At 47.2% G+C, this 72,089-nt stretch overlaps 2 protein-coding genes across 2 annotated transcripts; one reads left to right on the top strand and one right to left on the bottom strand.

Annotated features, from left to right (window-relative positions):
- Window positions 1-19,839: 19,839 nt before the first annotated feature.
- LOC8026784 (DEAD-box ATP-dependent RNA helicase 40) lies at window positions 19,840-56,919 on the bottom strand. Its single transcript, XM_029977586.4, is given in 17 exon segments — window positions 19,840-21,618; window positions 21,620-21,790; window positions 21,792-22,055; window positions 22,057-22,316; window positions 25,339-25,578; window positions 26,127-26,186; window positions 26,344-26,414; window positions 26,967-27,031; window positions 27,305-27,353; window positions 30,312-30,490; window positions 33,777-33,937; window positions 41,418-41,553; window positions 41,674-41,736; window positions 46,539-46,675; window positions 48,007-48,097; window positions 56,221-56,433; window positions 56,782-56,919. Coding segments are annotated over 16 exon segments (3,117 nt in total). The 5' UTR covers window positions 56,428-56,433; window positions 56,782-56,919; the 3' UTR covers window positions 19,840-20,655.
- Window positions 56,920-57,161: 242 nt separating this feature from the next.
- LOC121838271 (ATP-dependent RNA helicase DBP2-like) lies at window positions 57,162-71,234 on the top strand (the record flags this gene model as incomplete). Its single annotated transcript, XM_042294394.1, is given in 5 exon segments — window positions 57,162-57,478; window positions 64,536-64,785; window positions 67,881-67,977; window positions 70,275-70,408; window positions 71,169-71,234. Coding segments are annotated over 5 exon segments (570 nt in total), but the record flags the coding sequence as incomplete, so codon positions are not given.
- Between the last annotated feature and the right edge of the window lie 855 nt (window positions 71,235-72,089).

The following is a 72,089-nucleotide window of genomic DNA, read 5'->3' as shown; positions in this document are numbered from 1 at the left end:
CTCGACGTAGTTTCTTCCTGGTGCGCTGAATCAATGAAGCTTAACGTTACTAAATGTAAAAGCATCCGTGTTTCCCGACTCTCTAAAAACATTGACCCTGCCATATACATCCTTAAAAATATACCATTAGATGCTGTTGCTTCATACAAGTATCTTGGCATTCATATCCCTCACAACTTTTCCTGGAACCTGCACATCGACTATTTCTTTAATAATGCTAATCGTATATGCTTGGGTTTTTGCGCCGCCACTTCCGTTCCGTTAATCTTCCGGTCAAATTGCAATTATATAAAACTGTAGTCAGGCCAAAACTTGAATACGCCTGTTTTGTTTGTGATCCGGGATATGTAACATTATCACATATTCTTTAATCAGTCCAAAACCGAACAGCCCGTTTTATCCTTTCTAATTATTCTCGTACTGCTAGTGTTTCATCAATGAAAACAACTTTGGACTTACCTGACCTCTCTTTACGCCGTATATACTTTCGTCTCTGTCCTTTTCCATAAAATCTATTAAACTAACCCGATTCTAAAAGGTCAACTACTTTTTCATGCGTCATATGTGTCACCTTGCAACGATCACCAGTGTAAGGTTAGCACGCCGACATGTCATGCGAACATCTATTTTGACTCCTTTATTCCAAGAACATCTAACGATTGGAACCACCTCCCTGCCTCCATCGTTCCATCCAGGACGCCACATACTTCAAGGAGTTTGCCAACGATTTCATCTGTATCACCCACTCCTCTCTGTAGAGCCTCCGGGCCTTGAGAGTGTGAAAATAAATAAATAAATAAATAATATTTAAATCGAGGTTGAGCTTTTAACATGAAGTATTTATTACGGTACATAAAATATAGCATGCGCACTTCGTCCGTATATATATATTTTAAAATGTATTTCAAGAGACTTTTAGCCTTTCCACTCTGGTGAAGAAGGAAGGGCAGCGGAGCTGTAGCTGCTGTTCTCGGTGGTGGCTTTCCAGGCGAGCGATCTGCTCTTCTTGCGTAAGGGAATTTGAAGCGCTCGACGCAGTGGAACTTCAGGCGATAGCGGCTTCGCGGCGGTTGCGGAAACATTCGCGCTGTTGCACAAGTCGCCGCTCGTACCGCTCCCGCTTTTCTTCCTCCGAAGAAAGGTTGGCACCATCTATAAGCAACGGCGGCAACCAGATGTCTGGTTGCCGCCGTCACTCATAGATGGCGGTAGCTTTCGAGAGTTCGGTGTCATCATTTCTAATCTGTCACACACGATTTTGGGAAAACTATCCCTTAACGGAGTACGGAAACGAGATTCCAGCGCTCATTTTTTAGCTTTTGTGTGTTGCACATTGCAGCATAACATCAAAAGTACGAGTCTTTCGTTGAAAGGCACGAGAAAACTAATTTTAAAGCTAATTAAACGCTCTTTCAATGTGCAGCTAGTGTATGCATGTGGAGACTATTTCGGAGGTACCCTAGCAACGTTGGGGAACTTGCTACGCAGTGCAGGTTTATCGGAGCAGCGGCGCTCTTTGGAATTCAACATTTTTCTGCTTAGCTTTCCTCCTCAACTCAAGAATCGCGCATTGTACCAAACAGTTCAAGAAGACGGAAAGGAAGGACTCCCCTCTTGCTGGGACCCTCGTTTGTGTACCCGGACAAAGCCATTCTACCCCTAGAAGATTAGCCCATCGCTCAAAACTGGGGCAAAAGTTGCTTTCCCCACCACGTTCAGCCCTAAGCTGACAGTGCTGTGGAAGCTACGTTCTCCTTGGGGCAGGCACAAGCTCGTCACCCCACGGGTACTCCGAACGGCTCGGTTGTAACGCATTGACACTATAAACACTGTCACGAATCGCCGAAATTTCTTCTTTTTTTTTTATGCTGTTTTGTCGTTTATTTGTTTTTTTCTGCATTTCTCCTGTGGGGGTGGTATGTCGGAATAGGCCGGGTATCCCGAAAAGAAGCGACCGGGGAGTCGGGGACTTGATCTTTATCTCTACTCCGCCTTGTGTACGCGGCGTACCGAGAACTGAAGGCTTTCTGTGTGTGTATTCTTTTATTGGGCCATGCCGAATATACGGAAGGGAAGCTTGCCGCACCCTGGTTTTCTTTACTTTAAAGCCGTTTTGTGTAGGCGTCGCACCCTGGACCGTAGGTTTATTTTGTTTGTGTGGGGTTTGTGTTCGGTCGCGCCATGCGGGGATGCCGAAGGGGACGGTCGGGGGTCTGGCTCGTTAGCGGAAGGGCCGCTTTCTTTACGCGCCCAACCAAGGGTGTCGGGTGACCACGTCCCCAGAAACCTCCCAGCGACGCTGTTGAAGCTGGATGGAATGTAAAAGTAATTTTCTGTTTGTTTGCTTGGTTGTTTGTTTTTCTCCTGGAAAAACGAAAAGGAAAAAGGGAAAAATTTGCGAAACTAAGAGTTCTGATTGGAGCCAAGAAGCTCGGTTCTGATTCGTCAACGTAACTGTCTTCAGAATGCTGCTATTGCTTATAAATAGAAGTGAACTGGCGGGAAAAGAGGCACGGAATTCCGAGAGCAGTCGGAGACGCTGCTCTCCCGTCCAGCGGGCGTGAAGACGACGGGGATTTGAGCCCGCCGTTGGAACGTCATTGTTCTTCCCCGAGTTTTGTTGGTTTCCTGTGAAGTACCGCGTGGTGCTAGTGTTGCAGTGTGAGTGCGTGAGAGAGTGCGCCCGAGAAAATCGTCCGACGGACTGGACCAAGACCACGGAGGAGGCATCCAATTCCTGGACCACCGACGATCCGGCAGATAAGACTTTTATTATCACTTGATTTTTGTTGCGCCCGTGCGCTTTGAGTCTGCGGCTTGTATTGAGCGACTCTTCGGGCTTTTCTGTTTGTTCGCGAGCGTACGTTGCCTGCGGTTTTCGGCGAGAGCTTTTCATTGTTGTTTGAAGTTAGTAAATATCTTGTGATTTTATCCTTTACCCTGTGGTCGCCTCCCTTGCTCACTTTTACACCAGGCGTGGACCTAGCGCCTGTCAACCGGTCGAACATATTTTTTAGAGCGCAGCTCTTAGGGGCCCGTTCCCGGCTTGAGCGGCGTCGGCGTCGCCGTCGCCGTCGCCGTCGGCGTAACCAAGGTCATCCCAAGGTCACATGACCCCTCCAGGTCACGCGACCCCTCTCAAGGTCATCTCAAGGTCACGTGACCCCCTGAAGGTCACGTGATCCCCAAGGTCACGTGACCTTGGGGGTCACGTGGGGTCATCATTGGATCACGTGACCCCTCGAGGTCGCGTGACCCCTCCCAAGGTCATTTCAAGGTCACGTGACCCCAAGACCCCACGTGACCCTTTGAAGGTCACGTGACCCCAAGTCACGTGACCCCTCTGAGGTCACGTGACCCCCAAGGTCACGTGACCCCTCCCAAGGTCATCTCAAGGTCACGTGACCCCAAGGTGACCCCCACGTGACCCCCAGGTCACGTGACCCCCAAGGTCACGTGACCCCCTGAGGTCACGTGGGGGTCACCTTGGGGGTCACGTGACCTTGAGGTGACCCCATGTGACACCCAAGTTCACGTGACCCCCAGGTCACGCCTCCCCGAGGTCACGTGACCCCCTCCCCGAAGTCACGTGACACCCCTCCCCCCCCCCGAGGTCACGTGACCCCCCCGGAGCATATCAAAGAATGAGGGGAGGAAAGGAGGAGGAGGGGTCTACCCTCCCCTCAGTACCCTTCCCTACTCCTCCTCAAGAGCTGCGCTCCCATTCGGCGTTACAGGGATTTGTAAACGGCTTTCACTTTTTTTTGTGTGCACATGAGCTGTGGCCTTTGTCTTTTTAATGTTGTTTCAACTAATTTACATACTGGCCCACGCACGTCTTGTGACAAACACCATCACAACGCTGAGAACGCCACCAGCGGTAAAGCTCATAACAACGCCAGCCTTGCTACTTTTTTTACGCAATACTAAAACACTCTAATAAGGTACAATCCCATACCGGCTGCAGCACTACATTGGGACAGTGAAAAGCGTTTTTTTTTTTCCATTCGGAAATGACATTTCGTGAGCCACGATCGCGAGCAGTATCGCCGTGCTCGCTGAGCAGGAGAATCGGGGGACCCTCTACAGAGCGGCTCGCGTTTCCGCCGCTAGAGGGCGAGCAACGAGCTGGAGACGCGAATAGCGCCATTAATTAGGCTACGCTTCAAAGTAACGACACTTACCCATCTTTTGGCTCAAAATCCTGGTTTCCAGCTATCTGAAGCTTTATCTGAAATCACAGGAAACGCTTTTCCGTCCTCCACAAATGTTTAATCAGTTCAAGAAAGCATAGAGCAATATTACGTGAGCTTCCTAACACCGAATCTAATGCTGAGGAAGTTTCACTTTCGAATCGTGACGGTCGGCAACCGCCTCTGTCCTGCAAAAGCGCCAAGATGGTGGTGCGGCCACAACACTATCGGGGAAGAGAGTGCCGATGCTCCAAGCGTAGCTCATTTAGCGGCTCTAGCCCATCATTGCCACGCGCTGGGAATGGCAAAACGTAGGGCACGGTCGGAGCTTCAAATTGTTATTGGAGTACGTCTATTCCAATTTTAGGGGCGAAGTTCCTTAAGGGGTATTCACACGAGGGAGAAATCCCGGGGATTTCTCCCCGGCACGCGCATCCCACGACGAAAACGTCAGGCTTTGCGATGTGCAAAAGCCTCGCGTTTTTATCTCGTGATGCGCGCGTGCCGGGGAGAAATCCCCGGGATTTCTCCCTCGTGTGAATACCCCTTTAGGGGCTAGCCATGTCTGTATGTCCGTCCGATGTCCAGCGTCGGGTGCTCGTGCTCACGAGCACGTGAGCACGTGCTCCCGTGCTCGTGTAGGGCAAAAAAGAAAAACGCATCTCCACGTGGTGAATGATGTTGATTGGGGCGAAGCTCTGGCGGCGCTTGTCTGCGTAGACGGTGAGCCGCAGCATGGCGAGCCTTTCGTTCGTTTTCATCCATGTCAGAGAGAGAATGTGTTTTATGGAACGTGGTTATATACGCATTTGAGCATTTGACCGCAGACAAGCACCATCAGAGCTTCGCCCCAATCAACATCATTCACCACGTGGAGATGCGGTCGTTTTTTTTTTTTTCTTTTTTGATGGAGGACGACTGTTTGCCGATACTGCTCATTGTCATGAGCCCCTGTCAATTGTTCAGGCGCACGGCAATCGAGTACGCCATGGTGTTTCTTGATACACCCTGCGTTGTTGTGGTGATATGTTACGGTGTCAACAACGATATTGAACAGAGTATACGTTGGGTGTCATGTGATGTCCTGGCGTAACCCTCTGCGACGACATGATGCCGCGACATCACGTAACCTAGTCGCATGCTATTGTCCGAATGGAAAAGGATCGACAAGTTCAAAACTAAAAATAAAGGTTTAATCGGTGAACTTGCGCCATAAACAAAGGAAGAAAACGAGAGCCGAGAAAGCAGAAACGAGCGTCAAGGTGCCGGTAGAGCTACTAAACTAGGTGCCGGCGTGACAGCTGCAAACGCGAGAAATTGAGTCGGCAAGGCCAGGCTGCAGCATCCGTACCTATTACCCTCGGCACCTAGAACATTCGTCCTACAATTTTAGAGCGCCGAGCATTTGTTGTAAGATTAACCGTGAATCTTCTGGAAGTATAGAGTCGCATTCTCTCTCGCCCATGCACGTAGCAATATAAGACACGTTTGCCGCACGTACCGTTTTTTGATGACGTTGAAAAACGCGCAGAGTACGGGCCGGCAGTAGTGCACTCCAATGTTCTCTAGAGACCTCCACTGAGGACATGGGCAGCAAACGGCACAGAACTAAGCTCTTGGGTATTTCGATTTGTCTAACAAAATGATGCATCATAACCCCCTTTCCGCAATGAACAGAACCACTTTTTAACATATTTTTTTTATAAATATTGTGTTTCTTCACAATAATCTCAAGTGGAGCAATGTGAAACTACATTTAGGCTGCTTGATTTTTGTACCCAGTTCCGTTGGTTGTTAAACTTGTTAAAAACGAAAACACTCAGTCATTTTTCTTGTACATGTATGATGCATTGACTTTTATTTTTCCTTTAAACTAAACTGCTTTGGCATATTTAAAGCCATATATAAAAATGCCAAACATCGCATCTTTGACGTGTTGGTGACATATTTGGAGCCATGTATTTTAGGATTCAACGAGCATTTTGCTTATTAAATACTATACTCGTACAGGCCTATACATGCCGTATCTACTAGTACCACTTCAGTTTAATTTGATTTCACAAAATGAATTACATATATATATATATTATTTTTAATTTCGTAAAACATCATTATAATGGTAATTTGAGCCCACTTTATTGAAAAGAGTCACTTTTGTTTATTTCTTATTTTGTTTAATATTTTTTTTTGTGAATGAAAACTTGCATATACCCTAAGAAAGTACAGTTTTTCCATAATTGACCTTTTTCAGAGTTTGGCCACGATCGTGGCGCGCCCTCGCGGGAATCGCTCGAAACACTTTTGGTGGCTCCGGGACCGTCTCTCCGTCGTCCGCGCCAGGCCTGGCTTGTCTCCCGGTTCATGTGTTTACGTGTGTTCTCTGGTGGCGTTGTTCCGTCCTTCACCAATCCGAACGTGTCTTTCTGTCGTCGCTTCGCGTGCATATTTTCTTCGAAATGGCTGAGAACGACCTGTAGGATTAACAAAACTCAATGTCTAGGATACAGAGGACCTCGTTCGTTTTTATACCTTCAGGGATGGATAGACCACCGACGCTGCATCGGTTCTTACCACCGACTCGGAGTCATTTCATCGTCACTTCGGTGTCGCGTCTTGCAAGCAACTAAAAAAGGGGTATGCTTTCAAAGCAGAGTCGCAGAGTGTTATGTAAAGAAAGTAATGGTGGCAAGCTTGGATATAGACCCAACCATTAACCTTGTGCGGAGCTTGTGAGTTCCGTTTATGAGACCCGGCCACTACAAACAGCTGATTTTACTCTCCTTGATCGCTTAATTTATTCAAGCTTATCCCGTCCGTCACTTCCCCGTCCTGTGCACCGCGTGAGGGCATGGGTCATTGCCGTATTCGGGAATGTGTAAACAAACTCTGATGGTGCGAAATCCGGGCCGTCTTGATGTCGCGGCCTGCACCGCCAAAAATTAAGGAACGGTATATTAGAAACAATCCATCTTTGAAGCTGGCACGTTTACGAACCTTCGACAAAGTGGGCCCAGCAAACAGGGGGGTTCACGGTTGGTTGCCAAGAAATTTCATCAAGGTTCTGTCTCCGTAAGGCTTAAATCAGTTTCGCTCGCTTTAAATGTTTTGTCGCTTTTTTAACGTGGCAAGACGCGAATGTGTATGGCGCACGCCTGAAGAACGGAAAGCTTTATGTTTTGTTATTTTTTTTATTTGAACACCGTGTACGGCATGATTACGTCACACAACCTCGTTTGCACGTTTATTATCAACAAAAAATGGTCAGAGTGCAGGCGAGCTGGTGTAAGGTTAACATTATGGAATACTTGATATATGAATACATGAAAGCTTGATGGAACATCGAGGACAGGGACGAAAAGAGTACTTCTTTCAAGAAGTCCTGTACCCGTCCCCGTCCTTGATGTTTTATCCTTTCATGTATCCGTATCTATTCACCAACACGCTCATTTTCAACTATTAAACCCGAGACTGAGGTAGGAAAAGGAAAACGCGAAAAAAAAATGGGCAGCGTCTCAAGAGACGTTGCCTGTTCTTTTCCTGTGTCCTTTTGCGTTTTCCTTTTCCTACCCCAATTTCAGCTATATCATCATGTTGACATTTACTGTATTTTCGTTAAAAGCAGAATGTCCCGCCGTCACATTGATGATCCAGCCACCTGGCACGGGGGACTCTCGTCATGGCCCAGGCAGCACACCAATGTTGGACCTACATTGGGCCAACAATGGCAAACGATGGCTCCGGAGGTTGGTCCAACATTGGTATTCTGGCCGAGCGCAACTTCTTCCAATGTTGGCCCAGCCATTGGCACCAACGTTGGGCCATCGTTCAACAAATGTTCCAGCCATCAATGGCACCAACGTTGGGCCATCGTTCAACCAACCTTCCAGCCGTCATTGGCGCCAACGTTGGGCCATCGTTCAACCAATGATCCAGCCATCATTGGCACCTTTTCTAGGCCATCGTTAAACCAATATTTCAGCCATCGTTGGCATCCACACTATGTCATTGGCTATGCCAATTTTGGCTTTCACACTAATTCAATGGCTATGCCATCATTGGTATACAAGTTCAATCATTGAATAGGCCGTTATCGGCAGTCAAGCTGATTCATTGGCATGTCCCAGTGTTAATGCCATATCTTTAATGCTGGCCATGCAATGATGGCAATGTGTTTAAAACCTGGTTATTCCAACATTGGGTTTTAAGAACCCCTGGCCTGTTTCTTACTAGCAGCCCACTGCAAGAAAAACATTCTGGGCACAAATGGCAAGGTCCTCCTATGCTTTGTCTGTGCACTATTTTATCTGGCGAGCAAATGACTATTTCAGGATCAATTAATACTTTTTTCGGAACTTTTATTGAAAGGGGCTAGAGAGGAAGCTCAGCGGGGAGCCTATGCCTGGTCCTGGGGAAGGTCCTGGGGCGAGTCCTGGGGCTGGGGAGCCATTACGGCTTCCGAACGCCTCTTCCTGCAGCCTCCCCTGTCGCAAGACCCTGGCAGCCACTTCAGCACCATTTTTAAGCTGCCGATTCTTCAATTGTTAGCTTCGCACTGATGGCATCTACGAAAAGATCCAAAGGTCAAAGATCAACGCTTTCAAACCCACATTGGTCTTAGTAAAGCACACTCCCAAGCAGCACTTCAACAAATGTTAAGGTTTGAGTGTCCCCTAAAAAATCCCTCGCTCACGACTTTTCAGTCCTTGAGGCGTAGCACCCGTGGTAGCCGATGATCAGGGGTCTACGACGTCAGGGCCGAGGTCCGGACGTAGTGACGAGGCAGTTGACCGATGGCCGAAGGCTTGAATCAGGCCCCGTACGCCGGTTTCAGCCTATGACCAGGTGTCCGCCAAGGTCTGGGCCGAAGGACGTAGCGACGAGGCAGTTGGGCGTTGGCCGAAGGCTTGAGTCAGGCTCAGAACGTCTGTGGCACGGAGTGGCAGCGGGTGTTCAACTGCGCCACGCATGCAGTCTTGTCTACCTCCGGAAGGTTGGCGCCCGGACTGCGTGAGAAGTGGGTTGTGGGTCGGGCCTCTTGACGTCTGGTCACGCCGACGGAGGTCCGGCCTGGTCGCGTCTGCACCGTCCTTTGTCAACCGCCCGAATCCCCTCTCGCGCTCCTCACATGCCCCCACCTCGTCTTCTTCTTTCTCGTCCTCTTCGGCTGGTCGCGGGATCGCTCATCACACCAGACTAAAGCCTGGTTCAGACACTTGCGTTTGACTGCGTTGCGTCGAGTACCGAAAGCGAGTCACCGGCGCATCTGTGCTTCGTATGAAGCGTGGAGTCCAATTCAAGGAATCATTTTGGCACGCGATATAAGCAGCAGGGATGTCCTGGGGGGCTATGTTGCGCTTTTTGCACTCCCAGGAGACTAGGGAGAGGGAAGTGACGTCAACGACACAGCAAACGCAGATTGGGTGTTGATTTCGTTTTCTTCTGTCAACATCCAATCTGCATTTGCTGTGTCGTTGACGTCACTTCCCTCTTCCAAGTCTCCTGGAAGTGCAAAAAGCGCAACATAGCCCTCCTGGTTTCTCGCTGCCGCAACGCAGTCAAACGCAGTCAAACGCAACTGTCTGAACCGGGCTTAAAGGCCGGTTCAGACACTTGCGTTTGAGTGCGTTTGACTGCGTTGCGGCGAGAACCGAAAGCGAGTCACCGGCACATCTGTGCTTCGTATGAAGCGTGGAATCCAATTCAAGGAATCTTCTTGGCACGCGATATAAGCAGCAGGGATGTCCTGGTGTCTCGCTGCCGCAACGCAGTCAAACGTAGTCAAATGCAACTGTGTGAACCGGGCTTAAGCCAATCAATTACCAACGTTGGTAGGCCACTGGCTAAGACAGGCAATTGGTGGCCAGCTTAAACCAATCGATTGCCAACTTTGGTAACCCGTTGGCTCTATTACAGCTTATATTTCTGAGGGCGTTGTCACTACCGTAGTCAGTACTGCAGTTGCCGTATTTTGTACGCACTTTGAAGTCATTTTTGGGCAAGCAGGCATAATGCTCAGCTTCTTCTGTTATAGACCTTTCCAATGTTTACAAATCCACAGCTCAGCGTGCGATCTCCACAGCTCAGCGCGCGCGTGTGCGTCGCTTAGGAAAGCGAGCAAATCACGCGCGATACGCACGAACACTGAAAATGAAACCGGCCAGCAGCCCTTTTCTGGAAAGGTCTATATGTTGCGTGATAACCTTTCTTTGCAGATTGAAATGCGCATCAGCTTTATGTCACCTCCTACCTCAAACATAGGGTGTTCGAGATGTTAATTCAACGCAATTTTTTATTTGTGAAGACATGTAATTGCTTAATCAGTCGCTGGATATTTGTTTAAGGTTTTATTTTTTTGCTAAAAATTATTAGTGCTTTTTATTTATCTTTTATTATTGTCCGGTTCAGTCTGAATTATAGGCCGCGTTTTACGGCTCAGCAAAGCGGGTTACCTTGAGATTTTCAAGATCACATACAGCTGACAATACACCCGTGTCCTAGGTTGGGGAGGCGGGTGGAAATTTCGGGGTTGAACCCTGCCTCCCCCCCCCCCTTCCCCCCCCCCCCCCTCTTTGGAAAGGTTTCCCGGCTGCGTCGCTAAATGGGCATAAAAGAAGAGGCACTATGCTTTTTGCCGTATAAACATATACACAAATCGAAGGAAGCGTGCATTTTGTATTTTGTGTGGAATTACTAAGCATAACTAAGTTTTGGGAAGACGCGTGTTAGTTATAGTCGGTGACAGGTGGTAGAAGCTCCTCCCATCTCTTTCCATATTTGTAGATCGAAAGATCAGGAGGAGTCGACCTCCTCCCCAGCGTTTATTTTTAACCTGTCACCGAACACGTTTTTTTTTTTGCGTGGACGTTCAAACTTGCTACAGCTCGCAATGCATACAGCGTTCTAATTCAGTTGCTAACTTCCTCTGCGTGTGAAAACAGAAGAATCGTTCCCCCCGGAGGCATAGCTAGAGATTGTTCTCAGCGTGCGCGATCAGCACATTAAAAGAACTAAGCCGATTATATATAACATTGGTAAGCCACTGGCTAAGACAGGCCAATGTTGCCCAGCCTAAGTCAATCGATTACCAATGTCGGTAATTGATTGGCTTAAGCTGGCACACATTGGCCTGTCTTAGCCAATGGATTACCAATGATGGCAATTCATTGGCTAACATAGACCAATGTTGGCCAGCCTAAGCCAATTGATTACCAATGTTCGTAACCAATTGGCTAAGACAGGCCAATGTTGGCCAACCTATACCAACCAATAGCCAACGTTGCTAAGCCGTTGGCTGAGGTTGGCCAATGTTGGCCAGTCTAAACCAATCGATTGCCAACGTTGGTAAACCATTGGCTGAGGTAGGCCAATGTTGGCCAGCCTAAGCCAATCGATTACCAACGTTGGTGAGCCGTTGGCCAAATCAGGTCAACGTTGGCCAGTATATTCCAGTGTACCACCAATATTGGTTCTACGATGGCCGCATTGGCCCAATATTGGCCCATCGTTTGCCAATTAAATGCCAATGTTGGCCCGACGTCGTGTGCTGTCTGGGGGGCTTTTGAAAGCAGGGCAAAAACGGCGGGGTGTTTGACATCGGGTGCTTTCGTGCACCACCCGCCAAAGGCTACAATAACTTTATAAAATTTGGCATTTTAACAGCGTTTGCTTCTATTTGTGCAACCTTCTGCTGCGCGGTGGTGAGGCATGACGATCATGAAGCCAAGCCGCGAGAATACCGGAGGAGTCAAGCATAACCAGCACTGTCTGAGCGACCGAGCGGGCGAAAGAGCCACCAAAAATGGCGCCTTTCCCTTTCCTCTTCTCTCTCAGAGTCGGCGCATGCGCCCAGCGATCTCTGAAAAAGGTCAATTGAACGTCTCCACAAAATAATGTTTCAAGTTTGTCACTTTTTGTGCTATACGTGGGTTTTCTGGTCGAATTGCGTGATGAAATTTTGACTCCCCAATCGTTGTCGAGTTATCTACCTAACTCCCCCAAATAAAAGCTTTTTTCTTTTTTTTCTTTTTTTACGTCGTTGGTTTGTAAATACGGTAGGTTGGATTTGGGGGAATGTCACGCTAAATCTTCGCAGAACCGAAGTTAGTTTTATGTAACACTGCACGCGAGAACCGGCTTTCTCACGCCGTCATGTATCTCTCATGGTGAAGCTTCTAATGATAGATTCACACGACGGAGATTTCTTCCGCAGAAAGAAAGCAAACGTCATTGTGCTTCGAGGTCACGTGCGCCACATCACGGATGCTTGCTCATCCCCGTACTCTGCCAAGAAGCAAGGATAGCCCCACCGTTTCGGCAAGAAAACAAGATGGCGTCGAACGATGACTTCAATGGTGTGTGGAAAATGCATGCGGGAAGCTTGAAGTCGTCGCGTTCTTACGCCAAAAGCGTCAAAGTTGACAGTGTCATGTCTCTCTCGTGGCGCACTCATACGACGTAGATTTTCTCCGGGTAGAGGAATGTACGTCACCGTGTTTTGAGGTTACGTCAGTCACATCACCGATGCTTGCTAATCCCCGTACTCTGCAGGGAGCCGAGGACACATTGTTTTTTTCCTACAAATTGTCTCATCGCTTCGGCGAGAAAGGAAGATGGCATCGAACGATGAGTTCGATTAGTTTGTTGATGCTAGTAAAGAGCATGGTGGATGCTCGAAATCGCTGAATTCTTAAACAGACAGCGTCCAAGTTGACGGTGCTCCTATTCGCGTCGAGGAGAGAAAAAATTAAAGACGTTTACAATTCTCTGCAATGCCATATTAGAGCGAAGCTCCTGAGGAGAAGGGGAGAGTACGGACGGGAGGGTCATGTAACGTAACGTCACGAGGGTAAAATTTTCCCGCCAAATTTAGCGGGAAAATTTTGCCCTCGTGACGTCACACGTGACGTCATTATTGCAAACGTCCCAGAATGCAACGCGCAGTTATGCCCACGGCGACGGCGACGCTACTCAAGCCTGAAAGGGTGCCTAAAGCGCGGTCCAAACCAACGGTGTTGGTTTGGACCGCACTTTAGCCAGTAACGGCAGTTTTGCCGTTGATGGCTACTTTGCGCCAAATTGGCTACTTTTGAGCACAGTCTGGCGACAAAATTTTTAAGTTGGCCCCTAGGCCTTTTTGGCTACTTTTAATTTATATTTCGAGGAATTTTTAGCATAATGTTCATTCTCGGGCATAAAGATGACACAATTTCTGACATTACAAATACCTTTGAAAGGAAATTACAAAAACGACGAGGCACATTCTGGTCATCACGATACTGAAAGAGCAGTCAAATACAAGTTCACAAACATAATATAAACGGAAGCAACAGCTGCGTTCGAATCAGCCTTTTTTGGCAAACTTAGTTGTTTGCTTTAAATGTTTTCTAACAGGCCCAGTAATGATATGCGGTATCATTTCTAGGCATAACTACAGGCTTTAAAAATGATAAGAAGACTTGACACTTCCCAGCTATCACGATACTGAGCGGCCGCTTACTGGAGCGTTTCTGGAGTGTGCCCTTTTCCACATCTCGCAGAAGGTGCGCTGAGACTCCTGTCGCTTTCAGTCTCGAATGCGGAATCTGAGCACGTGTTTTCTTAAGTTTCACTAACAAAAACTCAATTGAGAAACAGATGAAGTAGGACCACCTTGTGGCGATTCTGAGACTAAAGTTCGGGCTGTGGCTGCAAGAGAAAACGACCTCCGCCTTTGACGTGCCAATTGAGCTTCTTAAGAAACTTACCCTCAGTTACTCTACATGTGGGAGCATTTATTCTCCCAAGTCCTGACCACCTCCCGGGCCCTGGCGATCGCGGCGGCCCTCTGGGCCTCCGCCACCCCCAATACCTGATCCCGGAAGAATAATAAAGTTTCCTCCTCCATTACAAAAATGCTAACTCGCCTCAACAATCTGTACACGCCGCCTCGCGGCAACCGAATTCCCAAAACAGGAGCTGCTCATCGCCATTTTCTCTAAGCGGACATATCCACAGCCTTTTGCAACGTCACGTTGACATGCATCCCACCCTCCATATGTTACTATGGTGGCCTAATGTTACCCTGCAGTGGATCCCCGGAGACATCAAGGCGTAGAGGAACACAACCGAACTTATGAGCTCACCCGCGTTACGAATTTTCCGGGTCCTCCGTGCCTCTAGCCGTCAGACTATGATCCCAAGGAACACCGAAAACTCTTGCACAAGGAGCGTACATCCCTAAGAGAACTACGCACTAACACCGCCACAATTATCGCTCCACCCCAATCCCTCTCGCGGGAGGACAGCGCCATTCTTCGCAGACTTCAATTCGATCGCGACTCCCCTCTTTTGCCACTATATCCAGGGCCTTGCCGGACGCCCGAATGCCCTAACTGCGGCGAATACCCCTCTCTAGAGCACTGCCTCTGGCAATGCTCCTACATTCAACCTGCCCTCCTATTCTCTTTCCTCCCTATCCCAGTCTCCAATCTCACTCATGGACGGACTGGCTTAGTCCACCCCTGCCGATGCCATATTCTCCTGCCGGCACTCATTCACCACGTGAAAAACATGTTGAGTGAGGACTGGTGGGTGACCAAATACAACTGAGCGCCGGACCTTGGCGTATAAATAAAGTAAGTTTTTTCTCTATCTCTCTAAGAGAATACGAGGTTTCTCTACAAAGGGATTCGATAAAACGGCGTTCACTAAGACGAAATGAGCTTCAGTCACTTTCCATGGTCCCAGGTGTTGCTTGAGGTTTCGTGCAACGACAGCCCTGGCAGCTTGCCCTCATTGGTGCTAGCCCATCCGTGGCAATCAGTTCATCGAGCGACGTTTCATTGACAGATCATTTCGACATGCAATGTTTCATCGAGATTTGTTTCATTGGCAGCTCAGATTAGCTCATGATACCACACACCACAGCGCACTATAGCAAATAACACTCACACCTTACACACGAAAAATAAAGCAAAATTCAAACAACCCGCGCTGACTGACAACTCTTTTTATATAACTTTGTCTTCTTCAACCTCTAGCACCACCGAATTTCCCAATTCACGCGCACCGATCTCCTAGATGCCTAAAAATGTTTTCTCTTTTTCTGTCAGGTGTAAAGATGGTGTACTTATACAGTTGTTATAGTTCCTGGCGATATGTTCTGCTTCGATAATTTCTCGAGTTAATTGGTTTCTGTTCCTGCCTAAAATTGTACAGGATGGCAAGTGAACGTCGCACCCACAATCCCGGCAGTGTATGCCTAGATGCCCTGAGTTGGCTCTGGAGCTGTTGTTGTTGTGTTCCCGGAGCCTATCGTTAAGGCATCGTCCGGTCTGACCAATGTACACTTTCCCGCACGAAAGGGGAAATGAGTACACCACTTCATCGGCACACTCAACGAACCTGTTCTGATGGTTTTTGGTGCAGCATACTGTTCGGTGGAAATCAGGTGAGGTGACTTGTTTACACAAGTTGCCAAGCTTATTGGGAGCAGTAAAGACGACAGTGATGTTGAACTTGTTTGCAATTTTCTTGATTCCATGGGAGAACCTGTGGAAGTATGGAAGCACGACAGGTCTCGTAGATCTTTCTCTGGCTCTTGGTGTGATATATGATGTCGTATTTTTTGTTTTCAAGATGCTCTCAGCAATCGATGTTAATAATGACGTGGGATATCCGGCGGATGTTAATCTGGAAATTTGGGCATCGAAGCTTATTGAAATAGAATGCTCGCAAGATTTTTGAAGAGAGTTACTTAGACATAATTTGACGATTCCTCTTTTTACTAGCTTAGAATGTGCCGAATTGTACGGAAGAATTGGTTTTTTATTTCTTGGCTCATACTTCCAGCATATATGAGTGTGTTGTAAATTGAGCCTGAGATCGAGGAATCGGATTGATCTTTCTTCCGGAAGCTCGTAAGTAATTTCCAGTGGTTTTAGGCAGTTTTTAAAAGTAGATAGAACACCGGCAATAGTGGTTGGAACATTACTGTTCTCGGCGTCAAGAATGATCAAATAATCATCGACGTACCGAAATACTCTAGCAACTCTGGTGGAGTCTAGCCAATTGTTCAAGAGTCTGTCTTGATGGGCGAGATAGAGATCACTTAGCACTGGGGCAATGCACGACCCAATGCAAACACCTTCTGTAGATAGGTTTTTCTTTCCAGGTAATAAAGGTGGAGTGTAGATAAACCGAGAGTAGATGTAGAAAATTGTCTTCGGAAATACCCGCAGAAGTTTGGAACGCTATGCCACCAAAGGAGTCAATACTCTCTTCTACACATCGCAAAAGACCGCCCTGGGGCAGTTCGTAGTACAGGTCTTTTATGTCGATGGAAAAAGCTTCTAGGTGATCATAACTCTGCTGTGACAGGAATTGGATGACCTCATTGGAACTCTTAATTAAGAAAGGGTCGTCAATTGTGAGAAGGTTTAGCTTTTCTTTGAGAAAAGCTCCCCCACGCAGTGCAAAATGTTCTCAGTCTTGGTCCAAAATTTGCTGTGGAACCAAAAAGGTCACCGCATGAAATGCTATCGTTTGTCCGCCAGGTCTCGCGCCGTGTTCCTGAGTTGGAAGTCGACCGGGTTACATCTGAAGGAGTTGACCTGCTACTCCGAAAAGTACCGCAGGCCTCTTCTATTTCTACCAGGAGGGTGGTTCAATATCTACAAGAGAATTCCTTATTTCTTTTGCCTGCCGACAAGGAAGGAGGCTTCGCTGTCATGCACCAAGATATGTATGGGACAAAAGCCATCTCAGCGATTGAGTCAGTTTTTCAATGTCAAGAAGATGTCTCCCTGAGTAAGGCCAAAAAATATGCTAGACAATTGTGCCAGTCGTATGAACTGAAAAGTCTTTGCACCCACATCGATCGCAACAAGTTGCTAAGCCTCAGTGTATTTTTCAGTGCCAAAACCCATAAACCCGGTTATCCCTTCAGAGTCATTGTATCCGAAAAGGGAACTTGGCAAAAATCACTCGCCCTTTTTCTCAAAGAAAAGCTAAACCTTCTCACAATTGACGACCCTTTCTTAATTAAGAGTTCCAATGAGGTCATCCAATTCCTGTCACAGCAGAGTTATGATCACCTAGAAGCTTTTTCCATCGACATAAAAGACCTGTACTACGAACTGCCCCAGGACGGTCTTTTGCGATGTGTAGAAGAGAGTATTGACTCCTTTGGTGGCATAGCGTTCCAAACTTCTGCGGGTATCTCCGAAGACAATTTTCTACATCTACTCTCGGTTTATCTACACTCCACCTTTATTACCTGGAAAGAAAAAACGTATCTACAGAAGAAAGGTGTTTGCATTGGGTCGTGCATTGCCCCAGTGCTAAGTGATCTCTATCTCGCCCATCAAGACAGACTCTTGAACAATTGGCTAGACTCCACCAGAGTTGCTAGAGTATTTCGGTACGTCGATGATTATTTGATCATTCTTGACGCCGAGAACAGTAATGTTCCAACCACTATTGCCGGTGTTCTATCTACTTTTAAAAACTGCCTAAAACCACTGGAAATTACTTACGAGCTTCCGGAAGAAAGATCAATCCGATTCCTCGATCTCAGGCTCAATTTACAACACACTCATATATGCTGGAAGTATGAGCCAAGAAATAAAAAACCAATTCTTCCGTACAATTCGGCACATTCTAAGCTAGTAAAAAGAGGAATCGTCAAATTATGTCTAAGTAACTCTCTTCAAAAATCTTGCGAGCATTCTATTTCAATAAGCTTCGATGCCCAAATCTCCAGATTAACATCCGCCGGATATCCCACGTCATTATTAACATCGATTGCTGAGAGCATCTTGAAAACAAAAAATACGACATCATATATCACACCAAGAGCCAGAGAAAGATCTACGAGACCTGTCGTGCTTCCATACTTCCACAGGTTCTCCCATGGAATCAAGAAAATTGCAAACAAGTTCAACATCACTGTCGTCTTTACTGCTCCCAATAAGCTTGGCAACTTGTGTAAACAAGTCACCTCACCTGATTTCCACCGAACAGTATGCTGCACCAAAAACCATCAGAACAGGTTCGTTGAGTGTGCCGATGAAGTGGTGTACTCATTTCCCCTTTCGTGCGGGAAAGTGTACATTGGTCAGACCGGACGATGCCTTAACGATAGGCTCCGGGAACACAACAACAACAGCTCCAGAGCCAACTCAGGGCATCTAGGCATACACTGCCGGGATTGTGGGTGCGACGTTCACTTGCCATCCTGTACAATTTTAGGCAGGAACAGAAACCAATTAACTCGAGAAATTATCGAAGCAGAACATATCGCCAGGAACTATAACAACTGTATAAGTACACCATCTTTACACCTGACAGAAAAAGAGAAAACATTTTTAGGCATCTAGGAGATCGGTGCGCGTGAATTGGGAAATTCGGTGGTGCTAGAGGTTGAAGAAGACAAAGTTATATAAAAAGAGTTGTCAGTCAGCGCGGGTTGTTTGAATTTTGCTTTATTTTTCGTGTGTAAGGTGTGAGTGTTATTTGCTATAGTGCGCTGTGGTGTGTGGTATCATGTGCAACCAACTCGCCCAAGCTGCTACGTTAATCAGATTAGCTTTTTCCTGTCATAAGCTGCATGAGACTGTCGCTGCGAAGCGGCGTATACGGGTGACCCGAACTTCGAGTATCCCTCGGAAACTGCCCGACCCCTGTAAGTGTTCGTACATCAACTTATCCACGAGGCCAAAAGCTGGAAAAACCCAAATCGAAGAAGAGCAAGGTCCAGCCCAGTGAGGGGTGTCTGTACTGCGGAGGTTGCCAAAGGATTAAAAGCCTGTACACTGTTTCACCTTACGTTGTACGGCAGCGAAGGCTAGAAGTGCAAGCTCATAGCATTGGCAGCTGCACTCTGTGCAGGAGAGCTTGTGCCGCCGAGACGTGCCCTAGAGCAAGCAGCTCACGCTTATAGCCTTTCCTGCAGTACATAAGGTGAAATAGAGCATAGGACAAGTCGGGCTCACCTCGCTTGATGACTGGTCCATCATGGAGAAAGGAGAAACGGAACCCAGGGGTAAGACTTGAACAAAAACAATCTACTAAATTTCGTGACAGCAACATCATGCAATATCAAGGTGGAACTACTTCAAAAACGCAGATGACGTCACTTGAAGAGCTACATCACCGTCAAGGCCATGTCCCAGTCACAAAAGAGCTGGCCCTATAAATGCTGCATATTTAAACCACCCACAAACTATTTACATAAAAAGTCAGCAACTTCCTCAATGTCCCAGCCATCGCTACAACAAAATACAGAATCCCAAATCCTCCGTCTCCAATGGCTTCGTATCTACATATGCCGTTTTGCACTTAGCCACTTGAAGAGACACTTAAGTTGTGGATGAGATCGTCCTTTTATGGAGTTAACTCAGTCCACGTGCCCCAAGAATTCCAGAAAATCCGATTACTATCGTGCATGGCTCTTCTTCCCCCAATCACAACACACCCCTTCTGCGAGATACATCTCGGAGCACGGGACACGTCGCAACGGGCCAAAATTTTAATGGGGGAAAGGAATGTGCACAATCGCAGTTTTGGATCTGGTAGGATGCTTAGGGCACAGATTGAGGTACAGCCATAAAAAGATAATCTAGAACCCACTTCAATGCCCCTTAATTGCGCAAGAAGCACCACTAAATCCAGATGAGCAGTGTCTTTATTCACAGCTGAACCATAATGATTGTTTGCATACAAATCTGTGTCGCTGCAACAAGACTCGCGCTTGTGAAGACATGTGGAATGGTTACACGCATGATTCTCTTTCTTTTTTTTCCGTTTTAGGCATTTCTTACTACAACAATCGTCGGCAGAAAAAAACGAGTGATGGCTAATCTGGACGCTCCTCTTTAAACAATCAATCTCGGCGAAGAAAATGAAAGAAATCCCCATCTATCCGTCTTGTGGGACCCCAACGTAATGAGAAATGGTCATCAACGGCACCCCCTCCAAAATGGCATTCTCTGTGGGTTTTTTTTTTTTTTTATGTACACGAGAGGAGAGCTAAGATTAACTTGTGCGAATGAACCAAAAATAAAACGAGAACTCCCAAATCCAAAAAGGTGTGGAAAAATAGAAGGAAAAAAAAAGTTTATGAAGACGCGAGAAAAGAGGACAAAAGAAGGAAACTAATGAAACCGCAGAGTCGAGCCGCCGACAGAGAGGCGGGAGCTCATCGGGGGAAGAATCCCCGAAGAGAGTTGGCAGAGGCCAGGCGCATTAGCTCCCAACTTCACGTTCAAAATATGATTCCGGGGGATGCACAAGACAACAGCCAGAAAACAGACGAAAAAAAGCTGGCCGACGCGCGCGAGTAAAAAAAAACGGGGGACAAACGACAGGAACCAAGGTTGCACTTTCCGTATCTCGAGTCGTTCGTCGTCGCTCTTCGAAATAACCAAGGAAAAGGAAACATCCGTCGCTTTGGGTGAGGCGAATCGATCGGCCGTGCCGGCACTTACTGGTTGCCCGATCGGTAGTACTGTGACGTCGCCCCGCCCGCACCCGCGAACTGCCCGCCGTAACTGTTGTACTGGCCCTGTGCCGTGGCGTAGGCGGGGGCGGCCTGTGGATTGGCTGCGGCCGGCTTCTGAGCCCCCGTCGCCCCCGCCGTCTGGTAGGCGGTGGTCGGATACGAGGTGCTGTAGCCCTGATTCGCCGCGGACCCAAAGGCCTGGGAACCCACGTTAGCCGCAGCTCCGAAGCCCTGCGAACCCGCGTTCGCCGCCGCGCCGCCAGACTGGTAGCCTTGCTGACCGGCACCGGGTGCGGCTCCCTGGTACTGCTGAGGGTAGCTTGTGTACGCAGCCGTTTTCGGCTGTTCTTGCTGAGCGCCACCCGCGTACGCATTCTGCGTGTAGCTGCTGTAGGCCGCCCCGCCTTGCGTCTGGCCTGCTGCAGCGCCGTACTGCTTGGGGTAGCCTCCGGCGGCGGGTTGGGGTTTGGACGCAGTCTGCGGGTAGCTCGTGTAGTAGCCGGTGTTGGAGGCTTGAGCCGGCTGCGCCGACTGCGGCGGCGGTTGCGCCTGCCCGCCCTGCTGCTGCTGCTGTTGTTGTTGCCAGCTGTATCCGCCCCGGCCTCCACCGCCTCCCCCGCCTCCCCCGCCACCCCCTTGGCCCTGCCCGTAGCTCTGCTGTGGCCCCCTAGAGTAGCCCTCCCGGCCACCCCCCTGCTCATAATTGTTGCCCTGCTGGTGGTCGTTGTATTGGGGTCGACCCCCGTAACCGCCCCCGTCGTGACTCCGCCCACCTTCCCCGCCTCCCCTTCCTCCGCCCCTCCCTCCCTGGTAGCGGGAACCGCCCCCGTCCTCGTACCGTCCACCGCCGCCCCCTCCATTGCTCCTGTCTCCGTAAGACGACGAACGGTCTCGATCCCGGTCCCGATCTCCGCCGTAGCCGCCGCCGCCACCCCGCCCCCCTCCCGCGGTCCCCGTATCCGCCGTCCCGGTCCCTGAACCCGCCGCCCCGTCCTCCCCGGTCCCCGAACCCCCCACCGCGCCCGCCCCTGTCGAAACCACCGCGGCCCCCTCTGTCCCCGAAGCCCCTCCCGCCCCGGTCCCCGAATCCCCCGCGCCCTCCTCGGTCCCCGAAGCCACGCCCCGCCCCTCCCGAAGCCGCGCCCGCCCCTGTCGCCAAAGCTGCGGCCCCTGTAGCCGCCGCCGTCGTCGTCGCGGCCTCCGTCTCGGCCGCCGTCCCGGTATCCGCCACGACCTCCCCTGAAGCCGCCGCCCCCACCGCGACCGCCATATCCACCGCCGCCTCGCTCCCTGCGGTGCCCGCGGTCTCTGTCCCGGTCGTCGTCGACGGGGGGTCCCCACCGGCTGCTGCCGCCCCCCGCCCCCGCCGCCACTGCCGCCGCCGCTACGGCGGCTACGCTTGGACGACCGGCCGTAGTCTTCGTCCGAAGAGCGGCTGCGCGACCTGCTCCGGGAGTAGGAGCGCCTCCTCTCGCGGTCCCGGTCCCGGTCTCGGTGACTGCCGCTGCTGTGGTGGTGGTGGTGGCGATCCTCTTCCTCTTCGCTGCTGTCGCTGTCTTCCGCGTCGTCATCCGCACCCTCGTCGTCCGGACCCGCCCCTTCGCCCTTGGGACCGCCCAGTTTGTTCGTCGGCAGAGGAGGGCCTGTCGACACAAATCGCCGTCAGGGCTGCACGCTAAAGGTTTGTTTAGAGTCCGACACAATGCAGTTCGGCGGCGGATCAGTTTGCTTTCAACAATGTTTTCTCGTTAATGGCTCGGGTGTGAGGAGTAGACTGCAAGATCCCTCTGCTATGGTGTGAACAGTGGTAACCGCCAAAGTAAAAAAGATCTTGACTAAAGAAAGTAATTATTTTATTTAAATTTTTGTAGCTAGAAAAAAGCTATTATTTAATATTCAATGTATTTTAAACGTGGTAGATTAATTGACCAATCCGTCCAGTCACTGAAAACAATGCGGAAGAATTACTGCACATTTGACCGTTGAAAGTACAGTTTAATTAACAACTTTTTACTGCAATACTTGCAATACTTGGAACAAAAGCAGTTTGATTTGCTTAGTCAGTGATAAAGCTTTAGTTGCTTTTTCTTTTGATTTCTGAGTTTGCTTACTATAGGACTTACCGTAGGATACTGCGCATCCGACCATTCCACACTAAGTGCCCATTCCCAAAATTGCAAGATGTGAGAAAATATGCATGGTAGATTTTAATGTAAAATTGAGGCCTGGACAAGCACCCATCCCCGATTTTTTCGCGATTAGCTCTATATTTTAAGTGGGTGCTTGCCCGGTATTTTATGGTAATTAACTAACCAACAAAGTCAAAGGTATAGAAAAGTTTAACATTCCTATTTGTTTGTGTTTAGCCTGCTATAAATCCTTCTTGCTTGATGATCTTTTAATTTAGTTATAAAACAAATACATATTTGTTATAATGCTGTACTGTTTTGAATTCTGCCCTTTCACTGTTTTTTGTTGACGTTGCATCGCCTGTGTTTCGTAATATTTTTGCCTATGATTTTTTTTCAATGGATCCTCAGTTTTTGACTGGTATGGAATATGTAAACTTATTAAAAACTTTCCTCGTGTCCAGGTTATGACGATATTAATCCCCCATTTCTAAAAAAAGACAAAGCTCAAGTTTATTTGTTGATAATACTGTCAGATTGTCAGATCTTTTTTGCAGTCATCAGAATCATCTCTGCTTCCAGACGACTGGAGAATGGGGAAGGTGGTTCCCCTGCACACGTCTGGTAGCACACATTGTCCCAATAATTATAGTCTCATTTCTCTAACCAGTACTCATTTCTCTAACCAGAACTCATTTCTCTAACCAGCATAACATGCAAACTCCTGGAATATGTGATCTACAGTAATACCAAAAAGTTTCTCGGATGAAATACTTTTTTTTTAGTGTTCATTAACACAGCTTCAGGAAAAATTACTCATGAAAGACTGAGCTTCAATTCTTTACTAATGATTTATTCTCTGCTATAGATAGTTCATCAACTGTTCACTGCATTTTCATTGACTTCCCCAAAGCTTTTGATACTCTCTGCCATAAATTGCTTTTGTACAAACTAAGTAAGTAAACTTAATCTGGACCCTAGCGTTTTAAAATGGATTGAATCCTTCCTGTCTAACCCCATGCAATTCGTAACTGCTAATGAATTTAACTCCTCAGTGCCCTGTAATGTCTGGTGACCCACAGGGATCAGTGCTAGGACCCCTATTGTTCCTCAACTAGACTAACGACTTACCTATTAGCATTTCCTCATCAATAAAGTTGTCTGCAGATGAGTGTGTCATTTATGGGAACACTATGAGTCCTTCTGATCAAGTAGACCTTCAATCTGACCTAGATGACATTTCTTCTCGGTGTGATACTTGGCTCATGAAATTCAACACTACTACATGCAAATTCATGAAAATTTCATGTCACGCCTCCGAAGCTACGCGAACAGTTTACTCACTTAACAACGGCCCCTTAGCCCAACTTAGTTCATACAAATATCTCGGCGTTCACAGAACTGATAACTTTTCTTGGCAAACTCAAATTATGACTATGTAACAAGTAACGCAAATCATACTCTTGGCTGCTTACGGCAAAACGTTTCTTTAGCACCCTCTAGTTTGGAACTTCTGCTTTATGAAACTGGTAAGACCAAGACTTAAATATGCCTAATCCATTCAGGATCCTCATTTAAACTCATTCATTCTTAACATAGAGGCCATCCACAATCGTTTTGTGGATTTAATTTTTTTATAACTTCTTTCGCACTGCTAGCGTCGCAGCAATGAAATTGAATTTACACTTGCCCAATCTCGCTTTACGCTGTATAATCTTCAGACTTTGTCTTTTTCACAAGACCTGAGATTTTAACCCGTTTCTCAGAGACTTATTTTTGTAGCCGCCTTCACACGTCTTTTCCCGCAACGACCATCGTTTCAAGGTTGGCGTGCCCAACAGTCGAAACAATTTGCGTTTTTGTTCCTTCATTCCCACCACAAGCAGCGACTGGAACCACCTCTCGGCCTCCACCGCAGACACCTGCCTGTTCGAATATGCCACTTATAAACACATACAGTTGAACCTCGATTTAACAAAACTCGATTTTACGAATTTTCCGATTTAACAAACAAATACGGATTCCCCGCGCAGCCCATGCGCAAGCTATCCCTTCCTCGATATTACAAAGTTCCCGATTGAACGAAATAATTAGAGGGTCCTAATGACTTCGTTAGATCGAGGTTCAACTGTATTATAACCCCGCCTTTTTTTTTTTGCTTATGTTGTCATAACTTTTTACCCACCCACTCCGTAGTGCTTTGGCCTTGAGAGTAAATAAATATAGAAAGAACGAAATTAGCGATAAATGGTAAATTAGAAGCATCTTGGGAAACATTTTTGCAGGGTTAGGTTTAAACTGTCACAGCAAAACCGGCACGACTCACATCACAATCTAATCTCCGCCCTGGCTATCACAAAATTCAACTGCTAATGCCGACTCCCCCCCTCGGCACTCAATCTATGTGAGCGACGGAAACGAGGACGGAGTTGCGTTCGCTACCGACGTTGCGCGCCTCCCTCCGCAAATTTCTTTCCCGCGCGAATGCCGCTCAAAAGGCTCCCCAAAGCCAGGAATGAGGCAAGGCGTCCCTCACCGGTGCCCTCCGCGGCCGCCTTGGCCCACTGGGCGAGGGAGACCAGCTTGTCGCTGGGCTCCAGCTGGGAGCTCCGCAGCAGGTCAATGACCCCCTGGGCATGGTGCCCCAGGAAGTTGGTGAACAGGGCGTGCACCTCCTTCACCTTGAGCTGGGACGCGTGCTGGCGCAGCAGGCGGGCAAAGTCCCCGGGAGCCGCGGGGAAGTCGTACACCACCAGGTACTTCACCTCCTCCCGACCTGCCGGACAGGCCTCGTCAGATAAGTTTCACCAGATAGGCCTCGTCACATAAACCTTGTCAGATGGGCCCTATTAGATAAGTCTCATCAGATAGGCCTCGTCACATAAACCTCGTCAGATGGGCCCGCTTCTCTTGGCCCACGTAAGATACAACCACAAGAAAGCCCCTCTGCTACACCCTACGACGAACTGCTGCAGATGCCGCGAGCAATCTCAGCCAGTCCAGTGCCACGAACATATCGTGTCACAGTGTTCCATGCCTGCTGCTCTCAAGGGTCGTGCGAAACTCGCACGTCACTGGAATGGTTTCAGTGGCTCGCGGTGTCTGCTGCAGGTGATCATAAAAACCTCACGGCGAAAGTTACGTAATTGACGACTAGCTGCCTCAACAAAAAGCACTCTTCTCCGATCTGTACTTTTATATGGCTGTGGCCGGAAAGATGCGGCACCCTTGTTTGCCGCTTTGGAAAATATTACGTCCCCCCCGTTGTTGGTGGGCATAGAGAGGACACATGAAGTTGCTCATAAAGACGGGCAGGCCACTCACCCACGTCCTTCAGCGTCGCGGCGGTTGCGACGAGCAGCTTCAGCTTCCCCGACCTAAAGTCTGAAACGGTGCCAAAATGGTGTCAGGATGCACAACAGAACTCAGCAGGGCCAGGCAGCTCCCGGATTATGAATATCTCGGAATTCTAATTGTAAGTTCTTGCGAAACAAAAGATTGCCTCTTATTCAAAGACGAATCCCGTTGGCGCAAAACTCACCTTTCATAACAGAATCCCGTTCGGAAGTCTTGGCCTTTCCCCGACCGGCAATCAATGCACCGGCAGGGTAACTGAAAGAAGAAAGAAAAAAATCCCTGCACACCGTGTTTTTTTTTTTACTTTTTCTTTTTCCCTTTTTAGTGTGCTGTCCAAGTTGTCAAGTTCATCCACCCAGGTATCCCTCGAATAATAGCATATAAATATAAGACTAAAATATTTTCATTGATAGGCTCGACTCGCTCGAAATCTGAAGGTTGGACTTTCTTTTTCTGCTGCGACCAAAAGTAAACATTCCTTCTACTACACAGATACGTACATCAGTACAATGTGGCACACCCTTTGCATCAAGGAGCTGCAGTAATCTTTTTCACCAAAAATGCAGATCACACCGTAAATAGTGTCTTAAACAATAATACTATTCTGAGATGGAAGAAAAATAATGCAGTAATGACGAAACTTCTGCACAACACAGACCTTCAAAACTTGACTTAAATCGGTTTCTGCCTTTTGCACTACGCAGTGCAATACTCTCATCGTTCGAAATTTCCACCGATGGTCAGTCTTCCACCAACAGGTCTCAGACTTCACTTTGACCAAAAGCAATAAAGGCAGGGCTCACTCACTCTTTGTGGTCCACCCACTTCTGCGTGTTCCTCACTTTCCGCTTCGTCTTCACCAAGACAAGTGTCTGCAAGGCAAGCGAGAAAGCATGAATGCACGGTTGCCATTACACATTCACGTCCCTTCGCTCGGAACGATAACGGAAGTCCCTTAGGGCCACGGATCCGGGGATTTGCGACCTTCGTCAAACTGTCCATTTGAGAAGGAACCTTCAGACACCGTATGGTAAACCTGGCAGTTGCCAACACTCCTGAACTTTGAGAAGACGGAACCACGCAGCGCCGCGACCGCGTTACATTCGAATGACCCGGGGCTGGAAGGGTCGGGGACAACGGCTCACCTTTGAATTGGCGTCTTTCCTGAAGGTCTCCTCCAACAGCGTCTGCAGCCTAAAATGTGCGAATTGGGGCGATTTTAACATCATGGAGATGCAAACAACAGACCGCAGAGCACGAGGACATGCGCACCGGGTGAGATACGAGACGCAGTTCCGACTAGACATTCGTTCGTTAGAAAAGTGACGACACGTCGCCCACTTCGCCATATTTGTGCACAAGGGGCGCAGCAAGCGGACAACGTAGTCGTTTGCGATGGCGCCACGGCTGCCACCCTCGCTAAACCGGCCATCTGTGTCATCGTGCGCCATTGGCCACGCCAGGTTCGTTAATCGAGTCTTTCGCGGCAAGAAAGCTACGCCTCGAAATTTCCCAAGGTAAAGTGCACCATTGCAATACGCATCTGATATTGCTACAAGCAGGTACCGATCTTTCCAGGGGCAGATTTATCGGTCAGGCCAGGGAAAGGCAGTAGGCTTTTGGCTGGCGAAGGAGGGGGGGAGTCTGCTGAGATATGATGTTACGGTCGAAATTTTGCCCATATCTATAATGTTGATCCAATATTTGCTATGTCACCAAAATCTAAACTTTTGGCTGGTGTATATGAATGATTTTATTCAATAAAAGTTGACCTTGGAAAGCCTTTGGGGGGGGGGGGGGGGGGAGGGGGGGGGGGGGGTCATTCTTTCTGTTCCTTCCTTAAATCCGCCCCTGGATCTTTCCGGAACATTTCGGAGCAAGCCCGAGCGAAAAAGAAGCACCTTATAGAAGCCACACCTCATTTTGTTCTTTCTCAATCCTTTCGGAGAAGACCGAGGAGCATTCGCCAACGGACGTTGCAATTCTGGCAACTGGTCGTAGCCGTTCAGCAACAAGGACGAGCCAAGACGAGTCAACACGGGAGTCGCCCTCGTCTCGGCATCCCAACTACCGGCTGCCGAAGCCACAGTCAGCCGTCGGGCTGGAGCGAGTGACCCGCAGAGCGACGGATGCCCGTCGAATCTGGCTTCGCCGCCGTGCCCCCCCAGCGATCGTGGGCGAGCAATGGTGTGCCGTACGCGACGTCGTGGGGCCGAAATCGAGGGGCCGAAATCGAGGGGCCGCGAATGTGAACACGGTAACCACGCTATAAGGTCGCTGACCGATTTTTTCGGATGGCGATAATTCGGTGTCTTTCGATGTTTCGTACCATAAGGAAGGAACCGCGACCGACCCGACAGGAACAACGCACAACCACAACCGACGTTTCGGAGAGCTTAAAGCGCACTTGACACATCAAAATCTTTTTTTTTTTATTATCCGAAACGATTGAAAACGATGCCGGGACATTACCCTCAAAATTCGAAATTTAAATATTCAGTATTTCTAAATTTAAAAAAAACTATTTCCAAATGCCGAATTTCAAGCTCCCGCGCGATCCGCGCCAGTGCAGTGAGTCAAATTTTGTGGTCACCTGCGACTCGAATTTCTTTCAGACCTCCGCTCCACGCTATGAGAAGCAAAGCGCCGTTCCCACCGCGACCCGAAACAAGGAGGAGGTGGGCAGGCGGGATAGAAGGGCGCCGGCATGGGAAAAAACCGGCTTCTTCCCTGACTCGCCAATCACCCTCTGCTCGAGTGCCGCCAAGTTTTCCGAGGGAGGATACAAATCCAGGAAGCGACATCACACCGTAATCTGATTTTTGGTATTTCAAAAAGAGGGGCCGTAGTGCAATCACAATTGCGTTAAAAAACATGTTTTGTGATTGCCGTTATTAAATGTTATAGAAATGTCGCCTACAAAGCTTCTAAATTTCCTGATTTTTGACGTTACCGATCAAAAGAAGCAAGGAGGTGAGCGCGGGAAATATAAACGCCAAAAATAAAAAGGCACGCGAGCGTGCGCAAGGAAATTTTTTTTTTTAATGCAATTTTTTTTTTTTTTTTTGCATGTTTATGACCATAACTTGCATCGCTTTAGACAATTAAAAAGAATACGACCTTTGGGGTGTCAGTGCCCCTTTAAAGTCGGAAAGTTTGATTCTTTGGACAAAACCGTCGCGAGCGATCGGCGGGAAACGCCGCCGAGGAGCCACCGTTATAGACGCTTTGCAGCAGCTGTGCATGGTCGCCGCCATAACTGACCTTCAGTTTTTGTTTCCTCTTATTACGTTTACTTCACTACATTATTACCACAGCAGGCTAGGTCATTGCCATCCTAGATTTAATTATGTCTTTCTCCCCAGCACTGGCCTTTGTGGAGGCTCGTTCACACCAATTTCAGTGGCTCGGTATCTCGGTAAAACAAGAGAAGGTCAGCAATGGCGGCTGTATTCTGGCGCGTGTGTAAAGCGTCTATAGATTCTATCCTGGCTGCACGCGGGTCAGCTCAATCTGGCAGTGCTACTCGAGCGCTGCTAAGTCCTACCACTAGGTGACCCTATGCTACGTCATTATCGTCATCGTTACTGTTTTGCTTCGTTCGTTCGCCAATCTGCAGTCGTGGACTTGCGCCTCTCATTTCCTCTTGGTGATTCGCGTCTTCGGACTACGCTGGCTTGGACATTGTGGCCCCGTCCTTTCTACCGCTGCTGCAAGGTGTCGCTACAGAAGCGTGAAATGTACTTGACCATGACGCTAAAAAAGAAGCCGGCAATTCTCAAGCTAATAGAAAGTGGCAGAACACAAGCGGAGGCGTAACCTGAAGCGAGGCACTATCAACGACTTTCTTAAGCCCGCTTGGGCGTCATAGAGGCAAGTTTTTTTAAATCTGCCGATTCTTTGGACTGCTTCGTTATTCAGACGTTTTCTCAGTCCCTGCAAAGTACGAAAAATAAGTCGAAAAACAGGATCAGAATGGTGGGGCATCTCTTTTGGATGCCCGTCAACCAGCATGTGCATGCCCAAGGCCCACGAGATGCACAAGCGTCGTCGAATGTCGGAAGCTCGCGCTGGGGGCAAGCTAGAAAACTTTTCTGCCGTTTTCGTTCCTTCGGTCGACCGCAATCGAGAACGTGTTTCGGGGAAACTCACTCGGCCTTCTTGTTGCTCTCGTCGGAGACGACGTGGACGTGGACGGCGACGCCGCTGGGCAGCGCGGCTGTGTCCACCTCCCCGAGCCTGGCCATGATGGGGTTCGAGGCGAGGGAGGCAACCAGGCGGCTGGCGTCGGGCAACCATGTGCGACTCAGGGCCACCAGCTGTCGCTCGGGCTGCGAGGTAGATGGGGCCTCGTACGTACGGTGTCGCATTTTTCGGCGCAAGACGACAAACCCCGAAAAGTAACCACCGAAATGATTTCATTCAAATATAGAAGAAAAAAATCAAGCTTCCTGTCAACCAACGAGGTAGAGGGGCTTAGAGCAATAAACTGGCAGCTTAAAGTGACCCCTACCCAGCCGCCGCAGCGTTTCACATTTTTGACCACTAGACACAACTAGATTTTAACGAAGTACCGCGCACAGATAATTGCTTATTGATCTTTAATAACAATACCGACGATAAGTTACGTTTCATTTGTTTTAAGTCTCAAATGGGCTTTTACGACAAAAACACTGGCAGCTTTGCAATGGCTCCACTAGATGCCGCCAGCCACGGTGCTGTATTTTGGGTTTTTATGGCCGATTCACACGACAGACTGATCCGCGGACGGATTGATCACATGACGACATGCCCGCGGTTTGTCCGTCTCCCAAGAGCATCCACACAAGGGAGACGAGCAGACGCCTCGTCACTGCTCGACACTGCCGCGAAACTCCAACATCGCACCGCGGCACCGTTGTCGAAAAGAGAAATCGACATTTGCCACCACAATCAAGAATCGTACGCCGCTGTTACGTACAGATCGAGACAAAAAAACGCGATAGTCTTCGCGCGAAACGCCACTAGCTTTCCTAACCCAAAGGATGACAGTGATACTGGCATGGTCCTGCTTGAGAAGGGTTCGGCGTAGAGGCGACAAAGTTCTGGGCTCATGAAGGGGCGTCTGGAGGTGTCTTCACGCACTCCGCACTCGTGCACAACACTCAAGCACACCACAGCCATAAGAGAGGTCTTGCTCGGTGAAATCCTGAGTGGACGTGCAAGAATTATCGCGGCGTGCTAGAGGAGTTTTGACGGTAACTTATTCACACGGACCCAGAGGCGTACCAGAACCTCTGTCGCGTCAGCCGGACAAAGTTTCTGCAGTTTCTTTCACGCGTGGAACCGAGAATCGCGCGACAAACTGAACCAGCGAGCGCACAATCACAACGATGCGCCATTTTTGTTTTAATCGTCCAGAAAAAAAAAAAAGAAAACCATGCACTGTTGCCAGACTAAACATGTTTCAAGTCAATCTCCCGCCGAAAATCCGCGAGTGAAAAAGGCGCTCGACTTTATCAGTCCGCGTGTCCGCGGACGAGGAGCGGATCGCAGGAATCGGTGATGTGTTGGTCACGTTGTACACGGTCCGCGTCAAAAATCACAATTCGGTTCGTTGTGTGAATCGGCTATTATCGGAGCTATACACTGATCTCTGGGGCTAACAGTATTGAAAAATAGTTTATCTTGTTTTTTACAATTATCGCAATACAAATCTTGGCTCAGTTTTGCATAAAAGCCTCAGGATTTGGAGCGGTAACGTGTCTAGTGGTCAAAATTGTACGACATGGGGCAGCGCGGTTGGAGGGGTCACTTTTGCCAGGTGAACGGGATACCGGTTTATCGCTTTAATAGCCGCGTCCCATTGGAGCGACGGACAACCACACACGACAAAAAGCGACAAACGAAAACGGCAGACAGCCTGCTTTTCGGAGTCTGCCGTCCCACCTGGAGGACACGACGCAGAACACAAGGAAAATGCAACTTGTTTCCTAGTGGGACTGAGGTTGTCAACACAACACTTTAAAATACACAGACAAACAGAACCCGGAGACTCTGTTTTTGTTTCACTCTTAGGGCAAAAAAAGCACAAACAAACACAGAGAAAGTGGAGACAATTACTTTATTTCTTGTTTAAAGCTTCCGCTAGTCTTCATTTACTGTTGGCGACTTTCCGCAAACCGTCGTGACAATCAACACCAAACTTTTTCCGAACCAGAATTCCCGAATCGTTCATTATTTGGGTCGTTCAAGGCATTCAAGATGAGCGCCGCGGAATTTTACGCTGATTTCGAGGATGTTTATATCCAAATGTCGCAGTAGGTGTTGCTATCATTATGTTGTATAACCAGGAAAGTAAAGAGGTAGACTAAGTTACTTGTTTGTTCCACATGGACCAGGTGCATTCGTGTTCGTTCCGCTCTGACATTGACGGTCGCCGGTCTCTACATGGTGTCACAGAAGTGAGCGGCTGGCACCTTTTCTTTTTTCAAGCGACCGCACTAGCCTCGGAGGAGACCACCACGGCGGAAGGGGAAGATGCTGCTGCCGGTCCAGCAGCGTTGCCAGTCGGTGCGCTCAATCTACGAGCACCACCCCAGTTTGACTTCGGCAACCCCGAGAAATGGAAACAGTGGCATCGGCAGTTCGATGACTAGTACGTCTATCCGTCGGGACTGTACGCCGCCAGCGACTAAGTGTGTGTTCGGACCCTACCATACCCCATGGGGCTGCGAGCACGGGACGTCCCGACTTCACTACACAAGGGCAACTCAGACTTCGACTACGATTCGATCGCCAAGAAGTTCAACGCGTACTCCGTTCGCCCGGTCGATGAGCTTTACGAGAGTGCACGCCTCCAGACAGTTGCGGCAAGTGGGTGAGTCTGCAGACTTCTTTTTACGACGCTCACCAACATGGCAAGAAAATGTAACTATGCATCGCGAGAAGTGGGGGAGCGGATCATTTGCAACCGTTTCGTGGTGGAATTTGCGAGACACTAAGCTGTCGGACAGACTGTGCCGAAACACAAAGCTTAAGTTGAACGAGGCGCTCATTCAAGTTCGTCAATACGAGGATGCTGAGAGGGAACGGAAGCTGTGGGACTGGTCGGCATCAACAACCACGGCAGCTTCAACGGAAGCAAAAGCGTTAGACATTGATGCAGCAGAAGTTGTGAAGAAGTGCCTGCCAAGGCCGAACAAGCCTTCTTGCTTCGGCCTTGGCTTCCAGGACATAGAAGATGATCCAGGACCTGGAAGACATTCCAGGACCTGGTAGACCTTCCAGGACATAAAATACCTTCTAGGAGATAGAAGACCTTTCAGAACGTGGTAGACCCTCCGCAACCTGGTAGACCTTCCAGGACATAGAAGACCTTCCATGACCTAATAGGCCTCATATGACTTGGTAGGCCTTCCAGGACTTGGTAGAGCTTCCAGGACACTGATGACCTTCTAGGGCCCGATAGACCATAAGGACCTGGTGGACTAACTGACCAGCAGCGTCACCTTTCTGGTCTACCAGAAATCTAAAAGTCGCATCCCGAGGTGCCTTAACGCACCCACGGCACGACTGCACAAAGCCGCCCATGTTTGTCTGCGGTTACACGGGAAATATAAGGTGCAGGTTGCTCACGTGAGTGTCCCGGACAATCTGCTCCAGGGGTGCCTCGAAGCCCAGGTCAAGGAGGTCGTCGACCCCATACAGGACCACGCACGAGATGGTGCTAAAAGGGAAGTAGTTGGATGCGTGCACCTTCTGCAACACGGTCAGGGTCCCAATCGCCACGTGGAACTCTGGCCCCATGGAAAGAGACAAAAAAGAAAGTCGCAGTTGATCGAGCATCAGGTAACGGCACCATAAACTAACCATATAAAACATAGTATGTATGCAAAACAAGTAAACTTGCGTAATAATGAGTGCCCAAACGACAGCATCGACATGCCATTGCCCAGATATGTCATAATGAAACTGCCAATGGTAAAGTCAACTTAAGGGGAGACGCGGGTCTTAAAATGGTAAAAAAACGCGAAATTTCACGTTTTTCAAAATTCACATATTTGGATTAATTGTAGTCTAAAGTACCTGCCTGCAAAGTTTCAATGTCGAATTCAATGTCTAAGCATGAAAAAAATGATATTTACGATGTCCCCGCAGAGCCCTAACACAGCGAGTTCAATGAAAACAAGTGGAACTTCGCGCCCCGCGCGTTTCGCGATCGCTCGTCGGATCGCGGCCATCTTGGTCTTGTTGGAAAGCCGCTTATTTTCCCCACGTCCCCATGCCATTCGTTATCGCGACAACATCGGGAAACGTCCGCATTCCGCGGGTTTCGAAGGCCCCAATTGCGATCGCTCATTGGCCGGCTAGCAAGGTGCCCGTACGTCAGAGCACGCGCGGCGCTTAGCGCCCCTGCTATTGGCCTAAACGCGCCCCTCCGCTCTTTTTCTCCATTCCTCCTTTCCGTTCCCGCGCTGGCGAGAGGTGCGTCGTCTGCTCCTGGGCCCGTCTCCGCCCGTCTAGGCCTGTCTGCTTTGTTTCTTCCGTTATCGAGCGCACGTTTTAGTTCCCGTTTGCGCGCTTGCGTTGAACATTGTTGGTTCGCTTTCCTACGAAGTCGCGCGTGTTTTGTTTTGTTTCGCTTCGAGTTCTCGAGATGCCGGACGACGCTCGGTTGAAATCGAGCACGCGGCAAGCGTTCGGAAGGAAGAGGAAGCGACCGTGGAACAAGAAGCCGAAGCTGTCTGCTGCAAGTGCGCCACCGCGATCGGCACCGCCGGATGCCTTGGATCCTCCGGAAACATCAGCCGGAGACATCGCGACTCCATGCAGCAGCGGCAGTTTGTCGAGCTTTGCGAGCGCGGTTCGTGTCGACACCGCATACTACTCCACGGCCGAGCAGGCGCAACGAGTCGCACAATCGGACGAATGCAAGCGTGCGCTATCGGAAAAGTCGGCGACCCAGCGCAAATTCGACCTTCTCGGCGTCACCACAGGAGGCCAGACGCGCGACGCTGGGACACAGTTCATTGTAGTGGACATGAAAGCTCTCAACGACCTCTTCGCGCAGGCGAAGTGCGGAAGCTGCGGTGCGGGAACCCTGACACTTAGCAAGGCCACGGACAAAGAGTATGGCTTGGCAGTCAAGCTTCTGCTCGTCTGTGCCACATGCGAGTTCGAGAAGAAGCAGTTTTCTTCACCAAGAGTTGCCGGAACGGCGAAGATCACTCCTTTCGAAGTGAACATGAGGGCAATGAAGGGAATTCAGTCAATTGGGAAAGGAGTCACTGCCCTCGCAGACTTCTGTGCGTCCATGAACTTGTCACACCGCGGCCTGCATCACAAGACCTTCCAGGGACACCTGAAGACCCATGTGCAAGCCTGCGAGAAGTCAGCAAGCGCAAGTGAAGCTGCCAGCTCAGAAGTTGTCAAGAGACTGTATGCAGACTTCTTGAACCCTGTCGGCAACATCGACGTGATCTTTGACGGATCTTGGATGACGAGAGGACGCAGTTCCCACATTGGTGTGGGCTGCATTGTCGAGCTGTATTCCGGCCTAGTTCTTGACCATGTGGTGTACTCCAACTTTTGCCTTGGGTGTGCCCTGGGACCGGAGCCGGAGGAAGAGGCGTACGGCGACTGGTATGCAGCCCACGAGTGCCAGAGGAACATAGATTGCAATTCAGGTCGGATGGAAGTGGAGGCTGCATTGACCATGTTTCAAAGATTCCTGGCCAAGCACGGACTGAGGTACACCACAGTTCTCTCGGATGGAGATAGCCGAACCTTTCATGCGTTGACCGAGGCAAAAGTCTACGGCTTCGTCAAGGTCGAGAAAAAGGACGGCATCAATCATGTGCACAAGCGGATGGGGGCTGCGTTGTGTAACCTCCTTGAGAAAAAGAAGGCCCAGGGTGAAGCACTCGGCGGAAAGGGCAGACGGACGCAGGACCGAATCAAGAAGATTCAAAGCTACTACAGCTATGCCCTTAGGAGCAACAGTAACGATGTGCCAGGGATGAAGAGGGCAGTGGAAGCCACCCTCTTGCACATGACGTCTACGGACAGTGCCCCAGACCACAGCAAGTGCCCCGACGGAGCTGAGTCGTGGTGCAAATTCAACAGAGCCCTGGCAAATGGCGAGTGTCCACCTGCGCACAAGAACCCTCTTCCAGATTGTGTGCGGTCCGCCCTCGAGCCAGTGTTTGCAAGGCTCAGTGATGAAAACCTGCTGGCAAGGTGCAGCGAAGGCAAGACGCAAAATGCCAGCGAGAGCCTGCATTCGGTCATCTGGACGCAAACCTCGAAGAACGCCAATGCCTCCCTGGACAGCGTCAAAAGGGCTGCTGCCGAAGCTGTTGCCGTCTACAATCAGGGCAGGCGGGCAATGAGCGAGTCCGTTGCTGCGAGCCTGGGCTATGCTGCCGGTGACTGCCTCGTACGCAGCAGCATGGAGAAGGACAATCTGCGTTTGCGTAAGGCCAACGCTGCCCACCAGAGCAGCAGCAATGCAAAACAGAGGTTCTCCAGGCAACACCGGACTGGAACAGCTGGGGACTACAGTCCTGGACAGCTGTGAGGGGGCTCCCCTTTCGAGTGCTACATGAACAAAGGCCCTTTTCAGGGCCAAACAAAATCTGCTTTTGGAACGTGCAACCCTTAGTGCCTCCTCCCGTTGTCCCTTATAGAGTCTACTCATTCTTTTATAACTTTATTTTACATTGCAGACATTATTTCTCAGTTTTATATTATTTTTTAAAGGTTCTTGTGAACGGATCGCAGAATTTTTCATCTCAATTTGTTCAGATAGAACTATGCTTCATATTGCTGAACATTATTGCATGGGATCCCTTACTCAATTTTATGCAATGAGTGTCAAAACTTCAACTGCAATTTTCTCAGCTTCACATTTTTCGCCTGCATGCCCAGCCTTACGGTTGTTTTCATGAGATTATTCTTCAAGGATTTCTATAAACTTTATACCGTTAGATTCAGAAAGAAGTGAACTGCAGGATGATGCTATTTTTGTATGACAGTATGGGCCCGAAATTTTATTATTAGTGATAATGTGACCTCGTTAGGCTTTGTAAATAGTGTACTTGAACTAATTAGAGTAGTTTTATACAATGATCTATCTTTACAAAAATATAAATAGCATCATCTTGCATGGCAGGTCTTTAGTTATAAATCCATATCACTTATGCAAAAAAATTTGTATTAGAAAGTTCCTTAATGAGTCGTAAGAAATGACCTAATTAGGCTTCATTATTTTCTTCGTAACTCAGAAAGTAATTGAGATATTGCAGAACTAATTGAATATTTGAAAAGAGGAAGCCAAAACATATATACACACTGATTTTCATTATAATCCATTAATAAACAAAAAAGTCGATTTTAGAACCAGTGTCTTGCCTTAAAGAACAACAAAAAAAAATCATCACTATATTCATATTTTTGCTAAGCAGCTGCCTCAATGGCCTGTGCCAACAACACAAGCTTACTGTTACTTTGCTTTACTGCAAAGAAAGTGGTACAAAGGTTATAATGAGAAAGCCACCAGTCTGTAAGTACAACTTTCCTCTGCAATAAAGCCAAAGCTATGGGTGTCCGTGCAGTCGTACATAATGAGTGCTGATCAATTGTATGCACGCACATTCATTACCCCTTCTAGGTGGCACTGAAATTTGCCCCTGAGTACTTGCAGCCCACTTATAACAGGTCCACTAATACTAAACTTATGTTAGAGAAACGCATATAAAGGAAACCACAAAAATAAAATAAAGACGAGAATTTTTTACCCATACTGATGTTCTAAAATATTTATTTTTTCCCAAAATAATTATTGACTTGAATGCTCTGCGTGACCCACTGGTAGAGCTTCCTAATGTTCAATCCTTTTGATATGAAATTATGTTATTATAGTACGTTTTGACGGTTTATTTTGTTCAACCTGTGCTTGCTGTTGATCGTGTTCTCCTAATATTGTAGTACATATTGGTATGCTTCTCCAGTATGATTTGTTATTTTTTGTTACTTGTTCCGCTATATGTTTGCTTTTCTATAATTATTTCCATCCACCCTACTGTAATGCCCACCAGGCAATGTGGATACAAAAGAAATAAATGAAAAAAAAACTCGATTACACCGGGGAAGACATGGCAACACTGTCATATTGCTAAAGTCCTTTGAAGTACCACTGTGACAGGCTACTTATGTATAGTAAGTTTTTATTATGTGTAAATGGACTTCTCTGAAGATTTATTCCAGCACAAATAAGATCATCAGAAATGCATGCCAGAATGCTGTGGACAAAACTGCGGCATTTCAACTCGCTTGTTAGAGATTGATTAACACGATCAGATTTTAGTAGGTCGGAGCTGCACCAAAGAGGATGTGTCGTATTTTAGCTAAAAAATCCAAAGATTATTGAAGTTATCGACAAGACTGTAAAAGAGCATGCTCACTGACACATTAGCATGGACAATAAAAAGCTTACTTTTCTGGTTTATTTCACGGCACCTGTTATGCTTGAAATTTCACACTAGTGAACCACAGAAGCAACAAAGAACAACACTACACTACCGTAACATCTCGAGTCATCGTCCAACCCCTGCCATCTGAAATTCATAAAAAAAAAAAGTGGGGTTGGCCATGCCTCGGTGAGTAAGCACAGAAAGCTTAGAAAAAGCAAAAAAAAGTATCAACATTTTTTTGTATGTATTATTTAGTGTGACTGACACAAGAAATTCATTAAACTCAAAACTCAAATTAGTTTTATTGTTTTATGAAAGAAATACTCATGAAAGGATCTTTTACTATGGTAAAATCTGTTGCTTGTATATGTGCGATGAACACCGCCGATCGGAATACAGCGTGAGTGTTTCTTCCGCAAAAGCGTGTTTCTAACACCGCCATGTTCTTTTCGTTAATAAAAAAAAAAGTCAACAAGAAATTAGAAAAATTAATTACATGCAATGAGCGAGCGAGCAGACAAGAGAAGCAACGAAGGGAATGCTGGGGAAGCGGGAAAGCCAGCAATCACGTTGGTAAATACTTTGGCATTGGGCCAAGCCTTGTCAATTGCAAAGAGCAGGACCTTGCGCAACTTTCTTGTTAAGTGCATGCATGTGTGCGTCCGTGCAGTGTGCTATCAGCGCGGGCTGAAGCAGCATTGCTGCGTGGCGTGAATGGCACCACAAACACGGAGCTCCTTATGGGACGCTCTACTAAGGCTGTGTGCGGCGTTCCAGAAAATCTCTATTTACTTGTTGGCTTTGTCTTCACCACTGCACAACCTTGCAAACTGCAATCGCGAAGTTCTGAGAGAAGAAGCGGGTTCGCGGTGACCTTACTTCGGTGGAGACGGACTTTGACTTTGCATTCCGAGGTTACATTCTAGGATATGGGGCGTCCACTGACCTCGCAATCCCTAAACGAATCACTGCTTGTGTTACCTTTTTTGACTTTGTATTTTTGTCCGAACACTTTTCTTGTAATCAAAGCAAAGTTTTATTTTGTTACTTCCATCGTTTTCCTTTTGCACGCATGTACAATGACTTTGGGGTCCCGGAAATCGGGGAGGAAAGGCGTATACAAAAAGAGGTGTCTTTCCCTCCTTCGTTTTACTTTGTCACGAACGTCCTCCAACTGAACGACATGGTCTGCGGCCATGTCGTTCAGGTAGGACGATAGGACAAACGTTCGCAGATCGCGGAGTCTGCGTTGGGGTATTTGTAGGGGTGGGCAATCACTCGGCGTTATTTTTGGAAATCGATATTCGCCCAAAAAGTGGGGTGGGCAATGACTCGGCATATTACGGTATGTGACTGACCCAAAATTCAAAATGTAATTCCCTGCAACCGACAGTAAGAGCCTGAAGGAATTCAACAAGGACGACTTTGCAGTTCAAAGCCCTAGAGTTCAGAAGCATAAAATTTGGAAAAGAAAAAGAAACATTTATAGGAAATTTTTCATTCATGTTATTTCAGGGATTTTCTATAGATATCGTCATGAATTGCAAAGACTTCTTCAAGGACTCAGAAACCATAAAATCTCGCAATTTTAAGAGGAACAAAGAGGGAAATTCCTCTGAAGTAACATTTTAACAAAAATTTCGAAGCGGTTATTTCAGCTGCTCCACATTATACATGTAAAATAAAAAAACATCCGCACCACAGGCACAGGATTATAGGGAGTTCTTATAGATTGTTTTTGCCATCCCGCAACGCTCTCCGCAACCCACTACGATACCCGGAACTCTACAGTCAAGGCTATCGGCGCGCAGGCGCAGTTTAGCGGTTTATGAGAACTCCCTAATAGTGTGTCTTCTATGGGCCCCTTCTTTCCTCCCAATCCTATTAGCTTGGCGCCGCCAGGCAGGCCTTCTCAAACGGAGTTTCTCCAGGGCCTTTCTTTTCAAGCTGTTGCGGTTGTTTCGTCGTGAAATAAAGATATATTTTCATCGAGGCCCGTATCGAGTCACATACACCTTCGACGTTTTTGGCTCAAATTTTGCCACCCTTTCAAGGCTGTTTTAACCTCACAAAAATAAGCGATATCACTCGTCGCTCGTGCCTCCGAGGCATAAGTTACACAACATACTCAAAGGGTCCACGACTGCTTAAAGTATTTTCTTTTTGCTAACCTTTTGTCATAAACAAGCTACAAGCACCAACTTTACGTAGCAGACAAAACAGATTCATTGTTTTGCCTCCATTGTGGGAGGTATCATCAGTAACTACAGAGAAAGTGTACAGCTGTGTCTCAACACAGTTCTATTTATCTTGAATGTCCCCATTGCCAACAAGAAGCATGGCCCTTTCCCCGAATCTTATGTGGATATTAAAAAAAACTAGACCTGTGTCGATAGAGAGACGTATGCTTGCCCCGTAACTATCCATGATGCCTCCCGCATGGGAAGCAAAGCGTTTAACGAATTTGTTTTGTCCATTCCATAAAGTTGGTGTCCTTATTTTAGTTATGTAGTCTGCCGGCTTCTGAACTATTTTTTTGCCTAACCTCATGTTGTCAAGTTTTTCTCGATAAGACGTTACTTTGAGTAAAGTCATAGACTTCCCAAGGATTAGGTAACGACTTTTTCATATCCAAGGATTTTAAAGTTTTATGAAGACACATAGCAGCCTGGTGAACTTAGTGGAAGGGACAGAACTCGGGGCAGAGCTTTGGGGAAGGGGGGGGGGGGGGGGGGGGGGGTGCGCCACCTCGGCTAGGTGGCGCAAGCTACCGCCCGATACAATGAGTCATTCCTCCCAGTACCTGACTGGAAGTCGTCCCGGTCGTTAGACGTCTCCTCGGAGATCTCCAGGCACTCGAGGTCGAAGGGCCTCCCAGCATCCCGGAAGTACTTGTAAATGTCTCGGACTTGGCGGCAACTGGATGCCACCACCATTGCCTGGGCACACGCAAAATGTGAGGGTCCCTCGATAACTGGGTCGAATTCAATGCAACACAACAACACACTCAAGAAGGATAATAAAAATGAAAGCAGGACAAAGCAGAGGTGGTCACTTACAATGGGTCCTTTGCAGTCTCCCTTCATGTTTCTCTGGCAATGTGCCACGACGTGGGGAAGGAACTGCGAGGGGAGGAGAAAGCGTCACGCGTGAGTGGAGCACGCAACTTTACGGCCTTCGATCACGCAATGCCCATCATACAAACAAGAGGGTTGTTGACACTTTTCAAATATAGAGAAGCTTCAACCCTAAAAAAAGCATACCATATTTTCCAGACTATAAGTCGCACCCTTGTATAAGTCGCACATCCGCACATTGAGCCGTTATCGTGGAAAAGTTGCCATACAAGTCGCACCTCTTTGCATGGTTCACGCGATGAGTTTTATTCGCTTACGCGCATAGTTACTGCGAAATCGGAGTTTCGCACAATCGGCTTGATCGCACGTACCATTTGACGCGCAACTTTGACATTTCGACTTGCAAGAAATGGCCATAGCACGGCGCTGTCTGACGGGGCAATCGAGTGTTTTGCATTAAAAGGACGTAAAACGCGCAAAATGAGAAGGTAGTCAGCTTTACTCGAGCGAACACATGCCAAGAGAACAAAAGTTTAACGAGCTATAAACTCGTGAACCAAGCTTTGGAGCACTAGGCCTAGCCTCAGCCAAGACCCGGAGACGCCGCGAGCATTGATGCGCAGGCAGAGATAAACTTTACATACTTCTTTTCTGTACTTCTAAAAGATTGGCTAGGCACAATCCTTCCTTTTACATATAGCAACACAGCTGGAGCATAGCAGAGAAAAACTGCTTATCGAACTGAAACTAAGGAAGATGCGAGAAAATATTCTGCAATGCGTGTATACCAGCCCACTTTCCTTTCAGTGTTACTGGACTGAAGCAAAAGAATACGGAACAATGACTGAATTGGGCAACTTCGATAACATGCTGTAAAGTCTTGCCTATCCACATTGAGTCAATTATGAGAAGTGTAGTCAGTTATGAAAGTCAGTTATGAAAAGTGTAGTCAGTTATGAAAGTCAGTCATGAAAAGTGTAGTCGGTTATGAAAAGTGCAGAAGAGTATGGTGACAGCAGTGCCTCCTTGAGGGGGAAACACCACCTATGGCTACGTAGTTCCGGTGCTCTACAAAAGATGGCGCACGGCGCAGAAAATAAATGGTGTCACACCGTGAATTAAAAAAAAAAAAAAGCATATAAGTCGCCAGAAAGACTAAAGTTCCCTCTATCGATTGCGGCAGTGGTGGCGTACCCAAACTGGCTGGTGAGGTTAGTCTATACTAGCTATTTACAAAAGTAGTTTATTCCAATAACAATTACAGTAGAACCTCTTACTAGGGAAGACTGATATGGCAAACATGTAAGTAGTATATAGTGAAGCAAAAATTAAGAATGTTTAAACTAGTGGTACAGACATACAATGTATTTATACCATGTTCACTCGAGTAATAGACGCACTGTTTATGAAGAGAGCTCATTTGTCCTTTCGCGCTACGCACGCGAAAGCCAATTGTCGCAATCGGCAGCGGAAGGCCAGCGGCTCGCAGGACGGAGATAACTAAGCCACGTGAAAATGTCGTCAATGCATATCACATTTTTGCAGAGAATTGTTATTTTGACCTTGCCATTCGCTACGTTTTTTGTTTTTTTTTTGAAAATGAAATGACTGGCTGTAAATGTGCTCCGCAGGAAAGTAGATGCATAGGCTGTATTCACAAACAGTTTGTCCGTTATGTGAACAAACTGCTTTTACTATAGAGGTCTACTGTACAAATGCACAGAAAGTATTCTGTGACTATTCTGCATTAGTACCCCTCTATAGATTATAGAAAGGTGATGCTATGCATTATCAGTTGTGCTACCTACCTGAGTGGCATTGCTTTGACAGAATTCTTTTGCAAAGAAACATATTTATTCGTTTTTTTGCCCCACTGTTTGAGACACTCATTTTTTGTGAGTCCTATTTTGTGTTTTTGCTTCACCTAAGTTATTACGAAGCGGCACCTGGGAGCACCCGACTGCTTTGATACTACGCTAAATGATGGCCAGATCAAGAAAGCATAATTTTTAAAGGGACCATGAAACCATTTCCTCACTTTCGTCAATACCGCATAGAATGAATCTTTCACTTTCATAACTTACACAACACAGATTAGTTTTTTCTCCACGCGATGGCAGTCGTAGCAGAAATTAGGAAAAACAAGCAGCAGTCGCCACTTAAAATTGCGGCCAGAACAAGCGGTTTCATGATCTCGTGCCGATAGTACACCGCCAATGTTCGTTGCAAAGCATGGAGCACGTACTAAGCTCCAGACATTGTTAGGGTTTGGCTATTCTTGTCGCTGCTGCGACTGAACATGAGCCATTACCCAAATGTTTGCCGAGGCACTGATAGTAATCGAGGCAAAGTTCAGTGCTCCCGCAATGCCCCATCCACGATTCGCGCTTAGTCGTCGTCACCATAGGGCAATGCCCACGACCATGTGAACACTGCAATCCCCGCAACAGTGTTGTCCAACATTGCGGAGGAGAGACCGAAAGAACATGAGGAGCATGATTTGGAATTGCTCCCAACTTAAAATGAGAGATTCGAATGGCACTCAAAATATGCATTAAAAAAATAAATAGGGTAAGGGTGCGGGCGAGCTGATGAATATTAACCATGTTGAATTAACCCAAGACTGGGTAGAGAAGAAACATCAAAATGCAGGAGCAGAGAATAGACGGAACGACATTTCAAATTCGGCGAACTCGTTGATTTAGTCCGCCTCTTTATATAGTCTCAAACTCAAGGTCATCACCACCAACCCAGAAGGACAAAGCTTATGCAGTTCAGGCGCCAACCTGTAAGGTTGTCCCGAATCTTACATTGGGCGCGTTAAGTCCGCGCTCCTTTACTCTAACTCCAACGCTCCGAGCGTCATATTCCGAGCACAGCAACTAAACGAAGAATAGCGTAAGGGAGCGTGACACACCGAAACTATCGACGAGCCGCATGAGTCACCTCCGACTGCACGGTTATGACGAACCCAACATCTTGTGGACACGGGTGGCAGAAGCCGAAATTGTTTTGAAGATAAATTAATTAGGGCCTCTGTGGAACGGCAGAGTGTAAAGGAAAAAAAGACGGTGGTGTTAGGAAGTCTCTACAAATGTTTTAACATTCCAGAAAGATGTGAAGATCCGCCTCAAGCACATAGGCGGAAAGTTACCTTGACCAATCTATTTGTTGACCATGCACGCGGTTTAGAATTAAATGGAAAACAACATTCTTGAACCCGCTTGTTGACGCATGAAGCTGTCATACTTGTCAGATGATCCGTGGAGTCTTGCAGCGCGAGATGGAACTCGTCGATGTACTACGCAGACACCGGCACACCGTTGTTCAATAGATAGCACGTCAATTCGTTTTCGGGCAAGATACATGAACAAACCTTTTCTGCAGCGCTAATTGATGTCTCAGCTTTCCAATCAAAGTATTTTTATTTGCTGGGCTAAGCCATAGCCTCCTATATACCGACAAAACCTGGCAGATCGCCACAAGAAGCGGCTGCCAAAATGGAAAAGGTGGAACGGCAGACAACAGATGAGAGGAGAGCCACGTGATTGGCGCCCTGATGCAGCGAGACACAGAAACACACTTCTCCCGAGCGAACAAGTGTGTTTCGGAACGGCCGGCGCAGTTTTCAAACACATGGGGCTCTATGGCACCAGAAACCGAAAACGGGCAAAAATGGGCTCCATTTTCCCATTGAAATTTTCAGAAAATTACTTATAACTTTTGATTAAGTTATCGGATCAGACTGAAACTTTGGCATCTGGTTGTGACCTCTAGCGCTACCTTTGGGCGGAGAATGAGCGTTCGGCGATGCCTAGTTTATTTTTGCGGTAAAAAAGACCGTGTAAATTTTCTTTTGCGACACCCTGTAGACGCAAAAACCTGGCCCCCTCGAACCCGGGTGTCACGGGAACCGATATCGCGTGCAAAAATCGCAGGCCAAAAAAAAAAAAAAAAAAGCGGGAACGAATTGGGAATTTGCATGTCATGGGACCCTGCATAGTATGGATGCTGCAGATTCACGTGTCACGGTGCGATAACCACGAGGGAACCCGCGGCGAGCATGCTTGACGCGTACTGATACCGCAAATCACTCAATAGATAAAATTTTAAAAAATAAAAAACGGGATGTGTGATTTTTGGGGGGCGGGCGCTTGTAAGAGACTTTACGGCAATTTAATGCCCGTGTGTGTCATATTTCAAATACACTCAATCTTGCTCAGTGCCACTGTGCAAAAAAAAAAAAAAAGATTAAGTGAATGACAAAACAATGCATCGAAGCATCGTCTCGTCGTTTGCCAGAGTTCTGATAAGTAGTACTCTGACAAAGGACCTGTGGACCTGTGTATGTGCCATTTTCGGAGATCGGGATCGGGCTGCTTACACGCCGTTGACACAACCACATCGGTATAGTGCTTTCATAGCAATATGGGCCTATAAAACGTTACCGCGTACTGTGCACTACTAGAGCTTTTGAAGCATGCCCGCGGTCACGGTATCACTCGGGAGAGCACTTAAAACCATGCTTCAAAGACTCCGGTAGTGAGCGGTACGCGGCAATGGTTTGCTAAAAGAACCTATTTTTTTCAGAATTACCTAAACAAACACAACACGGTAAACCTCACTATGGCCAATAAAAAAGAAATCTCTAATAAATATAGCTTTAAAAAAAAAAAAAATTGTTTGGCTAGTTTTGGCGCAGCATGTGTGCTTGGAAGCAGGATGGTGCAGCAAAAGTGGATTGGCGCACAATGGCGCAATTGGCGCAGTGCTTCCACCCCTGCGAGCATAGCACCGCCGAAGAGCTCGCTGTAAGTAGCTCAAGCGGGAGCTTCCAGCCGACTTACCGAAAGGACGCGCTCGGACATGGAGGCGTCACCGAGAGAGACGTGGTCCCGCCCGCTCAGCAGAGAGGGCAGCCCGTAGGAGGCAAAGGGTCCCAGCTGACTGCCGAAGATGTCCTTCAACTTGCTCACCAGCTCGTCTGGGGAAACGGCGAACGGGGAGGGGCAGATGAAGCCGGCCATCCGGCAACTCCACAGAGTTCAAACTTCCCGAGCATCGGCGCGCGACCGAGTTCTCTCGGAAACGTTATCCACGAGGAGCCGATAACGACGACGAGAGGGCGTGAACCGGAGCGAATAGAAACTGTCTGGGGTTTCTGTCTGCAACTTCTTCCTCGATCGTGCGCGACGACGACACTTTACTCGAAATGTGTGAGACACGTCCTGGGCACATCTCACACATTTCGACGACACACACAACACCTTACACAAAACAAAGACGTGTCCAGGGCAGTGCGTGACGTGCCGCCCAGGGCATGTCTTCGTTTATGAAACACAGAATCCACGAAACACAACTTCAAGGGCAACTGAAAAGAAAAAAAAACGTTTTTTTAAACAGTCTGGTTGGGACGTACGCGTTAAAGAATTAGCTTTACGCAAAAATATGTTTTTTAAAGCAATAGTGACGGCGCAAGATTTATTTTAAATTCTGCGCACAAAGTCCATGATGTCACGGAATGGTCATACACTCTTTCCACCTCAACAAGATGGTCAAGCCAATCCACCTCTCCTCCAGGCGTCCGAAATGCCGAGAGAAAACAAGTGGAAAGGAGATGACTACCGACTAAATCGCGTTTCGTGCCGTCAATACTGCTCTAAAATCTTTCTTTCTTTTTTTTTTCGTAAATTGTTATTTCTTGACATGCGTCTCCGAGCCAGACTGTTCAAGAGGACATATCTTTTCTTCTTTTCAGTAGCTCTCGAACAACAAAACATGTGGTGGCAAAAAGAAAAAAAATTTTTTAACACACAGGCTTTTGCATGAGCTAATGATCCACACCGACTTTCATCTGCTTTCGTTCTACATCTTCCTGTGCGTGGAGGCAGCGTTTTCCAGATCCCGGGAAGGGAGCTACGCCTTGAAATTTCACGAGCTCAAATGCATCACTAACGCATCACAAACGCATCACTCTGCCGAAAGTTTGAAGTGGCTACATGGAGGCACGATTTATTGGACCAAAGAAATTTTAGAGCAAACTCGCGTAGTGAAAACACCCTGTACATGACGTCCTTTTTCTGCTATGGGACTGACACGAAGACTCCGCAGAGGAAGCATACGAGGCATGAAAACATGATTGCACCCAAGTTCATTCAATGACAACCGAGTTAATCTTTTTTTTTTTTTTTTTTTAATACACTTGTTTGCGCTCTTCCCTTCGAAGGCCATACTAGACTTTTTGGCACGGACACGACCTCGAAAAAACTCAAGGCGTGGAGATCCGGCGAACTTTGCTTGATGCTTTGCACCCACCTGGGAGCCCGGTCTCCTCCAGCTTGAGGACAGGCCTGGGGACGTCTGAGCCCTCCAGCTTCAGCTTGCCCAGTATCTCCTCAATCTCCTCCTGGAGAAAAAACAACAACCGGCGTACCTTGAGCAAAAAAGCTAGCATCTAGCGGTACAAAATTAGCTAAAAGAGAGCACAGAGGCAGGTAGAGCAACACCTCTCCAGACTTTGGAAGACAAGAGTCAATCTGCGCTCACCAGCCAAAAAAAAAAAAAAAAAACCAATGCACGCGTCACATTTTTTTAACAGGGTGTCTAGCAAATTATTATTTTGAAATTCCCTGACGTTTCCAGGTTTTCCCTGACAATTTCAGGTGCAATTCCCTGACCACTGTAGAGACGGTTAAATATAAAAGACCATTACGACACAAGGCATTGAGCACTGTGAGGATCATTTTGCACGGGCTTAATCCAACTTGCATATCACGAAATATTCGGGTTCGTCCAGTTCGAATCAAACAAGCCCTTTCTTGCCGCCGACATTGTCAGTGAAGAGGCCACTTCCGGGAACACGATGAAAACACGCCGCTCAACCACACACGTCAATAACCGAATGGCAGCATGGCCGCCAGATCCACACTTTCGGACACTTTAGGCTTGGATTAGATTGGGGTCTGCGGCTTTTCCATTTGTTACTAAATCTAGTAGCTCTAACTGGATCTAGCCTAGTGTCCCACACTCAATCCAATCCCATCCGAAGCTTGGACTGGATTTGTCGGCTGTTCCCTTTGCATCGAGTAGCACACTCTACATTGGGTGAGCAGAGCCCGCACTCTGCTCTAAGCAGAATTTATTGCCCATCTTTCTGCCCCTAAGTCCTCAAGTCTTTGCTCAGGGCACTCGATGGCGTTTCTAGCTCATTTTCCCTGATTAAGCTCGCTTCTTGACAATATCCCTGGCAATTCCCTGATTTTTTTCGGTAACTAAAATTTCCCCGACAATACCCGGGCTAGACACCCTGTTTAAGGTGCTAAAGGCGGGTTCGAGCAACTGCGCCGTGCGGTATATATTAAAGAAAATTATGGCTCACGAAAAAGGAACTCTGAGGCAACTATGCTGCTGCAGTCTGGCTAACGCAGCTACACGTTTCCTAATGTTTTATGGCAGCATCCGGTGGACTAAAGATGAAGGATGAAGGGTACCGAGTATGCGGCCCAATTTAAAGGAGCTGTGCAATGACTTTAACGTTGAAAAAATTGGCATCTTCTACTTTTGACATTGTTCACCTTGTCACAAAGGACAGAAAACACACCTCCTTCCTTCGAAATGTAGGGATTCCGCCGCATAATCGCGAGGCAAAAATTAGAATATTCCCCGGCCTGCAGCCGCAAGCGGCGGCCATGAGAAACACGTGGCGTGACGTCAATGGGGGTCTTGTAGAAAGATAGAAAGTTGTGCGAATACCTGCTCGATAAAAGGTAACTTTTCTATAAATCTTGTCGCTCCAACATAAATATAAATGCGTCAGAAACCTGGTATCATTGACAAAACTTTTATTATACAGAGTTTTAGTGGCGCCATCTATCCTAGGTCCACAAAACAGTCAGCTCTATCTGCTACCGCGAACAGCCGCCAGAAGCCGGAGGGGGAGGGGGACATAGCTGGGCGGGTATGGCCGGACCCGGATCCTCCTTTCACCATATTGTTCACGCTGCGCCCGCCAGCACATGGTCGCGAGCGGATAAGTTCCCGCTGCTCACCGATGGCTCTAGAGAGAGAGCGTCACCAGGACACCGCGGAAACCCCATTGACGTCACAGCGTACGTGACTCGGAAGATGGTGAAGGAGTTGAGAGGTACCGAAAGCCTCAATCTTTGTCCATTTTTAAAATAAAAACTAGGACATGCAGGCAAAAGCGGTTTTTTGTGCTTTACTTCAGAAAGGTCGAGACACCAATTCCCAAATTATTTAAGCAAAGGACTAGAGCTGTTGCACAGCTCCTTTAAACTCAAGGGCGACCCTGGGTGGGGACGACGGTAAACTTTCTCTCTACGTTGCTTAGAAACATGATGCGAATTATAAGGATTCAAAATCTTGTCCTTGTAATTATTAATCTACATTTTAGCAAAATAACCCCTTTAAAATAAAAATAATAAAAATAATGTGCCAGCAGTTTTATTACATTGGTAGAATTGACCTACAGCAGAGACAAGAGTAGCCATATTACTATCAAACCTCACATCTCATTGTATAACCGTCCATACGACACAATTTATATTAAAGTCAAATTTGCATCGAACACTAGGGTTAAGGGAGTGTATGAACCCCCGAAAAGGGACACTGGCCCCACTCGGAAGCGTAGAAACGGGAAAAGGCGACAGATCAAAGATTCGGCCAATCTCGGCAGACCGGTGCCGAACCCAATGCAGAGTGCAACCACATTCCAGTCGTCATCAGAACTGTTTGCACCCTACATGGCGAGTTTTCTACAAAGAGAAAAGGTTGTCCCTTTCTCCTCCTGCCATGGCAGAGGCAGCGGCAACACAAAATGTGAGGCGGCATCGAGCTAGACGCAATCGCGGCGCCGCCGCTTCTGGCGACCGTGTAACAAGTTCCGTGTTAAGAAAAATGCGGGGATGGAAGCGGCATTTGGAGTTTTCTAGCGGGTCCCGATGCAGGCAAAATACCGGTTTAAAGCGACCACCGATGCTTTTGGAGCAGATGCCAACACCTGTTAGCAAGGGGCACTCAAAAATGATATGCTGTAAACGGCTTAATTTTCGGGAGGACCTAATTTTCGCGGATCGCCTACGATTCGCGAAAAGTAGGTCTTGTGAACTATTCTGGTAAAATATAAACACACTAGAATCTACTGAGATCCCACCGCGTCGTGAAATTTAGAACCCACGAATTATTTCAAAACGTCAGCTTTGACCTAAACCGCGAAATATTGAGCCCGCGAAAAATAAGTCGTTTACAGTAGTGACTGCATCGCTAAATATCATCTATGATAATGATCGAGGGTTTCTTTTTGATACTGGACCAAGTTGCTTACTACCTTTTGTAATAAAAATATAGGGTGCAAAAGGAACACAGAGCCTTCTTTTTAGAAATAAAAGTCTGGTCAAAGTAGGTTTTATTTACAATGGGAACTCAAAGAATGGTTGAAAAATGAATCCCAGCACAACGCTTCAGTTTGGATAGACCCTCTCTTCCTTCCCACTTTTACAATACATAGTTTATGTAGCCTGCAAAAATAATTTCTGTAAAATGGTGCAAAGCCAGCATATCCCCAAAGTATGCCTTTCAAAAAAAAATCCCCCCCCCCAACCAGACTCTAATATTATTATAAACTGCAAAAACAGTCACCCACAAATACTACGGAAACTTACACCCGTGCTTTAAAAGTGACAATGCTCTCTAGCAGCGTCATACCAGAGTGAGGTAAGTTTGCTGCTGTTTTGATCGACAGCTGCACGGGAATTAGCCTCACAACTGTACTTATTCAGAAATAGAACCACAATATTTTTTTTCACTTCTCGCGACAGCTTCTTAAAATTAGCGATCAACTTTAAAATCAAGATCAACTTCAAAATGAAAATTAGAGATCAAGACCAAAGAAGGTAAACCTGAAACAGTTCAGAGCATAATATCGGAGCCTCTCATATTAACCCAGGCGCTCACCCATGTCAGCCGCTGCTCGTTGGCCTTGGGTACAAAGCGGTTAAAGGAGCTGTGCAACGATATTCAATTGAAATGTTTTTCACTTGACACGAGCTTACTGGCACACCTGGGACTCAAGGATACTCGCACGCAACGCCACTGGCCAAGAAACTCCTTTGTTGCGGTGTAATTTCAAGGACAAAAGCGATCATTTTCATTCAATCTCTCCTTCGCAAAATTTGGTGACGTACCGTGGGGATCGCAGTACACCCAAGTGACGATGTTTGAATGCGGTTCATAGGTTGGTCCCGAGCATTGCGTGGGCACTCGACTTGGGCTCGTGATAATCGCTACCTCGGGTAGTGACCCGTGTCCAATCGCTGCAACGACGACAACAGCCGAGCCATAACAATGTCTGGAACTCAGCTCGTGTCCTGCGCTTTGCCAACCCCAGCGCGTGGCTATGATCAACACTGGCGGCATATAATCGGCTTCAGATCACGTGGCCGCTTGTACTAGCTGCGAGTTGAGGGGGTGAACGCTGCTCGTTTGTCTTTAATTTTTTTCTGGGACTTCTATTGCGTGGGGTGAAAAACGAACGCGTGTTTCATAAGTCATTAACGTTAGGGATCCGTTTTAAGCGGTATTTGCGCAAAGTACAAAAATTGTTGCATCGCTCCTTCAAGCTCGACGCACACACTGGTGAGAGCAGGCGCGGAGGCATGCGGCAGGCATGATAATCAAGTGGTCTAACCAGGAATTTAAGACCATGGTTCTATCTTATCATAGTACCTAGTTGCCATCCTACTATGTTTTCTCGCACCTTCTAGCTCCCGACATCACCGACACCATCTGGAAATTTAGACAATGTTGGCGATCGACCCGCCAGCACATCAACCGGTCACTGCGGTTAGCGAGCAATCTCTAAAGCTCGTTTCACCTTAATTCACAACGTCAAAGCACGACACCGTGACATTCATCAGTCTTCCTGTGCGTGATATGGGGATTCCTCTGGCCTCCCTTCCCCAATGGCTGTGATAATGGCCGCAGGTCGGAATGTTTGGCCTCCTTCGCCACGAGGTCTAACCTGTTCGTGAAGCGGAGGGTCCCCTGTCCTGGAGGGCCCTCCTCTCACTCTCTCGCGAGAGGACCTCTTTCCATTCCCCCCGCTTGGATGCTGACAGGAAAGGAGGTTTCGCCTTTTGTTTTCCCGCTTTTGGGAGGGAGACTCAACCTTTGTGTTTTTTTCTCCAATTTGCGCTCTTTGTTTTGTTTCGTTTGCTATACCATTGTGCTCAATCTTGGATTCAGAGCCAGCTTTTCAGTCCCTACTAATCTACTTCAGCTTTCTCTATGACAGACCAACTATACACCTTTTTTGTTTAGCCTCGCACCCAGCCACGTTGTCCCCCTATCCAGTATGCGTTCCGAACTAAAAGCAAGAGATTACAACCACGAACAAGTATAAAAGTATGGAAGGGTCATAACAGGAATGACTGACGGTTGCAATTAAAATGTTAGCACATTCTACTGTCGAGGCGAGAAGAAAGCAATGTTTTCACGCATACCGGGAGTTCCAGAATTGAAGATGGCGGCGCCCACGTAGAAAAGGTGAATACAGCTCACTTTCAACTAAAGGCTGTTGCATTTGCCAAAGAGGAAGGTCAATGAGCAATCTGGCGAAAGGTCGAGACCGAAGAAGGATGCGCATACGTCGTTAACACAAGACAGAAAGAAAACAAAAGCATGGCTTTCCGAAGCAAGGAGGCCACGTTTTCTAAAGCAGACGATTTGCTTCTTCAGTACACGGAGAGGCTACACACGAAGACACTCGAGACTGCACAAAGCATGAAGCTCCCAGCCACAGTGTTCAGAGCCAGCAATGGGTGGATTCAGTGTTTCACGACGCAAGAGAACCTGTCTATCTGCCGTCCGACAATGACGTGTCAACGTCCTCCGCGGGAGTGAGAAGAGAAGCTGCCTACCGACCCGAGAACATGACGGTAGAGGCAGAGGGAAGGCAAGCGCCCTGTTCACCTAAAGCCGCAGTCACACTGCCAGAACGCCACCCAAAAGAACATCTGCGGACACCGTCCGAGGCACGTTTCTTCCTCGTACGACGGCCCATCACATTGCTCTTACAGCGAACGTCAGCAGGCATGTGCAAAGCACACATGTGTACGAAGCAAACATGATTTAAACATGCTCGACGTGTATCTGCAGATAATTCCGTCATGTCCACAGCGAGCACCGTGCCTTTTGTACGGTGTACGAGCAGGTGTGACGTCTGCTTGACGGGAGCCGGAAGATGGCGATGTGTGTCAATGCTCTGTACCGTAGTAGACGGGCCAAAAACTTCTTCAGCCTCACACTGTTTTTCAAAGGGAAACGTGTACCTGAGGAGCAAGCCCCCGACGGCATAATTGTTTGAGCACGAGAGCAAGGACGGATGTCGGACGAGCTGGTCAAAGACTGGTCAACGCGTGTTTGCAAAAAGTGGCCAGGTCTAGACCTCAGTGTGCCCGGATGGCTCTCGAGAATGGCTGACAAAGAGTGCACGGGAACAGCTCTGCGTGTCAAAAACCAAAACTTGGCCGTCGTGGCCCACATGCTTCGGTCACTGAACGTGCTGGCGAAGTGACCCTTCGAGTCCGAATTTCGCTGCGCCGTGAGGAGGGTGAAAGACGTACATTGGTTGGATCAAGGGGTCACATCTTGTAGCTGCTAAGTGTGAGCGGATTCTTGAAGCGTGAATAGCGGTATTCTTTAAGATTGTAGAGAAGAGCTTCGAGGTCAAAGGCATCTCTAACAGGCTGGATGGTTCAGTGGATGACCCAGCCTGGGGCAGGGTTACCATACCAACTCTGTGAGGACAGAGCGGAAAAGTGATGGTGATGCCAAGAGATGCTCTCTTTTTGTCTTTCCTGCGAACATGTGTGGGTACTACCATTGAATAAAGGAGAGTAGATAAACTTTTACCCAGAACTATTTTGACCAAAAAAACTAATTTCTGTTTTTTGTGTTGTTTTTTTTTGTTTCTTTTGTGTGTAAAGGCAGTTTTCCAGTTTTTAGCCCAAAACTTTAAAAAGAAAAAATATATGCTGCAGACATTACACACATATACATGATCAGAAAGACTTCCCATAGCAAGCACATCCTACCTCTCTCACTGAACGAAGCGGAACAAGCCGAGGTCCATAACACGACTGCAGCAAATCCAAGGACCTACAAATCGATCGCCCACAGCAAAACTGCCACGCTGGGGCAGCTGGCACCTCGCGCCACGCAACGACAATTGTTTAACTACTCTGTCACTGCATCCGTCGTCTTTAAAGAGTGTTGCAAGTTGGCTGGCAGAATCGTAGGGCCGTCAGACACCAGAGTCTGCCTGTTGTGCCTGTTTCACAAAATCTACTACCACAATCATACTTTGCGTGACAAGTTATTTGCATCTCCTTTTTACATATCACCACGTCTCAATCACCGACACAAGATAGGTGTACCTTCATGTAACACTACTACTTTTTACCATTCATTCATACCCCGAACCACAGTGTTGTGGAACCACCTTACAGCATCTGTGGTATCAATATCTGACAGCGTTGCTTTCAAAAATTGCCTTAACAATGTCCACATTTCAGCGTTTCACTAATATGTACATATTGTTTTGCATTCATAGGTTGTTATTTAATGTATGTTGTTGAATTCTACTGATGTAAACCACTCCCCTCTGTAATGCCTTCGGGCCCTGAGGGAACTTTTAAATAAATAAATAAATAAATAAATAAAAAGGGCTATTGGGGGGGAAAGAAGGGGGGGATCAAACAGTTGCTTTCCTAGTGGCTTAGCTGAGAACTGAACCCGTGGGGACATCAATAACATCATTACTTTGTTCACATTTCTCACACAGCGCCTGGCTAACGTAGCCAAACGCTGAACACGCTGAACACAAGTCCCAGCCGAGCGCCGATGCAGTACTTGTGCTTGATCTGTGCTCCGCACTCAATCAAGAAAGGCCTTGCGATGGGTGAGCACAGAGCTCGGCGCAAAACAAGCTGGAAAAAAGGGCCGCCTATAGTTCGAGCTCCTTGCCAATAGCGGCAGGCAAATCCCAGAGACATTGACGCATACTTGCAGTTTCACTTCCACCTTGCACTGTTTCCTCCCTTCTTATTAGCCTGAATTTCCATTGAGCACCCCTAATTTACTGATTTTGCACCCGTTGTGAAACATTCCGTCCCCGCAACAGTTCAACGAAAGACGCTTCTGACGTCTTCCCGCGAGAAAAGCGAAAAGGGAAAGCCTTGCAGCCTCCCCAAAGAAGAGATCTCGCAGCGAAGTCTTTCAAAATGCCTCATAAATGTAACGCCTAGATGTAATAGACACAGGTTGCTCCAGAACGAAACAAAGAGCTTCTAGTCAGCTGGTACGGTCGTCGGATGGCTCAGTCGACTGCACCTAAAGTCATACAGAAATCGACGCCATATAACAGCAACAAGACATACCCGAGGACGCGTTGCGGCAAAGCCAACATAAGCAAACGGCGCATAAAAAGACAGAAAGGCGGGATCCACTTACGTCAGTTCTGGCCGCCGTGTCGGCGTGCTCGCTGTACGTGAACTTCACGACGACCTGAGGCTCCTTGGACCGCTGAGGTCCCTCGTCCTCCAGAAGCGTGTCCTCGGTGGTCGCATCGTCGGCGCCGAGGGCCTCGTTCGCCGAACAGGAGCCTTCGTCGATGGACTCTTCCATCGGCAGGTCGGTTCTGTCCGCCTCGTCTGCCATGCTGGCCTAGAAAGCGCGAGAAAAGCGACGTGAAAACGGAGCGATGTCCAATCCGCCGTCCTCGCCGGAAAACAGGCATGCCGAACCGGCGCCGAGATTGCCCTCCCGCCTTTGCCGCGCTCGTAGCTTCGCGAAACAAACGCGTCCTAATAAACAAATTTGACTCTAAACGACTCTTGGGACCTTAAGCGCCGACGGGGAGGTCGTTCTTGAAGCGATCAACGCGTTTTTAGGGTAAAATATTGTTTTTTTGAGAGGGGTTGACTTGGTAACAACGGCACCGCACGATGCGCCGACTGCGGTGCGCGAGGACGCGTTTGGAAGGGCGCTTGGAGGTTGTGGCGGATTCCTTACCTTCCCTGGCGGTCCTATGTGCTCCGATCGAGCGTTTCCGACGTCGTCCTCTTAATTTTTGGAGGGGTACGCAATCGACGGAGGTTTTCAAAAACGATCGAGACCCAACACAGCAGAGTTGCGTCTTCACTAACCGCTAAGCCGACGCACGCACCGCCGAGGTATCGTATTTGAGCTAGCCTTCTTTGTAAAACAAAATATTTATTTTACCAACATTTTTTCATCTTTGTTATTGCTTAAAATTATTTGATATTTTTTAACATCACAATTACAGCGCGCTTCAAACGAATAAACTAACGTTTTGACGTTTTGTTCCCAGCAGGACGCTACAATCCAAAACAAAAACCGCATGTCGCCCTGCGCCGCCGCGATATCGATTTTCACCGAACGGCCGCAAACAGGCGAGACAACATTTCGCCCGAGAAAATAGTTCTGCAGTCGCGGCCGAATCTTGCTGACAATTCGCGTCTTGCGGTCCTAATCCACGTCGCAAATTGTTTATCAGACACCGCTGACGACTCGTTCGATTCATTCGCTAGCGTGAGCTTCGACAAAGTCGGAGCGCACCAGCGAACGCTTCATCCTACGTGTCGGCTCGTCCAAGTAGAGGTAGTTTCGTGTAGACCGTTTCGGCGTCAATTGACTGACAAAAATCGCCCGTCTCACACATCAGAATGGCCTTCAGGGGACCCAGACCGTGAGTGAACCTTTTCCGATTCATACCGGCGTCTGTGGGCTTATCAGCGGCCCACGGGCCTTCGATTAAAGAGCCAAGCCTATGCGGCTTAAGCCACTGTAGCCATTGCAGCCTTTGCGCTTGTGGGCCTAGGAAGGCGTAACTTTGGGACGCTGTAGCGCTAGCCGCCGCTACGTTCGTTACTTCATCGGAGACAAAGAAAACGGGGGTTCGTAGCATGTTACTAGTAAGCGGGGTTTGAGATACCCTGAACGTTGGAAAGGAAATGCTGACCCCGCGATCGCATTGACGGGGATGATCCGCAGTGTAGTCCGGAGTGGAGGGGCCATTGAATGGCGTTCCATTTTGGGATATTCGATTATTATCCGCGAGGGAGCAAGCAGTGAATGCACGCATCGTTGCAGAACCTCCGCTACGAATTGATTGTTCTGCTTTTGCGTGTTCCTCGACGCACGGCCGCGACCCTCCTTTTGTGTCCGTGTGTTGGAGTTGAAGGTGTGCCAAAAGTAATGTCAGCTGTTCCCTTGCTTGGAAACCAAAACGAACCTGTGGCGGAAAAAGAATGTGTGTGCTCTCCGCGGAACATCTTTTGCCGGCTACGAGTTCCCAGAAAGGAAAAAAAAAAATACATGAAAACGAAAAACTGGCCGACATTGTTTACGACTGGCGTTCGTTTCCGCAGTCCCGGCGAACATCTTTCTCCTTTTCCTGGCTCTTTTTTTATTTATTTATTTTTTATTCACGTTTGCCGAGCTCTTGAAGAAGCAGTCGCTTCTGACAGCTGGACATTTAAACCGGAATAACTGGTTTTTGCCTTTCCCTCCCTGCAATTTCGATTTGATGGCTAATTAGGCACGTTGGTTGCCTTTGTTCCGAAGCCGGCAGAATCAGTATTATGCAAGCATAAAAAAATAATAATAATAATAATAATAGTTATAATAAATAAAGATTGCTCCGGTTTTTTAATATACTCTGATCCTAAAAACACCGAAATGCCGTCAAATAATATCGTCTCTCCTTTTTTTGTATGCATTTTTAGTTTTTAGTAGCTGTCTGTTTTGGCCTTGTCTCGATTCTTTCTGAATAGTGCTGCCGGTTTGTGACACATTTAACCATATCACCTCTGTGTTCTTTTTTTCTCTCTCTTTGTTGGTTACTTGTGCTAAGTTTCTTTAGGTGTTTTTTTTTTTTTTTATAGAAAATTTTGTTTTTGCTATACTGCGTCAAACGCTGCTTCTGGTTGTGGCTAGGGTTAATGTCCGTTAAACCTTTTATAAAGGGTTAGTGTTTGCTTTATGAAAGGTTTATTTTTATTATCGATTTGGCAAATGCCAGTTTCGGTAGCTACGGCCTTGCCTGGAAAAGCACAGCTGAAAATGTATCAAGGTGGGCAAGGTTATGACTTGTTTGCGAGTGTAGACTCGTGTTATTCTTTTTGTGAATCAGTTTGTCTGTTCGCTTTGTGCAAACTCTAGTAAAGCTTCAGGGCACAGGCTAGCTCGTGCTTTGCCGTCGTACGTCAGATGCATCCATAAGAAATGGATAATGCATATTTCGAGCTAATCTGAACAGATCCAAGAGTATATGGGTGACTGACTGTTACTTGAACACGTTGGTGATTCTCCGAATTGACGCACTAACTGCAGCTAATTCTTGCTTCTTCTCTAACTTAGAGCTGGTCCTCTATGCGCCGAGCACTGGTGCTGCTATCGAACCATTTGAACCGTGTTGGGTTGTTTTAAGAATGAGCAATAATCAACAATCTTGCTGGCATGGACGTATCTGGAGGGCATAGGCGGCTGCCTTGGTCACGACTGCATTCGTAACTATAGAACTTCATTTTTAAATCCTCCGTAGTTAGGCGGAGCAAGGCAGGATCGCCAGGTCCCGCTTATTCCGATAGCAGATGGTCGAGGCCGGAACAAATGTCTCGTGAGGCCGGAAAGAATTCTCAGTTCATCCATTGGCGGTTGCCGTTTTGCAGAAGGGCGGAAACGGAGAAGGCGCATTTGTTGCCATGGGCCTACAACGGAGATTCGTGGGTGCAAGAAGTGCCCTTAAAAGGCTATGGAAAGGAGGTATCCCGCGTTGGTGTCCTCAAAGCTCTGCGAGCTGCACAAGATGTTTTGCATGCCGCCTCCTGAAAGGAAGGACCACTTAGGAAGGGGGGAATGAACTGGAACCATCTTTTGCGTAACCCTGGAACATTTCTGATCTTCGAACGACGAGATCGAAGGCTTTGCAGTAGCACTGGCGAGTTCAAGTCTATCCACTCGCCATGTTAAATGGTTGCCCGTAACTAGGATTCTGTGTTTGCGGATAAATACGAAAAACTCTGTCAAAAGCGTGCCGGTAAAATTTTTGTCGGTTCAGATTTGTTCGATAAACTCCAAATTTCAGAACCGCGAAGTATTCTACAAATATGTTTGTTTAGAGCACAGGATCGTTGGTTCTGAGGTTTCGTTCGGATGTCGGATCATTGAATGGGGTGCCGCTCATCTCGTCCAGGTTCGGTCAGGACAGGAGGTCATTCTACTTCTGGGTCATGACAAAAACCACTGTTCGGGTCTGGCGGTTTCCAATTCGAACCATACAATTTTTACTTCTTGGGGGAAAGGGGGGATTTGTGTTTTTATCATGGTGCTTTAAAACCTTAGATTTTCATAAAAGTGGGGGGGAAGCGTGGCTAAAATTTTTATATTTAAACCAAGAGAACAAAAAAATAGCTCCTTATCTTCTTTTTTCTGTCAACCAAACTTTGTTAGAACTTCACTCAGCCCATGTGCTGTACTCAAAACTTGTTTTTCTTCTTGAGGTGATAGTGAGTGTAAGGTCTTGCGTAACTAGGAGTGTGTGGAGTTGTGGAAATTCAACGGATTTTTTTCTGAGGTTGGTTCGTTTTTGCCGGGAATCTTGCACATCTTTTATTTTTCACATTCTTGAGGATCATCTTGCATTTCCCTGAATTTGGATTTTTCCATAGTGGCTTCTCGACCAGTTCTCTGAGGTTGTTGCCTCTTTCCCTTTGTGCATTTTTTAAGACTTGAAAAACTTTATATAATCTGCAATAAATAGAAGCATAAAAATAGTTTCATTTCATTTCATTTATTATGTCTCTCAGGGCCCAAAGGCATTACAGAGAGGAGTGTTGCGCAGTAAATGGAACAAAACAAATAACAGTACAAAGGAAAAAAATGCACAATAACTACTAAACATCATTTAACAGGTTAATAATGGAAAAGTACATAAAATAAAATGAGTATCAATGAAAAGGCAAAAAATACTTAAAATTACTACGGAACACCACTTAACAGGTTAGTAATGGCAATCTTAAATTTATCTGAGGCAGTGATTGTGACAATGGCTGCGGGAAGGCGGTTCCAGTCAAGCGGGGTTTGAGGCAAAAGAGAGGCGTTAAATGTAGATGTGCTGCAATGAGGGATCTCAACTTTTAGTTGATGATCGGTGTGTGATATGTAAAATGGTTAAAAAAAAATCGCTTGACGGAGAGTAGGGTTGGAGTGATAAATCTTATGGAACAAGCATAGACGGGATATCTTTCGACGAAGAGAAAGAGTGGGCAAGGATGAGAGGCTTTCATTAAAGTGGTGCTAGCTGTGTGACGATAGTCGGAAAGTATAAAACAAGCGGAGCGGTTTTCAATGGATCCTATGGCAGATGCAAGGATGATACCAGGGTTTCAGATTGAGGTGGCATATTCAAGTTTAGGGCAAATTAAGGTTTTATAAATGAGAAGCTTTAATGAAAGGGGGGCAAGAAAAAAAATTTATTTTGATGTAGCCCAATAGAATAGTGTTTTTCGTGACGTATTCCGCATGAATATTCCAGGACAGATCACTTGAAATGTGAACACCGAGCTATTTATAGGAAAACACAGGAAGGAGGGCAGAGGGTGATGATAGTGCAATTTGTACAAAAGTTCATGCCACCTGGACAAGAAAAACGATAATTCCAGGAGAAGGCGTTTTGATATTTGAGTTTGTCCTTTGTCCCCCTTCTCCAAAAACTATTATCACAAAAAAAAAAGATTTTTTGTGTGTGTGAATGATTTGGTGTGTTGTTTACTGAGAAGAGTTGTACCCATGATGGGCATTGATGGAAGGGTTCTACTCAATTTATCCAGTCAACAGGCAAATCCAAACAAATTTTAAATGGTGGTGTAAATTCTGTACTCATTTGCAGCTCAGTCACCATAGTTAAAAAAGAAGTGACTTCTCATGGAGTGTTGCCATTTTCTCTTTTTGTGTGGTGAATTACAATACTGTATGTGCATTTAAAATTATTTATTTGTGGTTTTAGGGAAATGCATTTCAAAACACTTGTGTGTACATTTATTGCAATAAGAAATCTGAATTTTTTTTCACTGAAGCAGCATTAATGTTAATCAGTGTGTGCCATGCCTAGCTGAAATACTGGTACAACATAAATCGTTCAGTAGCTGTGCACAAGAACAAGCAAATGTACAGCACTACTATAGGGCATAAAGTACCCCCTCTCGTTTTATTGCTTGAGCCTGTGGCGTTCATTGGAGTGAAAAGATTAGAAGAAAACCAAAATTATGTTTATTAGTAACAGGTTTTTCCTCTGAAATAATTGACACTTGCGGCTAGAATGCCATTTTCGGTTTGAAGAATATTAGGCCTAAGTGGACGTTGTCTCATATTTATTTTTAATTCCTTCATCCAGATGATGTCATGTTCTGAAACTTTCTTATCTTATCAACACTGCTAGCATCACATTCACACAGTTTCTCGGCCTTCTTCAATGCATATAGTTTATTTTCTCAATCGGACCCCATAGTCTTGTTTTCCTAGAAAAGCAGTGTTGCTATAACCTGGCATGTTTTTATGTAAAAAAATACTTGTGTATATGACAGGTGAAGAGCACAGGGGAATCTCCTCCCATCATTGAAATGTTGGAGAGCCAGGTCTCCTCATAAAACTGGAAATACTGTTTATGCACCGTCATGCGTAAGCCCATTTTGCTCTGACAGCTAGGTGTCTGCTTTAGAGATTTTACAGGATTTCATTCATTCAATTTTTGTAAGGAGTGCTGATGCTTTCAATGGGGTGCAGTACAGGTAGTGGAACTCTTACCAAGATGGCAGTTATGAAGGAAGTCCTGTCAGTTCCTTTCCACTTGACATATTTTATGCTGCCCCTATTGAAAGGTCTTCTCAGGAACTCTGTCAGCTGTTCATCCGTTCCGCTCCACTGCCTTTACTTGGCTTCACTTTTCTTATGTAACAGGCAGTTCTTTGTACCCAATCTACCATGTCGCTTATTATTTGTGACTTTTTTCTAGATATTTCTTTTTTTTTTTTTTTCATGTTTTATTTGCAACACAAAATTAAAAGGTTCCCTCCCTTGTATGGTTGAGTTATGTGAAAATTATTCTACTATATGCTCCCTTCACAATTTGTATTGTATGTTATTGTAGCGAACGTGCTGTGTTTATCCCAGTTTTACCTCATAAGAATTCAAATTGATCTTAAAGGGAAACTGAAGAGGTTCTTGAAAATAAAAAAAAAAAAAAAATAGGTAAGGGTGAATTCTGGAGTATTTTTATTCCGTGATTCTGAATATCACGTTTGTTTTCCTCGAAGACGTAACGAAACGCGAGACAACACGAAAAGCCTCCCACCTGTCGTTACGCCATACTAGGATCTTTAATAATAATAATTGGGTTGTGTGGATATTTAGACACCGTGTAGTTGGTCAGCCATTTCAAAGTTGCGACAAGTCACTCGCCGTAGATGAGAAATTTAGTCAGTGCAGTACAACCACTAGCATGGGGTCTTTAATGTGCACCACGCAGTAGTGGTGCACGCTCGTGTGGGTGGCGCATGCAATTGCAAGCTTGCCAGGTATATTTCCTCGCACTGACACCACTCATGACGTCCCTTTCTGACCTTATCAAAAATGGGAAGAGTGCGGGTGCTTAGATTTGTTAGGTGCTGAAGATGCGCGAGAGCGGAGATTCCGAAAACTGAATATAATGTAGCACTCGGGGAAGGAGGGGCTTCAGCGGTACTTTGAAAATGATTTTCTGCAGTCTCCGTGCACCCAATTGTAGAATCTCGATATTCATGATCTTGGGGGCCGAATGAAGACTATTTAAGTGTTTTTCCTCACATACACAACCGCTCGAAATTCCCTTTAAAGTTTATTAACCATGTATGATCACAAATTTTATTTTTTTTTATATTTCATGCCACTGGTGCCTAATTCCAGGTGTCTTTTTTTTTTTTTTTTTTACCTTTGTAATCTAATTTAATTGGAACTTCATAACATGGTTAGGTAAGAGTTTGTCTTCTTACTTTGGTTTATAGCCTAATTTTAAATATGGCAATCTAAATTGGAGATTTCAAAAAAAGCTAAAATAATTGTATGAATATTAGTGACTTGTTAGTTTGCATCGCCTTTGCACACTGTCTTGGCAATTTTGTTTTGGTCAGCTTGGTAAAGCTGTCCTTACTCGCTATCGTGTTTAACGAATATGGATGAATAGAAATGCCATCGCATTGAATCAATGGACGTATAAAGAGCGGTGCTCCACACGCGGGGGCTGTGTCATCCTGACTGTGGCCTTGTGCCCCGCTTCCTGTAGTGAGGTGTGTAGTTGGGCGAGTCGGTTCATAACGAAAATAAAAAAAAAAAACGGCACAAAACAAGGACAAAGAAACATATGGAAGACCGAAATACATTGCCCTCGCGCATCGGCTCTAAGGCTGGTAAAAACAAATTTCATAACGTGCGTAAATAATTTTATAACACATTTCTGCTTTTGTTCCCTAACGTTTTGTACTTTATGTTGTTACTCCCCCTCCCCCCCCCCCCCCCTCTCCTCCCTCATGTAAAGTGCTCTTTGAAGAAGAACAATGACTGTCGAGGTTGATCTTGTGTTTCTTGTCTCTGTGTCCCTTTTTGGGTCCCTTTCTGCGCATTTTTGTTCTACTCTTGGTGTCAACTTTCGTATTTCCTCAGTCCCGGGTTGCCTCAAAGTGGTGTTCATTCTCCCCGCCTTCTCCTTGCAGGGACTACGGTCAGCAGGGGGGTGGGCAGCAGTGGCGTGGGGGCGGCGGAGGGGGCCGTCCCCAGCCCGGGGGAGGCATGGGGGGTGGCCGTCCCATGATGGGGGGCTTTGGGGGCAGCTTCATGGGCAACAGCCTCAAGGGCAAGCAGCCCGGGGGGAACCTGCGCAAACCGGACTGGGACCGCATCCAGCTGCAGCCCTTCCAGAAGAACTTCTACCAGGAGCACGTGGACACCGCCAGCCGCTCGGAGGTGAGGGGACATTTTCATGTTTTTGAACACGGTTGTGCGTTTTCGCGTTTGGACCGCTGGACACATTTGACCCCTTCTTGACAAGAAACTAGAAAATTGCTCGAAACCTTTCTTTTTAGGATATTCAAGTTTAAATAAAAGAACAAATGAAATCAAAAAGAAAAAAAAAATGTAAGGTAAACTTGCAAGTTGCAGCTTTTTTCCCTGTGGGCAACACCGAGCAAAAGTTGGAAGGTAAGCTCCTTTGCTAACCTCTACAGATCACTGTGCAATTTTAATCATTCATACGGTAGCCTCAAGTAAAACGGACAACTACCGAAAAATGCCAGTGGCAAGAGAAAAACGCTTACCAGTATTTTTCACCCTAAATTCTGGGGAAACGTTGTTAGGAGTATTTATGAGCCAAACTTTCTTTTTTCTCGTCAACAATTTTTTTTTGCCGATCTTTTCACTCAGTGGCTAGGTGAGCGACCGAAAAAATCCGCCTGGTCCGGGGATTATTTTCATCATTCTTGTCCAGCTCGCTTGCACCTTTGCATTTAATTGCATTCCAATTAAAACGTTGTTGGCAGTATTTATGAGCCAAACTTTCTTTTTTCTCGTCAACAATTTTTTTTTTGCCGATCTTTTCACTCAATGGTGTCAAAGTTTGAACCTTCAAAGCTTTTGCCACTCCACTAGATAAAACTAAAAATGTAGTAAGACCGGGACTTTCGGAGGAAAAAAAAAAGTTTTTACATGGTTTGTTCCTGGAGCCAACAAACTACATGACGAGCGTTGCCTGGAGGCAACGCTCGTTGACGAAGGATTAATATTTGATTCACTCTGGCCAGTTGGTGGATGTGTCTGCCGTGACATTGACAGCTTTGGGCTCTAGCCACCATAGTCACTAAAGGTGGGTTCACACAGCACCATTTTCGTGCGTCGCATATAAGTCGCCCAAAGCTTTTGTGTCTCGGATGTCGCATGGCAGGCAATCTTCTTGGGTTGGTAGCCTTGTTTAACATGAAGTGCAGATGTCCCGGTGACAAAATTAACTGTTGGGCTAGTTGGCTTCACGTCATAAAAATCAAAAAGTGCAAAGGACAAGGAGAAGTGGTAGAACAACGAAGGGTTAGTGGCTTGTGGCGTAGACTTTCGTCACAAAACATAAGGAAACGGGGCTGTGTGAATTAGCCTTTACAGTGCAGGATGAGAACGGCAAAGAGGTCCTTTGCATGTACCCTTTATAACAAGCGGTACCTCGCGCCACCCAGTCTGGAAACCAGAAAACTCAAAGCATGATTCCTCCCCTCGCCCTTCTAAGTCAGGTTCCTTCCCCTCCGCATTTCTGTAGCTATCACCAGGCAGTGTGGGAGGGATATCGCCAGGATGACCTTTGGGGGATCTGGTAAAGCTAAAAAACAGCCCCCCCCCCCCCCCCCCCGTTCCGGCGAGGGAGTCGCCAATTTTCCTCTGGCCGAACGTTGTCGGCTTTACATCAACACCGGACCCACTGGAAGACAGGGTTGAGGCTTTAAGCCAGATTCATGTGGGAGGGGATCTGTCTTGTCCTGTTCCCGGCTGTAATACAGTGTAGACCGCATATAACGTATGTCTCGGGAGTCGCGAAAATCCGCACTATAAGCGGTACCGCGCTATAACCAAAACATCAATTTTTCAGGCCAAAATACATGCCATGAGACAACTTACCTTTGTAAAATAATTTATTTTATGTTAGATGAAAAATAAAGCTTAGTTTGAGGAAAGTCTTTATTTCACCAGACTAGTACAGTTCTGTCTCAAGTGTGTCACACATTTTGAAAGAAATAAGCGACTTTTGCCTGACGCAGCCTTTTAACGGCGTCGCGGGTTGCGGACGGACGTTGCGAGCGTTCAGGATTGCTAACCCTAATCACTTTTCTCTTGTGATGAAAACGCGTGAAAATTCGCATCCTTCATACGGTACGCGCCAGTAATACCTTGAACTTTAACACACGCATGAAATGCGCCAAATAAGAAATCCGGGCGATGTTCGAGGACACAAATGCTTAGAAATCACCACTGTAGTCGAAGTAAACAAACACGACGACAAGGGCGTTTCTGCCGTCTTGAGAGCGCCGCCACGACATCGCCGCACGAGTAGGTAGATCTTCCCTTCTAGTACGTGCTGGGTACTTTAGCGAATAGTCGGACGCCGCGAAGCGGCGTTTTCGGGTGGGCCAACTGAGTTCATATTTTTGTAATGAGTTGCCGCAGACTGTCGCCGCGAAGCGGCGTAAAGCGCAGCGCGACGGATGGATTAACGCGCGCCCCCGTTATTCGCTAAAATGACCATTCGCTCAAATGTCGCCGTTCGCTAAAATGTCATTCGCTCTTGTGATATGAACCCGCGACACACAACGAAAATTCAGTCAAGGATAGCGCTTTTACGCAGAACGATGAGATGCACGCCGTCTACGACAACGATCACAACCGACGGCCCGCGACCGGCATGCAACGCGCAAACGCTTCTCCTCGACCTGCGATTGGTCTGTCGTTGCGGTTGTTTGTTTCTTTGTTTCCAACCACCGTGTTTACAACGCAGCGGAGGGACGCACACGACGCACGCACGTGAACGACTCGTGCGTGCGTCCCTCCGTCGCTATGGCAACTGAAGCCTCTCTCTTCGCTTCTCCCCGCGTTTTCGAGCAACCTCCTTGCCCCGCGGGTGCAGCTTGTGGCTCGCGCCGTCAGCGCCGTTATCTAGTGTCGTACAGGGAAGCGAGCTCGCTGCTCCGGTCTTAGGCGCGGTCGGCGGGCTGTGCCAGAAACCACACTATATCCGGTATTTCCCTTCGCGCGCCTGCGTTTTAAGCGGTATGTAATTACATGGAGTTCTATGGGAGGTGAACCGGTGGTTTAAAAAAACCGCGTTATACCTGGTCCTGCACTATAAGCGGTTACGTTGTAAGTGGTCTATACTGTAGTTAGCTGTGCTTCGTTTGATTCTCTCTAGAATATCTCGTGGTTTGGCCGCTTTATGGTCACCAACATTGGCTTTGTCTGTGTCGTCTGAGAAAGCATCAGGGGGTGTCTGAAGTTTCTATGCGTTTTGTGGTGTCTCGTATTTGCAGGAAGAGATAGAGCAGCACAGGCAGCAGCACGAGATGACCCTTCGTGGCCGGGACGTGCCCCGCCCCATCCTCACCTTTCAGGAAGGCTGCTTTCCAGGTTGGGCACCGCTCTCACTCGCTGGGCACTCGCTACGCTGTCACTAGAGTCCTTTTCTAGCAGTGCGTGAAGGGAGCGTGAAAACCTTTGTTGATTACAGCAGGTTAGTGATAATTCAAACTTTGACATTTTATATTTGTAATTAATTCAAACAAATTTCCAAATTTTTGTTGTCCAACAATGTTTTTGATGCATTTATAAGCCTCTAAGTTTGGACGTCGTTTTCGTGCAATTCATGCTTTTTGTTCTTGCAACCCCCGTTGAATGCACCTCTTGGTGAGCACTGGTGCGTTGCGGAGAAGCAACACCCGCAGAGCTCGCTTCCGCAGTTTTCTGCAACGCACCAGCACTTGCTAAGAAGTGCACTCAATGTATCTAGTAGCTCACAATAGCCACATTTTTTTGCTAGATGAACAGACTTGAGCTTGTATTGGGGTGTCGTGCGCTGTCTATACAGTCCACGATAAACAACATTTATGAGGGACGAATAAGCTTGTCTCGTACGTTTCACCAAAGCTTCACTTGTGCCATACCTGTTTATGATCAGTACACCTGTGTAGAGGAAATAGTATCTGCCTTGTGTGTGTCTACATCCAGATAACAAATCACGATTTTATCTTGTATCGTATTTAGACATAGTTGAGATAATTCAAACTTCCAATATTTCTAATGAAATTCCTGGTTCCCCAGAGTTTGAATTAACGAGAGTCTACTGTACTCCAAATATTGTCTGGACGCGACTCCCGACGTCGGTACAGCGACTGGCAATGCCAACGAAGTCGCAGGGGTGTGGCCTTGAGTTAAGAGCCTGTCACGTCGACGTTGGAACACCTGGTCATCGGCGGCACGGCAGAGCACGGCACCGCCGAGAACAGAGAGGTCAGAACATCCGCGCATCGACAGCTGCCGATCTTGTAGCCGGGCGGCGTTCAGGGGAGGTGGTCCCTCTTGCCACCGGCATGACGCAACACCACCTGGAACACTAGTCCTGCGCACAACTTCGTCGTCGGTGGATCCCCGACTCGCCTCAAGTGGCAAACGCGCCAAAGTTCGACGAGAGTACGCCGCAGAGTGGTACATGCATGCGTTCCAGTATTGCCGCGTGCCAGCGTCGCGCTCGTTTCAAGACACTGCCAAGACTCGCTGATGACGAGGCGGCGCCACGGGAGTCCATTGGCGACTACGTTGGGGGGGGAGAGGGAAGAAGGATGGCGCAGGCGGCATCCTCTAGGCGGTATGACGCGTATCTTAGAGAGGAGCTGCAGGTTTTTGCAGTTTCGTTTGCCTTTATCTGCAGCCGTGGGCAAAATACACGAGACGTGCCTCTCGGTCATGGCTCCACGCCCTAAAGAAACCATGGAATGATTTTTCAGCTTTTTTTTTTTACAAACACCCCAGTTCATCTTCAGTGTTCCCGGGACCGGGAGCAAAAATCTGTTTTCATTTATCGCTTCCAGTTGTGTGTACACACAAAAAAAAAAAAAAAAAAAACTCGTCTTTTTTTTTCTTTTTTTTCACTTGACCGGACGCGGCCACCAACATTTGAACACAACACATGAAGTGTGCCTTTCTACCAGAAGCATAAATTCTCCTTGCCGAGCGAGGGAGCCGCGTTGGACACGAGCACTGCGCCACACAAACGTACGCGCTCGTCAACAATTGACCCGTCGATGAATATTTTAATTCGCGTTCGTGGCCAGTGAGTGCTGGGACGACACTTGTCATCGCTTGCAAACGACAAGTTCCGCGGTGTGCTCAAGAAGGACTGTGCAAGCTTGGAGTCTTTGTGCCGGTGCCCGTGTACTTTAGACCGCGCGATTTCTCATTTCGTTTTTGAGTTGAGGAAAACTGGGGAGCAAGAAATTGAAAAATCATTTCATGGTCTCTTTAACTGCGTGCAGCGAGTGGTGCCTTCTGCGACACATTGGAATCGTATTCCTTTGGAAATGTTTACATATTGCGAAATTTGCGGAGGGATCTGTGGACATTACGGGAAGATAGCCGGGCACGGTGGAGGCACGGTGCCTTTTTTCTTGGAGGATTCTTTACATTTGTGGTGCCCCAAACTTCTTGTTGTTCCGACAGCAGTAAACTCTCCTTTTCGCTCTTTCTTGTAAGCATTTGATTCCCCGTGTAGCTATTTTTGGTACCCTCACTGCGGTCAAATTTGATCGTTCGACTCAAGCTCCAGTGTAAATAAATTTAATTCTGATTGGGTCCTGTCCGAGATCGGTTTCTGCACGGTCATTCGGTCCGTTTGATTTGGGTGCCAACGACGCTTCCTTCTCTTTGTGCAGATTACTGTATGAAGATGATTGAGACCCAAAACTACACAACGCCGACTGCCATCCAGTCCCAGGGTTGGCCGATTGCACTCAGCGGCCGCGACATGGTCGGCATCGCTCAGACCGGCTCGGGAAAGACTCTGGCTGTGAGTCTGCCCTCCTTCCTTTCTTCTTCTTTCTTTTACTTTTTTTTTGAACAAGAAAAGGGTTGATGTGTCATATAATTCGAGAAACATTTCATCAGCATATTCGTTGCCCTAAAGGCCTTTTGACCCAAGTATATAACTTTCTTTTTTTTTCATAATGTATTAAAATACACTGTCAAGACACCGTCCAATTCATTCCTTTCGGTGGAATCTGATATTTGATGGGAGAAACAAAGATATTCAAACCAGAACCGGATAGTCACTTGGGTTCTCTGTCCTGTGGCTGCGCATTCAAAATTTTTTTCAAGTCTACATGTTCTTGGCGTATCAGTGGTAATAACATGATCACCGAAACACAGAGCTCATTACTTTTTATTTATGACTTGCCTCAAGTGGCTTGCTACTTCTCAAACATTTCAAGTTCCATGTGTCATCATTGCACATGAACATGAAAAGGGAGTGAGGAGAGCCCCAAATGTGGCCAGTCCTGGATTGGTCATTTTCTTGCAGAAAAACACGGGAAGTTTGAGTTGCAGGTATTTTTCTGGGTCATTGGGTCCTTTGCAGGATGTGCTTCTATGAAGATCTACCCGCACATGCCCCCCGTACCGCATTTTGGAAACATGTGGCGGCTTTGTGCGCATTGAGTTCGCTTTTTTTACCTTCTTAGCACCGAGTCCCTTAGTGCACTGCTTGGAAATGGGTACAGATGCCTAGAAGCAAAATTTTTATAGTGCCTTCTCTCCGTCCTCTGTCACAGTACATCTTGCCGGCGATCGTACACATTACCCACCAGCCTTACCTTCAGCGGGGCGACGGACCCATGGTAAGTCCCTTTCTCGCGTCGCCATCTGTTGGCAAAAGTTTGGCTGTGTTGCAGAGTCGGGTTGAGCCCACTCGTATCAGCGTGGTGCGCTTCATAGCCATCGATGGGATAAGAACGGCAGAGAGGTCTTTCGGATGTCCCACCTATAGCACAAGCTTTCTACCTTCTAGCCAAAGCGCAGTGGAGGTCAACGAGCGTGTACTGGAGGCCAGGCATTCAAGACGGACTCCCTGCAGTTCTTGCCCTGTCCGGGACATGTGTCATTGTCAGTGCCATTTACTGTAAAAGACAAACCCTAATCTTTCGTTGTTGTATAGTACTTTGTTAGGCCAGCTTTGGACGGGGCAGTGTCTCCCGGCAACTTGACGTCGCCACACCGGCGACACGGGCCTCCCGCGTGCACAGGCAGCAACTCCTGGAGCTCGAAATGCTCAGTTTCATTATCATCATTAATATTTTAAATGCATTGCACTATGTAGACGCGAAGTTGCTCATGAATAATGCGTTTCTAAATCTTTTGATGGCAAAAAGTATACTTATTGCATCTTCCTTCAACCACTTAGTCACGAAAACTATCTACAGCGGAATTTCGTTTATTCAAACTCTTAATTCAAACTTGCGGATGATCCAACTAACATGGAGGTCCCATCCTATGCGTTTCTGGGAAGGAAACTCCCGGAAATTTAAACTTCGCATTATTTAAACAAAGTTCCGGTGTCGCTCGGGTTCGAATTTGAGATTACACTGTATTCCGAATCTAAACTAGGTTCAACCTTTCCAGTTATCATCACCGCCACAAGAAGGGGGTCACATGAAGGTATAGGGTCTCCGATTGGCTGCTGCTGCTTTAAAGTT

The sequence above is a fragment of the Ixodes scapularis genome, unplaced genomic scaffold (genome assembly GCF_016920785.2).
Source record: "Ixodes scapularis isolate PalLabHiFi unplaced genomic scaffold, ASM1692078v2 PGA_scaffold6__148_contigs__length_123643588, whole genome shotgun sequence".
NCBI lineage: Eukaryota > Metazoa > Arthropoda > Arachnida > Ixodida > Ixodidae > Ixodes > Ixodes scapularis.
This window is presented reverse-complemented; position numbering and strand designations above follow the sequence as displayed.